The following is a 55,992-nucleotide window of genomic DNA, read 5'->3' as shown; positions in this document are numbered from 1 at the left end:
GCGTAATGCTATAATTTATTTATACTTTCACACATTGAAAATGGTCTAATGCGAGACCGAAATGTTTGTGGATACTTATTTAATAAATTATAACACGACACGAACAACCTGTCACGGCTCTGTAGTCCTGTTTTTTTTTATTATGATTTTTGAATCATTTGTGCCATTTTATTTTATGATATAAAGCTGTTGCTAAGAAAAAATCAATTACAAATGTTCTTAAAAATAGTAATTTTTGATAAAAGAACTTTTTAAAGTGAAACTTTCTGACCTTAGAATATTTTAATGATGAATACAGTGATCTGTGGCAAAATGTATGAAAAATATTACATTGTTACTTGTGAATAATTACAAAACTATCAGTAATATAATTTATGAACTGTACAATATTTAAAAGATTGGAAGAAGAAGATTGATGGTGCTATACTTGTAATGTAAAAAGTATTGTATGATTTAAAACGCGCGCATATTATGCAATATATGGTTGTAAAATTTGACAATAGGTGTTATCGTTCAAGTAATTTTATGTTAGATTAATAGTATCAAGAGGCATAGTAGTGCTTCGCATCAAGTGTACGCGCAGCGAGGCACTACCGCTACTTTTGTTACGTGAGACGGTGTTTACGAAATTCCGTTGTTATCGGATTCTTAACAATCGATTAAATCGATTGATTTCTAAAAAAGCTTAATGGATATTAGCTTGAATTCAATTTATTTATATAATAAAAGTGTTTTTATTTTTCCGCTACGTGACTTACGAACAGAGATATTACATTTTAAAGTTTTTGCTTAAGAGGATGCTGAACAGCCCGTCAAACTTGATCAAGGTCGATAATGTAAAGTTATTTATTTATCCTTGTTTATAAAAATATTTGCTTCAAAATACAAGTTATGTAGCTTATACGTACAAATGAATGGTACACTGCAATTCGGAATAGATTGAGAAATAAAACTATATATTCGTTAAATTACAATTATAAGCCGTAAAAAAAAATTATTTATAAGATCAAATTTTGTTCATTTTCAAGCGCTTTTACTACAGATTTTTCAGTAAAAGCGCTTAAATGATCAAAATCCTATAAATAACTTTTTTTTACGGTTTGTAATTGTAACTTAACGAAAATATAGTCTTATTTATAAACGATTTTTAATTTCTCTCTCCCTCCTTTTCTTACTCTCTCTCTCTATCTCTTTTTATTTCTCTCTCTTTCATGCGTGCGTGTATAATGTTAAACGTATGTATATTAATGCTATTATGATTTTGATTGTAAAAAAATTATAATTTTAAGTAATTATTATTTTAGTATTTAAATTTGATTGTAGGCAAGCGATTTTGCATTAAAGCAAATTATTTGGTTTAGTGACGCCAAGTTTTTGTAGTAAAACGTTTATTTGTATTAAAATATTTATTTGTATTATTTGTACAAATAATTATTTGTAAAAGTAGATGTTCTAGTTTGTATAAACATCCATTTTCATAGTTGGTGCATTTTCTTTATATCATTACTTTTGTAGAGTAATAATGACGACGACGACGACTACGACGTTTCTTAACCCGATTTACTTCTTGAGCGACAAACTTTAATTATCTAACTTTTGATATCTCCGTTCGTAAGTCATCACGTAGCGGAATAATAAAATCACTTTTATTATTATATAAATCGGATGCAAGCTATCCATTAAGTCTATTGAGAAATTCATTTATTTGGTTGTTATTGAGACTCCAGTAACTACGGATTCTCGCAAACAATGTCTCGCGTAATAGAGGCAGTGGTGGTACCTCGCGCTGCGCGTACACTTGGCGCTTGGCCTCTTGATAAGTACACGTCTAATTATCGCGTTGCGTATGTATACGTTATGTATACCCAGGTAGCAAGCTCACGTCATTTTGACGTCCCAAAATGGTCATTTACTGACTATTCTTGATGTCACGAAATGACGCCCTTATATGAAACGCCATGTTCTTCAGTAATACTATTTATTTTTACTGTCATAGAAGACAATCAATTACTGTATTGTATCATTAATCAAATAATATGTAAGATGTGTATTATATGAAAAACGGAAAATAAATTTATATATTGTCATACCGTTACGGCACAATAATTAAAAAGATGTAATTAATTAAATTAATGTACACCCACGGATATCGAATCATTTCATTCTAGATTTAAGCAAGCATTAAGATGAAGCAAGTCCTGTTGCGTCGATGATCACGCACGTCCAATAATATAAGAATGTTCAGGCATATTATACACGAGGCGTCGGACAATCGAACGTTCTCGCAAGAACGGACATGCATGGTGTTACGTGTGAGATGCACGTAATGTGAGAGATAGATCGCACTGGTATTTTAAAGTATTTTATTCTAACGTTTTACAGACTTTCGTCTAACTTCTAGTGGTTTAGTACAGAGACTGACTCTAATCATCGAGAGGGATCCTTATATTAAAGTCGGAATAAGTTAGCATCGTCCAATCATAGGAAGTGCTCGTAAGGCGGAAATAGCTATTGGTTGATTTCTTAAAAAGGAGAGAATTTGATAATTGATATCTATGTCATAAAGAATAGTTTAGGTGGGATGCAGGATGTTTACAGGACGAGGAAACAGACAAATATTAAGTTTAAAAAGATTGTAGATAGAAAAGGTTATCAATAAGTAAGGATTTGGTATGACACATCGGGATAGTTTTAAGACATAGTTTGTACAGGGTGATTAGATAGAAATATTTTAAAGAAGAGAATTTTTATCGTGTCTAGGCACGTAACAATGGGCAAGTCGTGCGATGCAGGCCGGTGACGCGTCGCGAGACCACCAGAATCTTCCCGAAATCCTTCTCAAGGTATATAAGAGGGGACCGTTGAGACGAGACTCACTCCTGTCGGGATACTCAAGCGGTTAACAACACAGTTTTTGTATCGTACGGCGAGCTCTACGTGCAGCCAATTAGTCGAGAACGCGCAGTGTCCGTGTATAAGTGATCCAGGAGCCGGGATTCACAGGCTCCGTCACCACACGTGGCCATAACGTACGACGCACTCGAGCCAATATTCGAACGCTATATTCGGAAAGTAAATGCGCTATCGTGTGCGAACCAGTATCTGTAAAGTGTATTACGAATTGAAATAAACTAATATTTTGTTACGCGAAATTACGGAGTAAAGATTAGTTTTTTCATCCCGACATAACAAGTCCAGAAAATGCCTATTCTGATCAATTTATATGCTAGAATGATACATGCATGTATGGTTCACACATGTTTAATTGATGTAGTATATAAGTTAGAGTAAGCATCTTCTGGACTTGCTTCACTCAATCTAGTATGGGACGCAATGCTGTCCGTGATTACAGAATTTGTTGCACAATCTATATGTATCTTTTAGCTCTAATCTTAACATAAAAATTTAAAATAAAAATATTCTGCTCTATCTTTTAATTTGTCCCTTAAAACTATGTAAAATATTACTTATTGTTAACTCTAAATTAAGAATACGTATTATACAGAAATAAAATTTGCAAGGTTGCAATATAATATTGCCACAATATTGTGCAATATCTACTAAGGAATATTACATTTGTAATATTGCAGCAATATTGTGTAACATTTGCGAGGGAATATTATATTTGTAATATTACTACAATATTCCTGCAATATTAGTTATATTATGCACTATTGCAATATTTCTGCAACTAAAAATAATTATATACAGGGTGTCCCAACGCACGTGGACCATTACTCGTAAAAAGGTAAAAGGGATCGAGATGAACATAAAAGTCCAATATTGTCTTGGGTTAGGTCTGCAAATAATCGAGATATTAACGTATGGAATTCTCAAATAATCTAATTAAATTCTATCGTAATTGTGAACAGTAAATAATAAAAGCTTATCAAACATTTATAATAGATTTTTTTCAGTGTTATGGCTCAAGCGGATCGAGCTCTTTCCTCGGCGCGCTCTCATTTGCATGATTTGAAAAATTAATACCTTGATTATTGGTGGACCTAACCCGAGACTTAACCCAAGACCTAACCCAAGACAATATTGGACTTTTATGTTCATCTCGATCCCTTTTACCTTTTTACGAGTAATGGTTCACGTGCGTTGGGACACCCTGTATATTAAAAATTATATATTAAAAATTGGAAATGCATATTATGCACATTCGAACCATATTGCATAATAGAATTTTATTTTTTCTCTATGGTTGTTTCAAACTTCGACAGCTGTCACTAAAGTGACATATGTAACGGAAACGATTGCATAGCTAAATATCAAAAACTGTGGAATGCGCATGTGCAAATAAACAATGACAGTCTGGTTACTTGAATTTCTGTCTCTTTTTAATAGTCTGATGTTTCCACTTACACGATTATCTATGGCTCCTGCGCTCTATTCTATCTTCTCTCTGGTTATTATAACATATCAAAGTTACCTATCCATTTTTGTCTGTTTATACCTGTTACCACCAGCATTAGCATTAATTATTTGGATAATTTAGTGCAATTAACGAACATTTAAATTAAAAAAGAATTTAATGTTTTAGATATATTACTATTAATTGCATTAGTTTTTTTTTAATTTAAATGTTGGTTAATTGCACTAAAAATTATAAAAAAAAATAAAACGTACACCTTGCAATAAAATTAATAAAAAAAAATTAAATTATATTAACTTAGAACATATGCACACGCCGCATAGGTAAATAAATTATTTATAGATATTTAACGCATTAAATAAATAATTTAAAAAAGGAAAAAATTAATTAGAACGTTTATTTGAAGAGATATAAGAAAATAGTTTAGCTCATTAGTTTTGTCTCGTCAAGATAGCTCAGTTAAAAAAAATCGTCTTTTTAGGATGCTTAGTTCCCGACATATTGACGATTGAAATAATTTGAACGCGTCAGATTAATTTTGTACGCAGGCACCTAGCCACGCGCTAGCAGACAACGCGCGCGCGCGCGACATCGCCGGCTGCTGTTCTCGAGTTGATGCTGCTTTTGTTAACACGTTTACAATGGTCAATTTTCATGAATGGCTTTAAACTTTTGGGAAAGATTACTTTAACTATTTAATAAAACGCTGTTCAAATTTCAACTTTTAATATTTATGACTGTAGCAACAGTGATTAAAAAACAAAATTATCTCGGCTTCTAAGCAAGCTAGGACAATGTTCTTTTTTTTAGATGTAAAGAAAAATTGCACCTTTCAAATGCATCTTACCTCATTTTGATAGCGTTAATATTTTAAAAGTTATTTAATTGTTAATTAGACTTATTTGTTACACGTTTATTTGAAGCACTTAATTGCATTGCACACAGTTCGCAATACCGATATATAATACTACAACTTTTTAAGAAAAGAAAAAATTTGGTTTGGGTTCGTGCATAATCTCAAAAATGTATAAATTAAATTTTAGTGCAGCGCGTTTTGGACAAACCCCATACAGCACAAAAGCTTGCAGCAACATTGCTGCAACGTTGCAACATTGCATATTGCGATGTAATGTTTTAGAGATATTGCAAAGACATTATTTTACAATATTACTTCAGCAATGATGCAGCAACATTTTAAAATATTATTAAAATAGTGATGAAAATAGATAAAATTAATATTCAATACAGTTTGAATAAATATATTACAGTAACTTTTCAAAAATAATGTAAAAGTGATCGTTCTATATTATTTAAAATGTTTCATTTATGGAGATACATGCATTCTGGAGTAGTTTTAATTTGTGTGTAAAACTATTATTATGTAGATTTGTGTATAACAGAGTACAAGATTATTCAAAATTATTTTAAATAACTGTATTTTTTAATTTAACAAATACAGAGTGATTATAGTGACATCAACCAAACGATTATCCGATCAATTCTAACTATATTTTGAATTTAACAACAGAGTGATTACGTCAACCAAAAGATAAATTTTGTAAGTTTTGTCTCTCTCATCTTATAATGTACTTATATAAGATAAAAGACAAAACTTGCAAAGTTTATCTTTTGGTTGAAGTTTCACTAATCACTCTGCATTTGTTAAATTCAAAATAGTTATTTAAAATTAGATGAATTATTTTGAATAATCTTTTTCTGAATAATATTGCATACATATTTTACTGCAATATTGCTAAAATATTACGTAACAATATTTCTAAAAGCGGACATTTTACCATTGCTGCAATCTTGCAGCAACCTTGCAGCAACATTTCACAACGTTTATGCAATATTGCAATCTTGCGTTGAAATGTTGCCACAATGTTGCTGCAATCTTTCTGTGCTGTATGGGATATATCGGTACACTCTCTATTTCCATTTCCGAGCCGCGTAAATGCTATCGACGTCGATCTGATTTATTATTTCTACCTGGGAAAGCTGTAGACGCCATCGACGTCTGATCAATGTCGATCCGACTTGCCATTTCCCCCTGAGTATGATACAATTCACAGAAACGCAACAAATTTGTATTTGCCTTTAGAACTACATCTGTTAGATACTAATTGCTTTATATTTGTTATCCGGTTTATGCAATTATGAGGATAATTTAATTTTAAACTGTCTATATACAGAATGATAAATATTTTCTTACATTATGCAAAGATTCTGCGCAAGAAATGAAGGAAACTTAATTACTGTTTATAAATCTGACAAAAAAAAGATATTTACAATGTTTCCGATTAGCTCTTTTGTTTAAGAAATGCAGGTATGATGATACTTTTACGGGGACTGGTAACGGTTGAAAATGTTGAAAATTAGCTTGCGTTTAATTGTTAATAACAAAGCCGCGGATAAATATAAAACCTTTTTATTTTTTACAATATTAACTACAACATTATAAAGTAAAAAAAACCATTTAGAATTATTCCAGAATGAATAATTTTGATGTTCCAATGTGAAATATAAAATTGATTCCAGTCGAATAAAAAAAGATTTGTTTTCTTTTAATTTTCGTAAAAAACGTTTCCTTTCCTTTAATTTTCTTCTAAAGGTTATACCTAAAAAATTAAATGTTAAAAGTAAAATTAACAAAATGGCGTCTAAAAAACAAAAATTTTTTATACTGCTTTTATGTTATAATTGCTGAATATTTGGCTTTTGATTATGACAAAGACGATAAAATCAAACATATATAATGCATCAAAAAATAATGACTTATTTGTGCATAATGTTTTTTAATCCAGACTTTTTCTTCTTAATTTTGACTAATATTTGTTCTTTAAAATACGTTCTTTAAAAATTTAATTTAGAAACATTATTAAAAGTTATTTAGATTTTTAAACCTTACACTCTTACTAATAACATTGATTTAAAAAACATGAAATTTTTTAAATTATTTAATTTTACTTATTTTTTAAATGTTTATCTTCAAGGTAAAAAAATGACTTTCTTTCTCTTTGAACAAACTGTCTAAAATTTAAAGAGTAATTAGTGCAATTAATTTATTAAGAACTTTATAAAGGCGGCATTCTGAAAGTTTCTATCAGTATTAAGGGAATGCTAAAGTTGTCCTGTTTCACCGATAATTTTATTTCTCACTAATCTTTTAATTGCATTTACAGAATTAAAAATACTTTTCCAGAATTAAAGTATAGATGATAACAAAGCCGGGCTAAAACGATTTTATAGGAAAAACGACAAAAAATTTTAAAATTGTCGGCTTCTGGCGACTCGTAACAAAATGTGTCTGTTGTAAAAATTTTAGACCTTGTACGCACAAATGAAGCCTGGGCCTAAGTGGAGCAAACATTTAAGAACAATACTACACTTTCAGATTGAGTGTAGGCGTTCTAATAAAAAAGTTTAATAAGTACGAAAATTTCGTGTCTATAAAGAGTAATCTGAAAAATTTTTTTAAATGCTTGTATAAAATTCAATTTATAAGCTGATATTAATACGTAAACTTTAATTTTGGAAAAGGATTTCCAAATCTATAAAAGAAATATATACAAAATTTTGTTAATGATATGTACAAATGACTACTATCGACCTCGATCAGTTTTAATTTTGAAGAAGGATTTACAATTCTATGAAATCAATTAGGAGCAAAGCATATCCAAAAATAATTAGCGTTTAATCGGTAAAACAGAAGAAGACTCCAGCATCCCCTTAAAAATAAATAGTTTATGTAACGTATTTTATAATATATCAACACTGGCAGTAAATATTAAAGTACAGCAAAAGAATAAATTTAGTCTTTGATTTCTTTCATTTTTTCTTTTTTTTCTCTCTTATGGAAATTCATCATTTGATGACGCTGATATGGAAAGAAAGTTACTTTGTAAAAATAACTAGTTACAGTTACAGTTTTTTTATTAAAAAAGTAACAGTTATTAAAACAATAACGGCCGTCGCTACTTTTGAATTACTTTTTTCTTAAATAATTGCACGTTATTTAAATACAAAAAGAAATAAGAATTTTACATTTTATGTTTTACTAATTGTTGTATATTGTGTGCTTTAACTTTTTTAGGTATACTCCCACCTTATTTTCTTCAGTGTTTTAAATATAACTAAAGTCTGTTACATCGTATGATCGTGAAATAAACTGTTCTATATTTGTTAATGTTAGAACTATACACTACTATATTAGTTGCATCAATCATGCATTTTGCAATTATTAACAAATAGACAATGACAAAAAATGCTCTTTTTTTACCATAAATTTGTTCTAAAAGCCCCTTGAATGGAAATAAACTTCCAAATCATGATTTCAAATTCTAGAGATGACGAACTAATATATGTCGTATTAAATTAAAGTTGCAGAAAATATATTGTTACTATTTTTTATTCAACAAAATATACTGCAAAAATACTACTTTTGGTATATAAAAATAATTTATTTACTTTATTTATAAGTCAATTGTGTACAATTTTGTACTTATTAGTTATTTGAATTGCTGATTATGAAAATAACCCGAAAAATGTAAAATCCAAAATAACAGCTACAAAATATTGAATAAAAGGATTTCAAGAAAATTATTCCAGGAATTTTTTTTCGAAAACTATGCATTTTAGCGAAAAATTTAAAGGGTCCTTTTTTATTACAAATTTGGTGTAGAATACGGGTATAATTTTTTAATCCCCAAATTTTGAATTTTTATGTTGACGTGCGCCATATTGGATTCATCATTTTGACTTTTTAAATTTTGACCTTAGATTCAATTTCAGGATGATCCAAAACATACAGGAACGACAAGATTTATCCGACAATTAGAAAAAATGTGCTCTTAAAAGGGTTAACAAGTTATTTTGTATATACTAAGTGAGAATTTTATAAAGATAAAAGACTAAATCATATGTTACTGTTATCAGAATTTAGTGAAATATAATGCTACATCGGCTGTCATACATTAATTTATAATATTCTCTTTGTTACAAAATTTTAATAAAAATTTTTATTAAATTTATAAAATTTGATATTTAAATACATCATTAAGATGACCTTTTTGTACGTGGTGTTATAGAGCCACCGATGCTATAAACATATATTCCATAGATGCAGAACTCGGAATGCTTGCGTTATATTTAATAAAAAGTTTTTTAATTGTAGTATAATTATTTAGCATATTAATATTGCAAATATTCGAGTTTAAGAATTGATACAATTCTTCTTGTGTAGACTTTACTTTATCCCGTTGTTGATTAAAAATTCTAACGCGTGTTACAAAAAAAAATTATTAAAGTAACTATCAAAATAGTTATTAATTACTAAAAAATGTAACTAAGTTAAGTTATGAGTTATCAAAAAAGTAACTATAACTGTAACTTTGTTACAAGTAACTCGTTACTGACCAAACCTGCTGTACTATACACACAGTATACACATATATAACATATATAAACTTGTTAGTTTAGTTAATAAATAGTCTTTTTAATAAACGTTTATTATATTTTTATGTTTTAAAAATATTTTAAACGTAAAGTTAAGATTGTCCATTTTGGTCTGCAGCAAATCTTGATGCTGAATTTTTGTATAAATTTAATATTCTTGGCTCATATAAATTAAAATGTTGCGTCTGCGTCACCCGAGGTATCTCAGAGTCGTTGATTGAGTGAGAGAGATATTGAGTGAACGCGCTGAAGAAGAAGACCGAAAAGAAAAATGTCGTGTCCTAATATGTCGTTCTAGACCTGGAGATATTAAACTAATTGTAAGAGGGCGTATTTTCAAGAATGATGGATATGAGCTGATTATATTATTGTTTCTTTTCCACATTAAAGTTGCTTTAACAGGATGTTGTAATTCGCGTTTGCCAGTGTTGCGAGTTTAGTCTTAAACATTAGAGCGCAAATTTTTTAGTACACGTGTAACAATATGTAAAAATATGTAAAGCCTATTCTATAATAGACGCAAATGTAGATCGCAGGTCGCGGATGCGGTAACCTATTAGAAGCGTCAGTGATATTAATAACACTTGTTTGATTGTCGTATCCGCGTTGTGACCTATGATATGTGATTCTGCGTTTTCTATTCTACGACAAACCTAAAACAATTATAAAAATATGAAAACGGCAAAAACAATGACATCGAATATTCTTTACTTACCATTAAATTTACATTTTGTTTTAATTGAATATTCTGCATGTCATTTTATTAATATTCATCCTTTCTTTATTTAAGAATCTTTAATGTGTCATTGTTATTAAAAATTTATATATTCTTATGGAAAATTTTTATGTATTCTTTGTGGAAAAATTCACATTTCAAAGGTAACTCATTAATACATTGTGTCTCAAATCATCTACATAATTATCAAGTTTAATTACGTGGAAAACTTGAAGGAAGCAAATGCATTTTCTCATTATTTATTATACTAGAATATAACTGGCATGCTACACGCTTTTTTATTTTAACTTTAAATGAAATACAAAAAATTTTGTGTAAATTAATAACAAAATTTTAGATACGGTGTGTGTTATAAATAACACATTTATTTAAAAATATATATACATAAAAATTTTAATAACACAAAATTGTGCAAAATTTTTCAAATCTACGGCATCACCAAACAGATTCCTGAAATCATTTAGACAAAATTAAAGACAAAAATTATAAGAATACAATATGTTAAACCTAATAATTTTTCAATAAAAAACATTAAAAATTCCAAATATTTTTACATTAGATCTGTTACAATAAAGATATCTTTAGTAGATGTTGAATTTGAATTTATCTTCTAATAAGGAGGAGGGTCTTTAAGGTCGTTTTTCGACTTCTCGCGGAATTGGCTCAAATTTTGTAGAAATGATATCCACAAAAGTTCTTATAATTTTCTTAAATTAGTTATTAAAACAGCGTTTCAATTTGGAGGCATGCAAAGTTTTAGATTTTAAGGGTGTTACGTCCAGCCTTATAGGATTTAACTCTTTGTTTGGTAGGAAGGATATTTCAGGGAAAACAGATAAGGCAGGAAAGAACGTAACAAAACGTGTAGAATTCCCGTAGGCACACAGATTAAGAGAGGGTAGGTGCCTCGGGTCGAATGCACTTTTTATGACTCAAAAATATAGGTCAACGTGCCGATAGGCCCGCTATAACCCGTTTCGAGTCGTACATCCGTCGGTCCAAGTTTCGAGTTGAATTGCTTAAACTCGGGATCGGACCAGGTACAGTCTTTGTTCGGGAGGAGCGAGGTCGTTGAAACTTAAATAAATGATGAAGTTTACGTAAAATTAACAAAAGTATTTATTTCAATAACAAATAAAAATGGAAATAAATAATACAAATAAGTGCTGAAGTCATGATTTGACAATTTTGTAATAACAATATAATTGAATTTAAAACGCATAGTAAGTGTATATAGTTGTACAAATATTATATGTGGTGGGCGGAGAAAGGGAAACAAAGAGATTTTTGTTTTTTAATTTAATAGTATTAACGGTAAACGCGGAGCAAAGAAATAGACGAAGGATTTATTAAATGGTTACATGGGGAAAACAGAGATGCTTGAAATTGTAAGAGGATAAAGAATAACGCGGGAGAGAGTGGGGGAACATCTTCGGGTTTTGGAGAACTGATCAAGGAATAAGTAAGAGAAGCAGGAGAAGCGGAAACGTTTCGAGAATCACACAGGGGTTCCTCGAGATTGTGGCATAACGTAGGGATAACTTGAGGATCGCACAAGGGTTTCTTAAGATTGTGAGATGGTGTCGGGTTATCTGAGGAACGCGTGTTCATGTTCTTCAATAATTGAAGGCGAAGGAGAGGAAGATCGAGGAACACTAAGTTCTTCGAAGGGGGTAGGAGGAGAGGAAGGTCGAGGAACACTAAGTTCTTCGATGACGGTAGTTAAGCGCAAATAAAATGACTCGAGATTCGCATATTGGTTCGTGTAAGTGTGTGGAAACTTGAGATTCGCACACGGGTGCCTCAGGTTCATGTAAATGTGTGGGAACTTAAAATTCGCACACGGGAGCCTCAAGTTCGTGTGAGTGTGAGAGAATTATTTATAAATAATAGGAGGGTGTCTTAAAGGATTAAAACGGAAGGGAGTAGATGAGTAACGTAAAAACAAAAAAAGAAATTGTGATAATGGGACTTACTCATTACTGGTTCTCGAACAAATTTGTCAGAATCGAAGGGTTTTCTTGACTGGACGGAATGGCACTAAAGTTTACTTGCGCACTGATTCTACATGATTACTAACTATAGCTCTCATTAACGCTTTAAGTGCGTTTTATGTAACACTCCCAACGCTCGCGAGTGTCATTTGTCCTTGTTTAATATTTGATGAACAATAAGAATAAAATAATTTTATGATTGGTGCAAGCATTAAATAAAACATATTCCGATACAAAGATTTTGCAAACATTGCACAATAATGGCATTAAAAATTGTGCTAAGATGATTCACCATAACGCAACAGTTTTTTCAAAATATAATTCTTAAATAATATTTGTTAAAAATTAGACAAATATTGAAACATAAATATGTTGCCATTATTTCAGCATTTAAAATTATCACATTTTAATCTTCAATATTTTCACAATATAATGCAGCAATAATAATGTGCAATATTTACAGCATTTAAGGAGATACTAAACTGCTCTGTTTTATCACTAATTTTTCGGACATCGAAATCTTCTTATTAATTGCATGGAATTGAAAATCCTTCTCCAAAATTAAAGTACAGATAGTAACGCGGTGCGCTGCAATCAACTTCATACAAAAAACGATAAAAAGTTAAAAAATAATAGTTTTGTTATCGACTTCTATAGTCAACTCGTGAAAACATTTGCTGCGTATAAAAGTTTTAGACTTTGTACATATAAAATAAGCATGAGGCGCACTTGGCATTTCAGCAAAGAACAATACTGTGCTTTCAGAATAAGCCTAGGAACCTTAGAAAAAAAGGTTTCAGTGTTTAAGGGGAGCCTATCTGTTTTATTGACAGAATTGTACAATTTGTTCCAAAATTCTGCTCCACAATTAAAGTATAGACGATAACAGTGCGCGGAATACATAAACTTTAATTCTGGAAAAGGATTTCTAAATCTATAAAAGAAATACATACAAAGTTTTGTTTATGACGTGCCTAAATGACTTCACATTATCAACCTCGATCAAGTTTGACGAGCAGTTTAGCATCCCCTTAATCTTCAATATTTAATTCAAAATTAATATCAAATGGTATTACAATGAATTTAACAAATATCGCTTATTCACTAGAGTCAATAGACATTTAATAAAGATTAAAAAAGAGGCACTATTTTGTCTGACAGATTAGTTGCATCCGTTGAAGAGATAAGTATCTCATTGATAGTAATAGCGGTCAGAAACTCTTAACTCATTCTTACATTATAATGCACAAATATTAAAACATGCAATATTACACATTCCATGTTTCAATATTTGTCATCATAATTTAGGAATAATTGGGGAATAATTTGAGTCGTTTGTGCACAATTATATTTCTAAATATTTTAAACATGGTACGACTGAAATAATTTTCCCAGTTATTGCACATTTATTTCTAAATTTAATTTTGCAAATGTACTGTTAAGATGATTCGCCATATTGCTATTGTTATGCCAATATATCATTTCAAAATTTAATTGCGTAAACATTTATTAATGTTCTATGAAAGATTAATGTTTCTACATCTATTTTCTCAATTACTCTTACAAAAAAAAAACATTCTAATTTTGAGAGTTTACACTCAAAATTGAGTGTTAATACTCGATTTTGGGAGTTTACTCCCAAATTTAGGCGTATGCGCTCAAATCTTGAGTATTTACACTAAAGATTGACTGTTTATACTCGAACATTGAGTGTGTACACCCAATGATTGAGTGTTTATACCAAAGTTTGGATTTAAATATTGAATATTTGAAAGTATACTTTCAACATTTGGATATGACACTCAATAAATGAGTGTATACTTCCAACATAAAGTGTGAACACTGAAACGTTGGGGATGTACACTCAACATCTATTGGTTGAAGATATACACTTAATATTGAGTGTGCACTCTCAAACATTTAATTAGAAAATGATAAATAAAAACAAAAGCAAGAAAAGCAAGTTTAACCGAAACATTCAACTATAGAGTGTTCAGCTGGCTTTGAGTATTAATTTGAGTATTACTTTCAACTTGGATGTTTGCCATCTAATTGGGTGTTAATTTCAGTGTTATTCTTAAATTTAGGATTAACATTGAAATTACTCAAATTTGAAACACTCAATTAGATGACGAACATTCAAGTTGAAAGTAATAACATTCTAATAAAAAGTAAATTAAAGAGCGAACTCTCAAGTTAAGTGTTTACACTGAATTGAGTGTTTACCCCTTGTCCCAAATTATATTCAACTTGAGTATTTTTTTAACTGTTATTTTTAGTGTTTTTTCCGTAAGGATATGCCCTCATAATGACGGATTATAAATCTTTTACAATTCTTTTTTCATACAATTTTATAAATCTTTTTCTATCGGAAATATCATCTGTCTGTTGAACACGCCTAGTAAAATTATTAAATATCACTGCGCATGTTTTGTCGCTTGACGCTTTTATGTGTAAAGACACCTTGGACGGAATTCATAGACCAATCTTCAAGAATCGTCTTAAGTCTAGCCACGAGCAAACTTAAGACTTACTTTACCAATAAATTAACAGTATTGACGTCCCAAGATGGATCTTGAATAAAATCGGTCTATGAATTCCGTTTCTACCCTTACGGAAAAAACACTAAAAATAACAATTTAAAAAATACTTAAGTTGAGTATAATTTGGGACAAGTAAACACTCAATTCAGTGTAAATACTCAATTTGATTGTTTGTTCTTTAATTTACTTTTAATTAGAGTGTTATTACTTTCAACTTGAATGTTTGCCATCTAATTGAGTGTTAATTTCAATGTTAATCCTAAATTTAAGAATAACACTGAAATTAACACTCAATTAGATGGCAAACATCCAAGTTGAAAGTAATACTCAAATTAATATTCAAAGCCAGCTGAACACTCTAGTTGAATGTTTATTTCAGATATTCGTTTTATGTCCATTTTTACCAATGCAGGTTAATTTTAATCTCGGTTGAACTTGCTTTTTTTGCTTTTGTTTTTATTTAATATTTTCTAATCCAATGTTTGAGAATGCACACTCAATATTAAGTGTATATCTTCAACCGATAGATGTTGAGTGTACATCCCCAACGTTTCAGTGTTCACACTTTATGTTGGAAGTATACACTCATTTATTGAGTGTTATATCCAAATGTTGAGAGTATACTTTTAAATATTCAGTATTTAAATCCAAACTTTAGTATAAACACTCAATCATTGGGTGTACACACTCAATGTCCGAGTATAAACACTCAATCTTTAGTGTAAATACTCAAGATTTGAGCGTATACACCTAAATTTGGGAGTAAACTCCCAAAATCGAGTATTAACACTTAATCTTGAGTGTAAACTCTCAAAATTAGAGTGTTTTTTCCGTAAGGGTAAAGTAACATTTTTCCGGTTTTAGAAAGTTTGCTCTTCCAAACTTTGCTCGTTGAACTACGAGTGATGGACAAAAGGACGAAAGAAAGCTAAGAATTTCATATTCCATTGTCATCTTTGCTTATACACGGAAACATTCATTTTGCCGCTCTTGCATCTCAAACTTATTATATTATCAGTATCATCCTAAAGAAAAACAAATCTAAAAATTTGACAATTTAATTTTTTGATTCATTGGATTGTTCCTGTGAATCAGTCCAGAGAACAAATAAAACAAATCAATTTAGATTTGAACTTAACTTTTTCTCAGTATTAACTCAATTCTTAAGTTATTTATGCATGTCTACACTTTGCTAAACCATTTTAATGGTCTCAGAAAGTTCTAAAAGAGGGCAAGAAAGTTTATTAAAGTGTGAACTAAATGTCTCAATTGTTGATTGTAATAAAAGTTTATTTTTAACATTTAATTCTTTATTATTTTGTGTGAGAAAACTCTCATTTTGAATTGGCGAATTTTCGTCAACTATAAGTTGACATTTATGCTGCTTACTGAAAGTGAGACTGAGGCACTCAGTAATGTGAGTATTTTATACTCAGGTAGTGACGTCATTACTCAGTGATCTAAAGAAACATGCAAGTGATCACGCTTATTTTAATGACAAAATTATTTTAATATATAACTTCACTTCTAAAGTGAATATGCGAAACTCACATCAGTAAAGCACACGGTTTTGAAATTGCTCAGATTGTAGGAAAAAACTAAGTTGAATCTCACTTGTGAAAATGCAAAAGGAACGTGCATTGGGAAGGAACGTGCTTTGGAACGTGCTTTGTGCTGTGTGAGAAGTTGCATATTTATGAAAATCTACACCTTAGGCTCCTTATATACATTACATCAACATACATTAAAATAAATATTTGATTTGACGTATATATATAGACGTATATAAATAGAAGCCTGAGAATCTGACAGCAGAGTCAGTTTCTTGCTTACGACTTAAACATTATCATGTTGATATTGTGAGTGTTAAAACTAGGTACAGTATGAAAAAAAGAAGTATAAACATATACTGAGCAACAAAATTAGCGCAATAAAAATTTATACCAAAATTTCACTCAATTTTAAATAATCGTAACTTTGCAAAAACTTATCGTATTGGAGAGTTTTTTTTTATTTTAAAGCTTGATGTCTTTTCTTTAAAGAGCATTTATTAGATTTTAATCCTTTCCTTTTCCCTGTTCGGCATGTTTTCAAAATAAAAAACGTATTTTGTGTTCAAAAATTTTTATACTTTGATTACGTTTACACGTCGGGTTTAACAACATCGGAGTCATAAAATTGGCTAACTACATCCATTCCTCGGAAGAATGGAATGGTTATGATTGGCCAGCTCTAGAAGTATCGATGTTATTAAACCCGTTTAAGAGTCTCATGTAAACGTAGTCTTTGACGCGCTCCACGAGGTGCAATAAATTTTTCTTGTAAATTTTATTGTAAGAATTATTGTAAAATATATATTTTTCCCTGCAAATTAAAAACAATTGAAATTTGTACTTTTTTTAGCGGAGTTATAACCAGAGAGAAGATAAACTAAAGCGCGGGAGCCAGCTAAAAAAGCATCAGGCAATTAGAAAGAGACAAAAATTGAAGTGATCTGGCTGTCCTTGTCTTAGCGCATGCGCAGAGAAGAGTCTATAGTTATATGAATGTGAAGTTATGTGTTAAAGAAAATGAATACAGATTTTAAAAATCTAATAAATGTTTTGTTATCAGTGAAAACATATAATATATATATATTAAAAATTATATATTAAAAATTGAAAATGCATATTATGCACATTCAAACCATATTGCATAATAAAATTTTATCTTCTCTCTGTGGCTGTTTCAAAATTTGACAGCTGTCACTGAAGTGACATATGTAACGGAAACAATTGCATAGCTAAATATCAAAAACTGCGAAATACGTATGCGTGAATAGACAATGACAGCCAAGTTACTTGAATTTCTATCTCTTTTTAATAGTCTGATGTTTCCACTTACACGATTACCAATGGCTCCCGCGCTCTATTCTATCTTCTCTCTGGTTATAACATATCAAAGTTATCTATTCCTTTTAGTCTGTTTATGCCTGTTACCATCAGCATTAGCATTAATAATTTGGATAATTTAGTGCAATATTAACGAATATTTAAATTAAAAAAGAATTTAATGTTTTAGATATATTACTATTAATTGCATTAAAGTTCTTTTTTTAATTTAAATGTTGGTTAATTGCACTAAATTATAAAAAAAAATTAAACGTACACGTTGCTTGCAATAAAATTAATAAAAAAATTAAATTATATTAACTTAGAACATATGCACACGCCGCATAGATAAATAAATTATTTATAAATATTTAACGCGTTAAATAAATAATTTGAAAAAGGAAAAAATTAATTAGAATGTTTATTTGAGGAGATATAAGAAAATAGTTTAGCTCATTAGTCTTGTCTCGTCGAAATAGCCCAATTAAAAAAAAATCGTCTTTCTAGACGCTTAGTTCCCGACATATTGATGATTGAAGTAATTTGAACGCGCCAGATCAATTTTGTACGCAGGCGCCTGGCCACGCGCTAGCAGACGACGCGCGCGCGCGCGGCATCGCCGGCTGCCGTTCTCGAGTTGATGCATTTGTTAACACGTTTACAATGGTCAATCTTCATGAATCGCTTTAAACTTTTGGAAAAGATTACTTTAACTATTTAATAAAACGCTGTCCAAATTTCAGCTTTTAATATTCATAACTGTAGCAACAGTGATTAAAAAACAAAATTATCTCGGCTTCTAAGCAAGCTAGGACAATGTTCTTTTTTTTAAATGTAAATAAAAATTGCACATTTTAAATGCATCTTAAGGGGATAATAAACTGCTCTGGTTTATCACTAATTTTTTGGACACCGAAATTTTTTTATTGATTGCATGGAATTAAAAATCCTTCTCCAAAATTAAAATACAGATAGTAACGCAGTGCGATGCGATCAATTTCATACGAAAAACGAAAGAAAGTTAGAAAATTATAGTTTTGTTATCGACTTCTGTAGTTAATTCGTGAAAACATTTGCTGCGTATAAAAGTTTTAAACTTTGTACATATAAAATAAGCATGAGGTGCACTTGGCATTTTAGCAAAGAACAATACTGTGCTTTTAGAATAAGCCTAGGAATCTTAGAAAAAAAGTTTTCCGTGTTTAAGGAGATCCTATCTGTTTTATCGACAAAATTGTACAATTTGTTCTAAAATCCTTCTCCACAATTAAAGTATAGACGATAACAGTGTGCGGAATAAACTTTAATTCTGGAAAAGGATTTCTAAATCTATAAAAGAAATGCATACAAAATTTTGTTAATGACGTGCCTAAATGACTCTACATTATCGACCTCGATCAAGTTTGACGAGCAGTTTAGCATTTTCTTAACCCCATTTTGATAGCGTTAATATTTTAAAAGTTATTTAATTGTTAATTAGATTTATTTGTTACACGTTTATTTGAGGCACTTAATTGCATTGCACACATTTCGCAATACCGATATATAATACTACAACTTTTGAAGAAAAGAAAAAATTTGGTTCGGGTTCGTGCATAATCTCAAAAATGTATAAATTAAATTTTAGTGGAGCGCGTTTTGGATAAACAATTGACATTACTCGAAAAGTTGTTAATATTTTTTAATGAAATTTGATGCACTTTTTTATCGTCATAAAAGCTATACTTTTCTACAATTTCAAATGCTTGAGTTAATTTTTAAGAAAGTTATTAATAATTTAAGAAAAGGCCATTTTTCATCGTTTTTTTCTACTTTACAACCAAACTAATCGATCAATCTTAATAAATCAAATATTGTAGCTCTACTTAATATCTACAACTTTATTTGAAACTTTTTTCAATTCCTTTTTTAGTTTACGAGGCGCAAGCAAAAAACTACTTTTTCCTTATTTCAACCCGTAATTTTTCAATAACTTCCAGCTTTTTGCAAGTGGCAAATGTATCTATCTTAATCTACGCATATTAATTGTGCTTTACGCACAGTCAAACCTGAGTTACCAATTTTTTCCCCCAAAAAGTCTAATTCTACTAGACTACATTGCATGTGTGGACGGAAGAAAAAATTGCACGGAGATAGTAAATGGAGATGGCATTACAGTGCATATAGCACGAAATTTCTCAGGATTTCTTGCGGGCAATATTTTCTCATTTTGTTCGTCCAACACACGACATACGCACACACGCACGACACACACACACACACACACACACACACACACACACACACACACACACACACACACACACACACACACACACACACACACACACACACACATACACAAGATGCGCAAAATCCGTAAGATTTTGAAGAGATTCCAAAAAGGGAAAAGGAAAAAATCAAAATCTGACTAATGCTTTTATTTTTAAAGTAGAGATTTCAAACTTTAAAATGAAAAAAATAATTTTCCAATACGACAAAGTTTTTGCAAAGTTACGATTATTTGATGTTGAGTGAAATTTTGGTAAACTTCTGTTGCGCTAATTTTATTGTTCAGTATATAATAAAAAATAAGTAAACATATATTATAATATATACGCATAACTTTTTATAGATTAAAACAATAATTAAAACCATGGATGATAAAAAAATATGTAAATCATGGGACGGTATTGACTCCGGTGAAGAGATCATAATTTCTGGCATTAGCGGCAGATTTCCAGATTCAGACAATATGAATAAGTTACGAGAAAATCTATTTAATAAAGTTGACCTTGTTAAAGCAAATCATGATCGATGGAAAGAAGGTGATAATTTTAATATTTAAAATTTTATTATAATTTTACATTATTTTTGTAGAAATTTAGTGCAACTTTTGATTGATTACTAAACAGTTATAGTGCTTTTGTTCAGTAATTAAAAATAAAATTTTTAGGATTCTAATAAAACGTAACGATCTTCTTATAATTATTGTACAGAAAAAATACATAGAAAAACTATAATATCTATACACAATTATTTAACGGTAAAAAAAAACAAAAAATAGAGAAGAAACTTATAATTTAAGTGATATATTATTTAACAATTGTTACGCATTATTTTTATATACACTTAGAGAAATCAGTAATACTAAATAATAACGGGCTGAATATTCAAACAAACTGCATTTTCTATCAAAATGTCTCGAATTAATAGAAAAATATCTTACTCCTATAATAATCATAAATAGACATTTATATACTGAAAAAGTGGACTTTAAAATAAGTTTTTAAAAAGACGATTGAAATACATAATATCTTTATTTCATAATTTATTAGATTTTGTTCCGGATGTATCAAGCCGTATGGGAACAGTTAACAATGTAAAGAAATTTGATACAAATTTCTTCGATTTATCTTTCACTCAAGCCCACACACTCTCGGCTGAATCAAGACTGTTAATGGAACATTGTTACGAAGCAATTATCGATGCAGGAATCAACCCAAAGCAATTACGGGGAAAAAATACTGCTGTAATTACAGGGACATGTTATATTGAACTACAAAAGGAATTTCCATATAAAAAAGCTCAGGTAGGAAAAGAAGTGTTGTGATTAATACAACAGTATAGTAAGAAAGAATAATTAAATTTATTATCATACGTGTAGTAATATTTTGTAACGTGTTAATATTTTGTAATTAGTTAAGCGGTCTTAATATTATTGGATGTAACTACTCTACAACAGCGAACATGATTTCATATTATTTGGATCTGAAAGGACCATCACATATGGTCGATTCAGCGTGTAGTTCTAGCCTTTATGCTATGGCACTTGGTTATAATTATATTATGTCAGGAATATGTGAAGACGCGATAATTGGGATTGCAAATCTATGTTTTAGTCCAGCTATAAGTCAACAATATCGTAATCTTGGTATTTTTTTAAATATTACTGTTATTACAATATATTACTGTTATTACAATAAATATACGTACAAACTACCTTACGTATAAGAATTAAAGAAAAATATTTATTTATTTACAAAAGAAATATAATCTGACGAATTGTATAACTTCAATATACACTCTGATTATGTAAAAATTGTAATGAGATTTTGACAAAGTTGGATAATATTTTTGATGAACAAAACAAATAGTTCCATATAATGCTTTTGACGAATAAACTTATCAAATATAAAACAAAACATGTCTTCTTTATATATTTCTCATCTTACAGGTGTTTTGTCACCTAATGGTTATTGCAGACCTTTCGATTCCGCTGCAAATGGTTTTACGCGTGCTGAAACAACGGCAGTGATATACCTACAAAAAGCAAAGAATGCAAAAAGGATTTATGCTATATGTCCATATATTAAAATAAACAGCGATGGTTACAAACAAGAAGGAATAACATATCCATCGCTTTCAATGCAGAGTACTTTACTAACGGAATTTTACAATGAGTGCGGAATATCGACATCTTGCTTGGATTACATTGAAGCACATGGTACCGGAACTAAAGTTGGCGATCCTCAGGAAATTGGTGCAATTCAGAATGTTTTGTGTAAAAATAGAGAAACTCCATTAATGATTGGCTCCGTAAAATCTAATCTTGGTCATGCCGAACCAGCAAGTGGCTTAACTCAGATTGCCAAGGTAAAATAAATAATTTTCTTATTTATATAATATATTAAAATAATATTTATTTTAGCTATTTATATATTATTTATATATTATTATTTATATATTACACATACATAGAAAGAGTTTTCTTTTAAAATTTATCCTCAAACCTGGTAATTGTGGGATGATGTGTGACTTCAAAAAATTTTATTACACTTTTTATTAAAATTTAGTATAATTTTAGTAAATTTTACTATACTTTTAATACATTTTACTAAGTATAGTAAAATTCTTCGGAGTCATATATTATCCCACAATTACCAAATTTTGAGGGTAAATTTTAAGAAAAAATTCTCTCCATGTATGTTGTACAAAATACAAAAATTATTTTACATAAAAATAGTTTAACCTGTTATTTTATTGTATCGGAACCATAGACGTAGGATATATAGACCTCGTGTTTTCTAGATTTTCTTTGTTGTGCATGGTCAAACTTTAGAAAGAGTAAGCTTCTGCTCATGGTAGTCACCTCTCTGTCTAACAACATATAGTGGGGGAATGAAGCCTTCATTGATTCGTTGCCATAGTAAATTTTTGCCCCACTCTAAGTATTGATAGACCGAGAAAGATACACCATGAAAGCATGTTGTCTTCTTTTAAAGTTTGTATAGCTTTCTAGCTAAACGCGAGGTCTATATATCCTACGTCTATGATCGGAACATAAAGATTTATTAAAACATTGGGAAAAACTTCTATGTAATTTTATTCTGGTTACAATTAATATAATATAGAACATTAATAATGTACAATTAAATAGAGAAGAGAAAGTGGTTATGGATTATTTAAACAATTCCGTGTGAGTAGTTCGCGGGCATACAGTCTTTAATCATACGTTTATTTTGGCCTATCATTTTTGAAACAACCTGTTTTTGAAAAATCAGACCCTATAGTACTCTCCGGAAAATTTGCTAAATTTTGACACCAGTGGCATTAAGATCGAACCACAAATGACGAAGCAGTCTGAGGAATTACGGACATACATACATCGCGACTTATATGTATATATTGATAGATTATGTTATAGATTGTTAAAACAATTTAGATTTGACATTACAAAATAAGAGTATAAAGTTTTTTTTCTACAAAAGTAATGCTATGAAGATAATACATCAACTATAAAAATGGATGTTCATACGAACTGGAACATCTACTTTTTTATTATTATTCTTTGATGGCATTTACAGTTTGATTTTTTATTAAACATGTATCAGACTAAAAATTGATATTGGGATTAAATTGAAATGTAACTAATCAAGAACAAAATCAATATTCTTTAACTTTGCTTTGATTGGTTATTCCAATTTAATCTCAATCTCAATCTTTAGTTTGATATGGCTTTAAGATTGTCTTAAGTTTAGATACAATTTTGTTGACTACGAAGTATTTAACGATAAACTTAAGATCTTAAATATGAGATCAAATTATAAATGCGAGCCTTTTATATTAAATTATTGGCTGTTATGCGCCTGTAAAAAATTAAACTGTAAATGTCAGCCAAAGAATAATAATAAAAAAGTAGATGTTCTAGTTCGTATATGAACATCCATTTTTATAGTTGGCGCATTATTTTCATATCATTACTTTTGTAAAAAAAAACTTTATACTTTTATTATGTAATATTAAATCTAAATTGTTTTGTACAAGAATACATTTTTAAGAGCATTTTGTTTTGTATAAAAATACATTTTTGAGGGGAAAAGTTTGCGCGCATATATTTGGCGCTTTTTTAGACCTTTTTTAAAAAGGTAATTTTTGTTATGATATTATTCATTTTGTAGTGACAGGTATCTCATTTCTTTTTATAATAAATGCAAAGATTCTTAAGATGTTTTTAAAGTCCATATCAAATAAAATATTGAGATTGAGATTCAATTAAAATTTAACAAATTAGAACAAAATATTGGTTTTGTTTTTTGTGATTACATTTTAATTCAATCTCAATTTCAATTTTTAATCTGATACGGGTTTAATGGAATGGAAGCTCGAACTATAAGTCCCAGTCAAAGTATAATGATAAATAAGTATATGATATAATTTATATACAAATTTATTTTAATTTATTGTTTCTTTATATTTTATATTATTACTACTGTTAAGGAAAAGCAAGATGTCAATTATAGAAAGAGTTAGAGCAAAAGGGGGGGGGGAGGGGAGAAAAAGAGAGAGTGAGAGAGAGAGACGAAAGGGGGGAGGGGTAAAAGAAGTGTAGTGCATTTGATACGCTTCAGTCTCATGAGACGATTTATTACACATTATATTAACCTGTAATATTTCAATCATATTCAATTATACAATTAGGTGAATATCTAATTAATAAAATAATTAAAATAAAATACTAAAAAGTAAATATTTAAAAGTATTACAAATATATAGAGAAAATTTTTATTGAAAGTTACTGTCATGTGACAGTAGTTACGGACCATCAAGGAAATATATAGTTTTTTATTGCTTATGTTACGTCCGGCAGACTCCACGATTTCCCTTCGTCAGAGGAACAAATAATTTTACAAAAGAAATTCCGTTTCAACGGTCTCCGATAATTTTTTATGTGTCTAGGGTTAGTCTGTTAGAAACGTAATAACAAACATAGATGGACAAAACGACCAAGTAGATAATTCCGACTCCTTTGAATATTGAGTCAACAAATAATAAATTCTGAAGATAGAAATTCAAAAAACAACCATGGGATCTAAGCAAAGTTTCACGTTTGCTCACAAAAAATGAGCAATAAAGTATCTAAACATAAGCAAAAAATAAATAACCGTTTCCTCCATCTGCAACCCATATCGTAGCACGTCTAGCACAATAGAAAAAATTATTTATCTCTTAAACCCAAAGGGAAGATAACCTACGCGATAGGTCGGATCCCTTCGATAAAATTGAAAGAATGTGGGAGGAAACAGAGAAACTTTCGACAGATTACTTAACGTATGATTGGGCAAAAAGGAAAAACTATTTCTCCAATAAGAAAACTTAGAATTCACCCACCACACAATCCTGAAAAAGAATCCTACCAATTAGAATATTTGAACCACCTATCTCTGGATCCTCCCCTTGTAAGACTCTATATATATATAATACCAAATCTTGAAAGCAGTCAGTTTTTATACCAGTTAGTAATAGGCAATAGTAGTCAGTAATGAAAGTACCAGTAATAAGAGTTTAGCAGTCAGTAATAGATAGTCAGTAATAGTAATGGAGAGTAAAGTTTTAGAGTTACGTTTTTAGAGTTAGTTAGTTAGTTAGTAATCATGTAGAATCAGTGCGCAAGTAGACTTTAGTGCCGTTCCATCCAGTCAAGAAATCCCTTCGATTCCAACGGATTTATTCGAGAACCAACAATGAGTAAGTCCCACAATCATAATTTCTTTGGTTTTTACGTTACTCATGGTAACATCTCCCTTCTATTTTAATTCTTTAAGACACCCTCCTATTATTTATAAATAATTCTCTCTTAGAGTTTTTCGTCCCCCTTCTTTACTCGGTTTGCGGATGCGAGCCCGGCAGCTCGAGAGTCCGACCGGTCGTTCCGGTGCGCGGATTCAGAGACGGTCACTCGAGAGTCCGACCGGCCGTTCCGGTGCGCGGATTCAGAGGCTGTTGCTCGAGAATCCGACCGGCCGTTCCGGTGCGCGGATTCAGAGGCTGTTGCTCGAGAGTCCGACCGGGCGTTCCGGTATGCGAATTCCGCCCTTAGTGTTCGAGAGTCCAAACAACAATTCACGGTTTTAATTTTCAAGAGTCTGCACTTTCCTAACCTTCTCTCTCCAAGGATTTCTTAAGATATAATGTAACTCACAAACAAAAAGCTGCCCATTAGTTTTACACTTCCAAAATTTATATTAATAACCTTTGTGTGTTTTTTTTATTTTATTAATAACCCTTTGTTAAACTTTTAAAACTTTTGTAAACTCAATCGAAAATCTATTTTTATAACCCTTTGCGTATTTTTAAACTTTGTAAACTCTTGCAAAATTTATTTAGAACCATTCTTATAATTTAATCTTTATAAATTCATAGCCAACAAATTATGTTAAATCACGACTTCAGCGCCTATTTATATTCTTATAACATTTTGGAAAATTTAGAATAAATACTTTGTTTTTTTTTCTGTTACATAAATTTTATCATTTATTTAAATCTATAACTATTTAAATCTATAACCCCTCCTCATCCCGAACAAAGACTGCACCTGGTCCGATCCCGAGTTAAAGCGATTCAATTCGTTGACTCGAAACTTGGACCGATGAACGTACGACTCGAAACGGGTTATAGCGGGCCTATCGGCACGTTGACCTATATTTTTGAGTCATAAAAAGTGCGTTCGACCCGAGGCACATACCCTCTCTTAAACTGTGTGCCTACGGGAATTCTATACGTTTTGTTACGTTCTTCCCTGCCTTACCTGTTCTCCCTGAAATATCCTTCCTACCGAATAAAGAGTAAAATCCCATAAGACTGGACGTAACACTTATGAACCATAGTTACTATAGCCACATGACAGTTTTTTTATAATACAAAAATATTTCATCACTCGATAATGAAATCCAAAGTAAGTAGTGAGTATCGTACCACGAGCACGACCTCAGCAAGCGTGTTAAGCGTATAAGCGTCTTGCTATTAAAGCCAATCCTCTCCACGTCGTGGCGCCGGTAAGCGCGAGGTCGCCTGTTGTCTCGCATATGATTAAATCCATCCTGCGTCGCGACGCAGCGTCGGCTTTCGCATGCCCTATGCTCAGGAAAAAAAAGCCTTCAAACTACTGTCTTGATTTACGTCTTAGAGATGTAATTTAGCGTACGTGCAAGCTTTACATGACAAAGTATAATTATATTTATATAAATGATTGCCGACTTTCTCTGAGAGAATATATCAAAATGAATAACGTTTATATATTCATATATAATTTTTATGTCTAATTGTAAGTTGATTGGCAACATTTTTTTTCTTCTTAAATTTTGTTGTATAGTCGAATGTCAAATATTAGAATATATTTTTAAATATTGCATAATGTAATGAGAAATTTTGAGAATATAAAACATTTTTTAAAATTAAAGGTAATATCTTTTAAAAAGAGGAAGAAATGTTTGACAATGTTATCTTCTACCGTCTCTGTTAAAAAAATATAATTTCCTAGCTGACTTTTCTAAATTATACTTATTAGTAATGAAAGCTTAAGAAAAGTCATTAAAACAAAATTTGACCTCTTGAATTTTTAAATTGTACATTTCAGTTAATTTAAGGGAAATGTTTCCAAGATTTTAAGACAATTTGTCAGATAATTTTTTAATATTAAGTCGCTATCTTTTTAAATTGAAAGAAAATACTTCTAGGGTTACTTGCAACTAAATTAAACAATACGGATGGTTTACGACTTTCATTTTTATACTTCGCAGAGATGTTTTTCAAACGATTATAAATGATCTGTAGAAACGTAAAAAGTTAATCAGTTAGATTTTGCCCAAGATTAAACACAGTCGTATTTCATAAATAATCTGTCGAGCTTGTCAGCGCGCTACTGTATATTTTTTCCGACGTTCATCAAAAGAAGATTTAAGTTGTCGCCCAGCCGCCCTGATATTTCGGTCGAGGCTCGGTTTCGCGATTTAACGAAGGAATATTTTAAAGCGCGCGTATCGCAGATAAAACGAATTCCGAGACTCCAACCAGGGAAATCGGGCAAAGGCGCTATTCCGCCACGTCGCTGTCAAAGAACCGAGCTTCATAAAAATGAAGCAAGGGATCAAGAAAATCGAGGCTGCTACTGCTTTGCGTTGCTCTCAGGTATACTTTGGCTCTTAGCCAGTAATCCACCACAAAACGCGACTTAACCTTTTCGATATCAAAACCGTACACACACACATGCTGCAAAGTCTATATAGATGTAATACAAAGATCCATTACAATCTACTGTGCCGTAAAGAGATAAGAACACAAAGAGAAAATTTGTAAAATCTGAGAGATAACTTTCGCGCGTGTTACTCACTTATATATTATAACCCTTGATAATAAATCTTTGCATTTTTGTATCATGCTTTTAAAGCACTGAATAAATTGAACAAAAATTAATGCTCCCTTCCTCTCAATTATAAAATATTTTTGAACGCGACTATGCCAAATCTTTTTCAGTTAAAAACAAGTTCGAAAAATTCGTTAAGAACGACGATGAAGATGTCGCGGGGAAAACAAATTATTGCGAATACTAACATGTTGTCAAATAGAATTTATTCTAAGCAAAGTAAGAGTCAAAAATCTTATACATTTATTACTTTTTATTTTTGTATATGACACTTTTAAGAAATATTTGTATTTTTGTGATACTGATATGCAAGATCCACCAAAAAGCGTTTACTTTTTTATTTTTTAGAAACAAAAATAATTTTAAGAACATTTATTTGTTGGTAATGTATTCTATATCTCACAACAGGTTCCATAACTCTCATCTTCTTTCCCTTTTTAGTAAATTGTTAATTATATTTGTTATGTATATCCAAAAAACTTCTACTTATAATACGATTGGCAGAAATCTATACTTAACAAAATTGTACCAACAAAAATTGTATCACATAAATGTTTATTGAGATACTTGAATAAAACAAAATGGTGGTTTGTAACCTCCTTCTCTCCTCTACTTAACTCTTATAAAGTACTATATTAAGAAATTTTAATTTACAACTATTATTAATTTTAAAGGTAATAATAGCATTCGAAAGCGGGTTTGTTCCTCCAAATACTAACTATACAACACCACGGAATGATATAGACGCCTTAATGAATGGAACTGTTTGTGTCGTCCAAGAACCGATTCCACTTAAGAACGGTTACATAGGTATCAATTCTTTTGGTTTCGGAGGAGCTAATGCTCATACATTGTTAAAGTGGAATCACAAACAGAAAATTAACAATGGTTTACCGAATGATAACTTGCCAAGACTTGTGATATTATCTGGACGTACTGAAGAATCTGTGAAGTTGTTTCTAAACGACGTTAGTAAATATTTTGGAACAATATTAAAACGTTATTTTAAATACTTAAAGTTTACTTTTTGCATTATAATTTTTATCTTAAGAAATATTCTACTTTAGGTCGTTAATCATCCAATAGATAAAGAATACGTCCGTTTATTACACGACATCCATGCAGACAATATAGAAGGTCACCCATGGAGAGGATTTATTATACTTAATAATCAGCAACAAGAATCAATAAAGGAAATTCAAAATTGTGCTTCAGAAGGCATGAAGAGACCTGTTTGGTTTATATTTTCTGCTCTAGGCACACAATGGCCAGGAATGGGTATATACTTAATACTTTATGCGTTAATCATATGTGTTTAACTAATAAAATAATACATACCATTTTTAATTAAAATTAGGAAAAAATTTATTACAATTTCAAGTTTTTGCTAATACTATAAGAAAGTGCGATATTATTTTAAAACCATATGGTATAAGTGTCACAAATATTTTGACAAGAACAGACGAAAAATTGTGCGAAAATGCTTTATATGCCTTTCTTGGTATCGTCGCCATTCAGGTATTATAAATAAATGTTAATTATATTATATTTGTATTGAAACAAAAATATGAACTTTCTGTGATGTTATATATTCTACTTGAACTACATATTATCTACCCAGATAGCACAGATGATCCTTTTAAGTTCAAAAAGAATTCACCTTTTTTAATTCTTTAAGAATTTACGTAATCTGTTCGAAATGAGTTCAAGAAGAATACGATATTTAAATTTGTTATGAATTCACGTAATTTAGTCAAAATAAGGTAAAAAAGAATTCAATATTCAAATTCCTTATAAATTCACATAATTGGTTCGAAATTAGTTCAAGAAGAATACCACATACAAATTTATTATGAATTTATATAATTTAGTCAATATTAAAATGCGAATTCTTATAGAATATAAAATGAACTTTATATACATTACAAAAGGGACTCAGAATTGATGACATACAAAAGAACTTTTTTTGAACTCTTAAGAATCCTTTTGGAGCAGAAATGGGTTAGAAAAAGCCTTCATTTCAAAATTTAGGTGTTCAAAAAGAATTCTTTTCGAATTCGTTGTGCTATCTGGGTAATTACCCGCGATATAGTGTCTGATTGTAATATAATTTGTACATATTTGTAGATTGGCTTAGTAGACCTCTTGACATCCTTAGGAATTACACCGGATTACATGATTAGTCATTCCGCTGGTGAACTCGGTTGCGCCTACGCGGATAAATGTCTCACTATTGAACAAACTATTTTGTCAGCATATTTTATAGGTTTGGCATGTGTTGAAGACAAAATAATTCGTAGCTCTATGGCACTCGTCAGTCTTAATTACACAAGTCTAAAAAATATGTGTCCAGCGGATATTAAAATAACATGTCGCAATAGCGGGAACAGCAGCGTTGTGTGTGGACCTACAGAATCCGTAAAAAAATTTATGAAAAAATTACAGGTAGGACGAAATGGCTTTTGTCTTAAACCAGTAAATGGAAAATTTAAGTTAATAATTTTAAAAATATTAATTTCTCAAACTGAAGCTACAATTTACTTTACCTCTACACGTGATAAATTCTGTATTTTTATATTATCAGCATAATAATATTCACGTGAAAGATATCTATTGCAACGTACCGTATCATAGTTCATATCTGGCATCCGTGAAAACTCAACTTCTGTTAAATTTAAACAATGTAATACCGCGGCCAAAGAAACGAAGTCCAACGTGGATTAGTTCTTCAATATCTCGAACGGAATGGTTCACTTCAGCGTCAAGTTTATCATCGGCGGACTATCATACAAATAGTATATTAAACACCGTTCTATTTGAACAAACCACACAACTAATTCCAAGTAATGCTGTGACTATCGAAGTTGCCCCAGACAGCGTTTTGCAAAACGTTTTGAAAAGATCATTAGACACAAAAATAGCATACGTTGTACTGAATAAACGCACTGAACAAAATATTGAAGTGCTTTTACAAGGAATTGGGAAGCTCTACAATTATGGTTTACAACCGCAAATCGCCAATCTGTACCCACCAGTGGAATTTCCAGTTAGCCGAGGAACTCCTATGATCTCTCCATCAATCAGGTGCATAATATATTACAGAAATGTACATTTTATAATATTTTATAATTAAAAAAAATTTTATAATATATAAACGAAGCTTTTAATTTGATTTCAGATGGAATCATTCCGAAGATTGGTTTATATCGGACTGTAAAATAGATAAGTACGTAGAAAGAGAAAGATACATCGAAATTGCTCTGAAAGATGTGGAGTACGAATATTTGGTCGGTCACGTAATAGATGGGAAAAATTTGCTGCCCGCAACAGGTTATCTTGTACTTGTTTGGCAAACTATTGGCATGATGAAAGGATTAATGTTCTCAACAGTACCGATAATATTTCGAGATGTAAAATTTATTCGTGCTACTCATTTGACAAAAAATAATTATGTAACATTAAAGATTGCGATACAAGAAGGTATTTATGAAATAAGTAATTTAAAAGCATTATCGTAAAGAATGCATGTGACGTAAAATTATTATAAATGAAAAATTATTATAAAAAAACGTAAAATTATTATAGATGGAAATTTATTATAAAAAGATGTAAAATTATTATAGATGGGAAGTTTGAAATAACCGAAAGTGATAGCGTTGTAGTAACAGGCACAGCATACGACACATCAAATCCAGAACAAGAAATGACTTCGACCGATTTTTTATTAGAGAATTATGATGAAGAAGAACAAATGACGACCCGAGATATCTACAAGGAGTTGAAACTCCGCGGTTATCAGTATAGCGGTTGGTTTCGTGGAATAAAGAGTGCATCCGTTTCAGGCAATAAAGGACATATCGTTTGGAAAAATTGGATAACGTTTATGGATACCATGCTACAAATGAGTCTGATTGGATACGATACTAGGGATTTGTATGTTCCTACGAGTATTCGAAGACTGGTGATTAATCCTGAACTTCATATTTCGATGCTACGAAATAATGCAGATTATGTGAAAGGTACGTTAGACATGCATAAGCGTAGGTGTTATTCAGTAAGTACTGTTTTGTTTTACAATAAAAATATAACTTGTAACATACAATATTCCCTGATAGGAAAAGATTTATAAAATTGTATGACAAAAGAATTGTAGAAGATTTATATATATAATTCGTCATTATGATGGCATAGTTGAAAAAATAGATTTAGAAACAGTAACCTCTTATAAAGAATTAATAAATGTTTGCGCAATTAAATTTTGAAATGATATGTTGGCATAACAATAGCGATATGGCAAATCGTCTTAACAGCACATTTGCAAAATTAAATTTAGAAATAAATTGTCCAATAATTGAAAAAAACGTTTCAATCGTAACGTGTTTAAACCATTTAGAAATATAATTATGTACAAAAAACTCAGATTATTCCCCAATTATTCCTAAATTATGATGCACAAATATTGAAAAATGGAATGTGTAATATTGCATGTTTCAATAGTTGTACATTATAATGTAGGAATGATTTAAGAGTTACTGACATGACCGCTATTACTATCAATGAGATACTTAACTCTCCAACGGACGCAACTAATCTGTCAGACAAAGTGCCTCTTTTTTAATCTTTATTAAATGTCTATCGACTCTAGTGAATAAGCGATATTTGTTAAATTTATTGTAATACCATTTGATATTAATTTTGAATTAAATATTAAAGATTAAAAGCTGTAAATATTGCACATTATTATTGCATTATTGCTGCATTATACTGTGAAAATATTGAAGATTATAATGTAATAATTTTAAATGCTGAAATAATTGCAAAATATTTATGTTTCAATATTTGTTTAATCTTTAACAAATATTATTTAAGATTTATATTCTAACAAAACTGTTGCGTTATGGCAAATTATCTTAGCACAATCTTTAATGCCATTATTTTGCAATGTTTGCAAAATTTTCCTATCGGGGATGTTGCAAAAATTCTGAGTGATATTATATAAATGTACATTTTAGATACCAGATTACCCGTACAAATATACAGAGATATAGACACCATTATAGCTGGCGGGATAGAGATACAAGGGCTTAAAGCTGCTCAGATTTCTCGTCGAAAGTTAACTCAACAGACTGTTATCGAGCAGCACATATTTATACCTCATCAAGATCGCGCTGAAATTTCTTTAAATGAAGCGATTCGGATATCAGCACAACTCGTGTTGGAAGATCATCAAATCACTAAAGTGAAAGCCATTGAGCTGGTGGAAGACGTGGACGATGTTACATTAGAATACCTTTCATCTTCATTGTTGATTGAAGCTTTCGAGGATATACCATTGATACAAACGAATGTCACTTTATTAACATCGCCGAATCGTTTCAGTTCAGAAGACTTGTTACAAAATATTTTAATCTCTGACATAAACAAACCAATTGTAAACGATAAAGTCTTAATAGTTGCCGGATTCAATCTTCTGTCTAAACATCAAGCTTCTTTAGAGCGACTTTTGCCATTTCTAAAAGAAGGTGGCTATCTGTTGACGCGTGAAATGTGTGACATATATGACTATAGCAAGTATCAGCAACAACACAAATTAAACCTTATTCTTGAAAAGCGCACCGATAAAGAAATGATTGTTCTTATGAAGAAGAAAGTTTATGTAAAAAAACAAATTGTTGTTCATATAAGTAATAATAATTTTAACTGGTTAGATGATTTAAAGCCGCTTGTAAGCGACGAAAGCAAACTCGAGGAGGATAGTAGGATCATAATTGTTGGAGAGGGAGACTCTGAGTGTGGTCTGTTGGGTTTTGTTAACTGCTTGAGAAAAGAACCAGGTGGAGAATTTGTTAGGGGTGTGCTTATTCAAGACAAGGAGGCTCCTAAATTTTCTCTTCAAGACCCCTTCTACTTACAACAATTGGAAAAAGACACGACTATTAATGTATTACGATCTGATAGAATCTGGGGATCGTACAGACATTTACGATTACCACAACAGAAAGCCGAACCTGTTTCTACCGCTCACGTTAGCCAAACGGTATGTACAAAAATATTTTCAAAGTATATCGATGATTTATTGATGTGCATAATAAAATTATGTACGTTCAGGCATTTCAATTTTTGCTATTTTTATTTACAATTTTGTTAATTAAAATTATTGTTTTATATATTATACTGTATATTGTATTATAATTGACATTTGTAGATTCGTGGTAATTTGAGTACATTTTGTTGGATGGAAAATAATCGATCTATTGAATTTCCTATGGAAGATTTGGTGTCTGTGGTTTACTCATCTCTGAATTTTAGAGATGTTATGTTTGCGACTGGTAAATTAATACTTAATATGGCTCTTTCACGGAAACGATTATTTGAATATATTCCTCTTGGAATGGAATACGTTGGATTCGACGCTACCGGGCAACGAGTAATGGGAGTAAATGATACTGAGTAAATAATGTTTTAAAAACTAGTTATACTTTTTAATATAAAAATATTAAAATCAACTTGAAATAATTTTTTTAGTTGTATAGCAAACGTTATCGTAAAGAATAAAGACTTATGTTGGAAAGTACCGGATGCGTGGACATTTGAAGAGGCTGCGACGGTTCCATGCGTTTATAGTACAGTCTACTTTGCCTTATACATTTATGGAAAAATGAGAAAAGGCGATAAAGTACTTATACACTCTGGTACTGGCGGCATTGGACAGGCAGCTATTCATCTCGCTCTCAAAGAAGGATGCGAAGTGTTTACTACTGTAGGCACAAGCGAGAAACGAAATTTTATTAAAAAAGTGTTTCCTACAATTTTGGATGAACATATTGGAAATTCTCGAGATACCAGCTTTGAACAAATGATAATGCGACAAACGAACGGTCGTGGCGTTGACATCGTGTTAAATTCATTGGCGGAGGAAAAGCTAATTGCCTCCGTTCGTTGTTTGGCTCAAAACGGTCGTTTTTTGGAGATCGGAAAGTTTGATTTTGTTTCTAACAATCCTCTTTGTATTTCTGCGTTTCAGAAGGGTATAAGCTTCTATGGAATTTTATTAGATAATATATTTATTGGTGATCACAAGTATAAATCCATATTACGCAAAATGATAACCGATAATCTTAAGAACGGAACCATCAAACCTATCCAAGTAAAAGTTTTTCCAAAAACAGATATTGAAGAAGCTTTTAGATACATGGCGAGTGGAAAACACATGGGAAAAGTATGTGATTAATAATAACATAGAAATTTATTTTTTTGTTATAGTGTGCACAGAAATATTTCATACATAATTTATATTTGTTTTCAATATATGTATATGTTTACAGATTATTATAAATATTCAGGAAAGAAATAAACCTTTAGATGAGCCCATTATCGCATATCGTCGTTATTATTGCCTCAGGAACAAAAGTTATATTATATTGGGTGGTTTGGGTGGATTTGGTTTAGAGTTAACAGATTGGCTAATATTTCGTGGTGCCAGAAACATAGTATTGGTTTCACGAACTGGAGTAAAAAACGGTTATCAACGCATGAAGATTCGACTATGGGAATCGTATGGTGTAAATGTGTTAATTATCAAGCATATCAATGTCGCTGATTCCGAAGATTGTGAATACCTCTTGCGAACTGCGGAAAACAAAGCACCAGTGGACGCGATATTCAACCTCGGTGTGGTGTTGAAGGATAACGTTTTAAAGAATCAAACCGCAGAGACATTTGCAGAGTCCTTTCAGTCGAAAGCTCGTGCAACACAAATTTTGGATAAACTTTCCAGAAAGCTTTGCTCTAAACTGAGACATTTCGTAGTGTTCTCTTCCGTTTCCTGTGGTAGAGGCAATGCTGGACAAACAAATTATGGCATGGCTAACTCTGTTATGGAAAGAGTGTGTGAAAAGAGAGCGGAGGAAGGATTACCCGGATTGGCAATTCAATGGGGCGCTGTAGGTGACGTGGGTCTCGTCGCTGATATGCAGGAGAATGAGAAGGAATTGATTATTGGTGGTACCTTACAACAAAAAATATCATGTTGCCTCAATGAACTTGATAAGTTTTTACTTCAAAGCCAGCCTATTGTTAGCAGTATGGTAGTGGCAGAAAAGAAAACAGGATCTATCGGACATGGAACTCCGACGGAAGTTATCGTCGATATTTTAGGTAAGTTCATATTTACTTTTTGCTTTTACATACTTACTATATCTTTTATTCAGTTTTATTTTACGTAATTAATTACTGGTAGTACATTACAGTTCAAGTCAAAATAACTTTTTATTTATATTACAGATATAAAAGACATGAACGTTGTAAGTCAAAATACGTCTCTGGCTGAACTTGGAATGGACTCCATGATGGCTGTTGAAATCAAACAAACTTTGGAACGAGAGTTTGACATTTTTCTTACTCCACAAGAGATATATCATCTCACATTTGCGAAACTTGATAAGATGTCCAATGCAAACATCAATAATTATGATAAGCAGCATGAGAATAATCTTAATGCAGATAAAGAGGCCTATGTGATAAAATTGCCAGTTAGTATTATAAAAGACGAAGATTTTATTTCAGAGGTCTGTTGCAATCTCTCGACTAAAAATCAGAATACTACGACTGAAGTGTTTCTTATCCCGGGAATCGACGGTTGTGGAACGGTATTTCATCATTTAGCTACAGATATTAAATTTTCCGCAACGTCTTTGCATTATAATACAAATAACATCGATGCTAAAGAAATCGTGGACATAACTGATCGTATCATCAATGTAAGCAATCGTACGAGTAATTTCATATTCTACTTCCGTAAAGTTATTATTATTGTATTTTATGGGGCATTAAGTTTAAAAAATATTTTAATATTTACTTTAATATTTGCATAGCATATCTTATCAAAACTAAAAGACGGAAAAGACTTTGTAATGGTAGGATACTCCTTTGGGTCTATTATTGCGATTGAGTTAACAAGAAGATTGGAAGAGTTAAATTTCAAAGGTCGTTTGGTTCTTATCGACGGTGCTCCTGAGCAAATGCGAATAATATACAAATATTTTCCATCAAATTTTAATGATATGGATCTTCAGTTGGTTGTTTTGACTAATATTATAGAACTTTATTCACCAGGATCTAGTAAAAAAGTATAATTGTTTTCTCAATTATATAAGTTAAAATTTATTGTACATTTATGATATATTTTTGTATTTGCTGTGGCAATTACTATCGATATTACTTGCTGTTTTAGAATTTTGTAATTTATGTGTTTTTGTTTTAATACAAATTTTTATACTTAAAAAATGTACAATTTTATAGATTATAATGGAACTGGAGAATTGTAATACCTGGGAAGAGCGATACGATATTTTCGCAAGATCGTTTTTAGTTATGAATACCTCACTATCCCCAGCAAATTTAAAGACTCTGTGTACCACAGTTTACAAACATTTATCCGCTATTCGGCACTACAATCCTTCTACGTTGCCACCCATTAATTCTCCTATAACCTTGTTAAAATCTACACAACCATTGAATATACCAATGACGGATAAAGATTATGGTTTGCATAAGGTACTTTTAAGAAGTTGCATTAATTTATATTATATTGTAGTAAGTCAATTTATCAAAAGTTTTGAGATTAATAAAAGATGTAATATTTAAGGTAACTCAAAATATAGTTCAAGTACATTACGTCAACGGTACTCATGTGACAATATTGAGAAACAAAAAGGTGTCGGCTGCAATTAACGGGGAATCACCTTTTATTATTTAAAGTAATTATTTATGACATTGAAAGATGAAGAAGTGTCTCCTGCGATTAACTGGGTTACCACTGTTTCTAATTTTATGCTATAATTTGTGAAAAATTTGATATAATTAAGATTCTGGACATTAAAAAGTATTTACATTGCATACATTATTTATATTTTTTATATATTTTTTCTTAGAAATAAATATAAAAAGCTTAGAAATGAATATAAAAAATATTTAAGAATATTAAAAAAATAAGATTATATATTATCGAGCTTCAAATTGAGTTTTAAATCATTAAAAAGATACTCGTGGTGTAGTGCAATCATCTAACACGTTTTTAAAAATACTTTTACATATTTTCAAATAGTTATTTGTTTAATTTTTAAAAAGAAATAAATATAAATATATTACATTTTTATAGTGGTTATAATTGTTTATAGTTACTATAAAATATAATGTATTTATATTTATTTCTTTTAAAAATAAACAAACAACATTTGAAGATGTGTAAAAGTATTTTTTTAAACGCGTCAGATGCACTATACTACGAATACCTTTTTAATGATTTAAAACCTATTTTGAAACTCAATAATATAATTTTACTTTTTAAATACTTTTAAATATTTATTATAATAGTTCTTTATAATTGTTTTTAAAAATTTTTAATACATGCAACGTAAATATTTTTAAGAAGTCCAAAATTTTAATTAAAACATACGCACACGCGCACAAACACACGCGCGCGCGCGCGCTTATAATTTTTCCAAAAAGACTTAAATTAAAAGAAACTCAAATTAAAAGAAGGTGTAAATGGACTTTTAAAGATTAATAAAATTATAATCATTTGTAACGTATAATAAATATTATATGTATATACTAGAATATAATGTCATTTTTCTGTATCTTTTTCTTTTCCTTAAAATTAATCAAAAAAGTAAATACGTAGTGTAGCTACCAAATGAGCACAATGGTGTTTAAAAAATATTTTTTTTTATGTTTGACAAACGTTTTTAAAAACATTTTTTAAAACATTTAAATAATGGGATAAGTCCCCTTTTTTTCATGAAAAAAATGTTTATTAAACATTAAAAAAAAACATTTTTTTATTATATTATAAACATTTATTTAACGTTTAAAATTTTTATTTAGATACATGGATATTTATGCTTTCACAAATTTTTAAAAATAATGGTTTTTAAGTACTAGAACACAATATTGCGCGCGCTTCGCGCACGCCACTTAGCATTCTTATGTTGAACATTGCACTTATCCTTTTTCTGTAATATATTACTCTCACACACTTTATCATATTTAATGCTTTTCTCTATCTCACCCTCCCTCGCTCTCCCTTTTCCCCTCTCTAAATTATTAATTATATTATTAATTATATTAATTATATTATTTTCATATTGTTCAATATTACTCTTACACACTTTACCTCCATACTTAATCCTCTTTAAATAAATTGAAAATTATAATATATTATATTTAATGTTACCTGTTAATTTTCAATCAATTTTCAAAACTTTCACTTTCTGGCTTTCTTGTTTAATCTTTCTCAATCACAATTTTCCATCAGATGGCTGTATGATCAGATGTTTAAACCTTGTACCATATATATATGGTACAAGGTTTAAACATCTGATCATACAGCCATCTGATGGCAAAAAAAGTAAAAGTACAAATCCTCACCACTTAGCCGGGCGACGACGATGACGATAATAACGACTGCGACGTGTCTTAAATCAAATTTATTTTTGGTCAAAAAATTTTTATCGCGATATCTCCGCTCGTAAGTCACGTAGCGGAAAATTAAAAAAACTTTTATTATATAAATTGGGTACGAGCTATCTATTAACCCTATTGAGAAATCCATCGGTTCAGTCATTATCAGCCCCCTGACACAAAAGTAATTCTCGTGTCTACGTAATGACGTCTGGTGCTGGCAAACACTCGCGCCGGATGATATATATATAAGTTGCGTTTCGATATTTACTGTCAGTACTGAAAATTTACAGTATATGTAATATAAATTATAGATTTTTAGTATTGGCAGTGAATATTAGAACGCAGCCATAGGCTGCGTTTATTAGTTCCGGTATACACTGCCAAATACTGAAAATCTATAGTTTACGTAATATAAATATGTAATTTTTTGTTAAAATTATATAAGATAGGATAAAATAAAATGGGATAGAACTTTATATAAATATAAAAAGAAGTACACGTGTTGTAAATAATATTCTTTTTTATTTAACTTTTAGAAAATTTTGCATTTTTTAAATTTGTAGATTAATTTTCTTTTTTTTATTGTTTATTTTATTTGCATATTGTCGCATGCGCATAGTTATGTAAAATTCAATTATTTGTGTTAGTACTTGGTACTTATATGATTTTGACACGGAAATGACAAAGCAGGTGTATAAATATCTTCAATTATTTATTCAAAAACATCAGGTTGATGGCAATGTTTTATAAATAAATTTCCTAAATATTTAATTAAATTAAACATTTTTTAATTCGGATGAATTATTTGTCCTTCAGTGCCATCGGTTTTTATGTTACTTAATATATCTATTAGAAGAAGACGATCTGTATCAGAACTTAGAAATGCGTTCTTGCATACATCACACTTTATTGATTTTAATATGTGATTGGATAAATACCCAGTTACATAGTAAATAATACAATCAATAATTTCTGGTCGACTATAATTGTTCAAAATCTTGCGAGAGTAACGAGAGTTCCGGCGACGTTGAGACTCTCGTATGTTTGTGAAAAACAATAGGCACGAATGTGTCGCTACTCGAACGCGCGGGGATCATCCGCACGACAAGCGTTCACGGCAATAAGCATCGATCAATCGCATGCCAATAGGACGTTTGTCGGTCGAGTGATCCTCCGCAGATTTGTTCAAGCCGATTCGGTCGTTTAAAACCTGAGAGGCGCGAGCGGCTCGGAGCGGAGGCAGTTGACTCACGTCCGACTCTCCGTAACGATCGTTTCCGTTACGAGTTTTTCACGCCTCGGCTTTGTGACGAACCTTGCCCCGGGCACAAGCGCGGGCAACATCCGCGATCGCGCACTCGCCGGATTATAGCCTGCGCGCAACGAGACTCTGTCTTAAACAATAATCATGATCCATAAACTGATCAAAATTCTAATCAAATTCGTTAATATTAACAGCATTATTTAATTTTTCTTTTAATTTTGCTATAGATGATGCTTTTTCACGAGAATCATAATATAAATTTTTTATCTCTGAAATTGATATTGTAGGGTCACATTTTTTATCCAAAAGCGTACAATTTCCATATTTAGGTGGCTTGATTATACTGAAAGTACTTAATATTTTATAAATTTGAAGAAAAGTGGGTGTTTCTGGATGATCATTCGATCCTGCCACATGTCTCACGGTTCCAAAGAATCTCTAATATATAGATGCAGAAGAAAATATATAAAATATCTCAGATATGCGTGTCTGGAATGGTACAAATAAAAGACTAAAAATATTATAATTATATGAAACTAACTTTTTAGTACACAGAAAATATACAAAAGATTTCATATACTACATTCAAATTTTTTCTATAATTAAACTAAAAATATAAATAATTGTATTAAAGATTCGATTCTCAATTTTTATTGTATCTTATTTCATTATATCTTAAAACTTATGCGTCTAAAAAAATTTTTAAAATACTGTTTTTTAAAATATTAAAATAAAGATTTCAAGCATTCAAAGATTTACATACAAGTTTTATTACAACTTATGCATTTGAAATATTGGGTAAAATTTCTTTGGCTTAAAAGCAATCAAATTTCAATTAGCATTCTATCAATTTTAATGAAGTTCTCGGATATTGAGATGTAAGCCTCCACCCAATGGCATCGTCAGCGCAGCTTTTGGATCAAGAACCATTGGTATTAGAGTTTTCTCACATGGTGTCACTTCGTATTTGCTCAAGATTGTAATAATTCCAAGTTTTGTTTGTAACAGTCCCATACGAGCGCCTGTGGTACATATAACAGTACATATATGTGAAACATTTCACAATATTTTTTTAATTAAAAAATATGTAAAATAAATGACATTAGTAAAATGCTATGTAATGTTATCTGTTCGTGATATTATAATTAAGATTGCAAGTTCTATAAATATAAAAGTGGATTATTGAATATATTGAGTATATGTAATTACTTGTAGATAAATATTTGTGATTTCTACATAACAAAACCAAAAAATTGAATTTGTGCTTTAGATGACTAATTTGTGATTTGATAACTGTTTGATAATTTGTTAATTTTGTTAGAATTTCCGTAATTTAAAATTGATGTCCTCACCTATACATATACGTGGACCCCCTCCAAATGGAATATAGGCACATGACGGAATATTACGTTTATTCTCTTCACTAAATCGCTCCGGATCATATTTTTCCGGATCAGAAAAGTATTCCGGATCATAGTGTATGCCAAGCATTGAAATATAAACTGGCGTACCTTTTTCGAGAACTAAATCGGAATTTGGCATCTTGTAAGTTTCCACTGTTAAGCGATCTAGAAATGGCAACGGCGGATACATTCTTAAAGTTTCGGACACTACCATGTCGAGATATTGCAGTGAACAAACCTGGTAAAATAAATATTTTAAGCTGGCTTGGTAATGACGTTAAAATTCATTTGTTTTATTTATGACATTTTTTCACAGTAAAAAAATAATGTACGGTCTTTGCATTACCATATCATATGTGATTTTGCCATCAGTTTCGTGAAGCGCATCGAGAATTTCTCTCCTGAGCCTATTTTGTATTTCGGAATGTATCGCGAGTTCATACAAAGAGAAAGCCATTACTGTTGAAGAGGTCTCATAACCAGCTGTGAAAAAAATAGCTGCTTGCGCTACTAGATCGTCCCCTTCAAATTCTAAAATTTTAATTTATATTTTTCAAAATTGTTACCATAATTTATTTCTAGCTACAAAAATCGTTACTCAAACAAATTAAATGCGTATTCTGGATTTTAGGTGTAAATTGAAAAATGTGTGCATTAAAAATATTTGAACAATCATTTGCTTACTAAATCCTCCTCCAATGTCCTGATCTTTATAAGTTTTTTTTAGTTCAATAAGTGTATCAATGAGATCATTTCTTTTTTCACCAGAATTCATGCGTTCGGAGAGAGTCTCCCAAAGAACTTTACGCAAGAACTTTGTAGCGTCCTTGCCAAATGTTTTCATACCGGTCCAACGAGCCAGAGTTGGAAAGAATAAGATCGAGAGAAATTCGAAACCGCGGAAAAAGTCAAAGTCAAAAATCATTCTACCATATTTTCGGAATTCGGCATCTGGATTATTCAATGAGTTCACATTAAGTCCGTAGGCAGTAATACCAACTATGTCAGTAGCAAATTTGGCGGTTAAATCTTTTATTTCCATGTCCATTCCTTTTCCTGCCGTCAACGTATCGATTTAATGTTGTCGTTCCAATGATTTGATATTAATAGTGACTTTTATGTCCATCGACATTTGATGTAGTTTTATAAATTCAGCCCTTACCTTCTAATTTCAGCGAGTTGAGATGCGTATCGAGATTTTTACCGCATTCTAACATCAGTTCAAACATCTTTTTAAGCTTCCCAGACGTGAAGGTTGGTGTCAACTTTGCTCTTAAGGTCTTCCAAGCTGGATTTTTAATAAAGAAGAGATTGGCATAACCTAGACGATCTTTAGTATCAGGCGAGGTGTGTCGATCAGCGAAGTAGTTGAAGTCTTTTATTAGAATGTTTTTAACGAGCTCCCGATCGCAAACCATTAAGCACGGCTTGTCTAATAAGTAAAGTCCGATGTAGGACATCCCTTTCCTTTGATCATACAAATCTTTCATAAAATACCCAGGATTTTTCTTCATAAACATGATATCCGAGAAATTGCCAAAAATTGGTGTTGGTGGCAGTTCAAAAACGCCTCGTTTCTTCCAGTAGTTGTATTTACGTGTCATGTAAAGATAGACAGTTACAACGAGAGTCGTTAGAACTATTATGCTATCCAGGCCCCAGTAAGCCGTTATAAGTGCCATTGTTCACTTTGCTTAATAAAAAAATCTCTATATTTATTTCTGAAAAATAAATAGTAATACGCGCGCGCGATTAACTCGTAACGTAGATATTATTTAGTTGTTTATTAAATTATATTAAATATCCAAAGAATCTTTGAACTCACACACACAGATTAATTATACACACGCATATATTGAGCATTACACTCAGAAAAAAACAGCTAATTTGACTCAATTTTTTAACACAATTAAATTTCTTTAATTCAAATATTTATATATTTAAAGTAATAAATACACTCTTCTAAAAAAAATTTAATCAAGTCGAAAAATTTAGTTAAATTAAATTAACTATTTTTTTTCAATGTAATGTAGATATTAATTAAAGTCACAGATTCAATTTTTAATTTTATAAATTTTATGATTTAAAAATTTATAATTTTAATTTAAAAAAATTGTAAGCGCGTATATTAATTAAAGACATCAAAACTCCTAAGTATTTAACTTAAATTTGTAAAATTTAATAAACACTCGATTATCGCAAAAAAGATATCACATCATTGATTAACCGTCAAAATTTAAAATAGTAGACAGAAAAAAAATGTAATATAGCCAATAACATATGTGATTGTGGACCGGCAACTACATAAAATACTCAATTCAATAATATTTGCTATTAATGCAAGTACAATATTGATACTGCAATAGCATATATTATTGTGTTGAGTATATCTGTAATTGGCAGCCCGCAATAACATATCTTATTGAATATGTTACATTTTTTTTTCAGGGTAGATTTAATGATAAAAATTTTTATTTAAATTCGTCTTTACATCTTTATCAGATGAAATATAAAAACTCACGTAATCAAACTCACGTAAATCAAACGTCGTCTGCCAGTTGTAAGAATTAAATGAACATTTTTCTGTCAGAATGCGCGGTATATATACTTTCCAACCTTATAATCTCCCCTATTTTTTGGCTGTTTTCGTCCAGTAAGATATGTCACACAGTGAAAATGCGACTTTCTTGAGTAATTACAGTGATAATAATGATGACGTAATTTATTGACGCTATATGTACAGTATACTTGAATGGATTCGAGTCCCTCTGTAATTTAAAATGATCATTTGATTTTACTTCTGTATCTACCAATCCGTAAATAGTAATTGAGTTCTCGTCATTAGTGCACATCTGTTAAAACGCGTGTAAAATTGCATTATCTTGTCCTTTTATTATACCTTATAGTTCGTATATAATTACATCCTTGAGGTTCATGTGTACTTGTATAATTACACCAATCATCTGACTAAAAGAACTATAGCTTTAATACTGACAATAAGTAAAAATGCCTAACTTTCGTCAACGATATCCCGGTGACTATTATTAATGGAAAATACTTTAACAAGTGCTTATTTTGTTCGTTATAATTATTTTAAGTTTTTGTAAGCGTATAGTTGATTCTATTAAGACAAATATTAGTTATAAACAAAAATGTAAAAATTGTAATTTTGGAACTTTTTGTTATTTTTTGCCATCGTTTTTTTGCTTATTTTTTTTATTTTAAAAAATTGTAAAAATTTTTTTTTAATACATATTTGATAGAAAATTTAATTTCTTACAAAAATGTTTTGTAGCAATTTTTTCGTACTTGCATTTGTTTTCGAGATATTTCGAATTAGTAAAAACCTACCTTTTTTTTCTATATCTTGAAAACACACCCCTGAATTTAATAGCATTTTGCAGTTTTTCCACTTTTTTGGTCCAATATACCATAACAATCAGTAAAATTGCTTGAAGGAATTAGTTGGTAATTAAATCCTCTGGTTGGCCTAATATTGAGATTTCAAAAGTGACCACATTACTAGCACGCTTAGATGGCTATATTAACAAAATCCTACATTATTGTTTAATTTTGTATAACTCGAGATGTACAGTCGAATAAAAAGTTGAATGACAAAAAAATACCGAAGTATAAATACATTTGGATAATAATGCGTTTACGTTTAAAAATATTAAGCAAGTCTTATGTGTAATTAAATGTTAAAATGTACCTTAAAAAATTTTCAAAATTCTTGAATATAAAAATGTCTCATAACAAATGTTGATTGTTGCTTTGTCATATTAGCGTCATTATATATTTTATATAACATCAGGCTACTAAACAAATGATATCACAAATGATTTATTAGAATTCGCCAGTTAATAGTGAAGATAATATGGGTAGCTGTATTATCCGCATATATTATATTATATTATACCATCTTCTTTTCTACTAATTTTCAAGATATCTTTCAGAAAGCTTTTAAATATAATGTTTTTGAAAACTTTTAATGATATTTTAGACATTACAAATGAAATATATTTGAAATATTTTACTGAAAAAATCGGAAATAATTTTAATAAAACGTTTCACAAATATTTCTGAATGATTACAATGTTATATTTTAACATTAATTTGCAAAATATCTTTCAGAAAGCTCTCTGAAATATGTGTACTGTGTAGGATATAATGTTCATACACTATTCCAAATATTTTAGGAGTCATTTAATGATTCTGTGAGCATTCCTCTTTTATTGTAGATATACGACAGTTTTGGGATACAAAACGGAATATCTCAGAAATATTTAAGGTTAACTGGGTCGCGTTTCCGGCCTCTAAATCTAATCTGACACAGTGAACTTATATTATCAATTTTATTTTCTGAGGAGAAACTAAACTAACGTATAAAAGTATTTGTCTACTTTACTCTTTTTAAATAAATAATGGAAAACAAGTAAATATATATTAATTTTCTAAAAATATTCAGTTTAATAATAATCTTGGTTAAAAACATGACAGTTTACACATAGAATATAATAATAGAATTTGAATAGAATTAAGTATAAAAAGATACAAAACTCAGAGTGCAGGCTTAATATTTTTGATCGGTAGTGTACAATTTACTATATGCTCACAACATTCTTAGAATCATTTCCTGTGTAGTATTTGATAAACACCAAGAATAAAATTATTTCAAAAGCGCTGCTAGCGTCAAAGTACACATTCTGTTCACACTACACGTGCTTCTCTTTACTTGCGCCTGCGCGACACCTCCGGGAAAACGGGCCTTAATCTTTGAGTATATATATAGTTTACTCGAAGGCCTTAAGGCCTAAACATAATGCTAGGCAACAGGCAATAGAAACAGGAAATAAAGAAAGAGAGAAAAAGAGAAGAAGATCCTTTCTCTCTTTCTCTCTTTCATTATTTCTGTTCTTATTGCCTGTTGCCTGGCATTGTGTTTAGGCCTTTAATGCTCATCAATTTTGACGCGACTCTAGTGTGTGTGACCTACGCAGTTCAGTTAGCAATATGGCCCACCACGTGCATATTCCATCTCGTGTGTATTAACTGAGTCGATCTTTTTACATTACAAGAATTACAACAAAGAATACTACGTATAGCTGTTATAATACACGAGCAAGATCGTGTAATAAATTTATATCAAAACTAAGGTGTATACCAATTCTTTCACTTGTACGCACGATACAAGCCAGGAAAGAAGAACACGTGCCCACTTGCACGATTGCACAAGTATCAACACATCCATTACAACATAGTTAATTGTTTATTATAGTGTACAAAATACATTTCTTACGGAAAGTACACTAGAAGCAATTTTAAATTTTTATTTTTTAGAAAAAGAAATTCTGAAGTATTAAAAAAATGGTAAGCTATATTTTGATATAATTACATATAATTTATTTTGTTATTAAATTAATATGAAAATAATAAGTGAAAGATAAACTTATAAACCAATGAATCATAATTATATAAATATTGTAATTGTTATAATTTAAAAAATATACTATAACTATATTATATAGAGGATAAAAACATTTATATATATATATTTAACAAAGAAATAAAATAAATTTTAAATCCATTATTTATTATGTATACAGGGTGTTCCAAAACATGGGTCAACGCTCGTAAAAAGGTAGAAGGAATTGAGATAAACAAAAAAGTCCAATATTGTCTTGGGTCTTGAGTTAGATCTTGAGTTAGGTCTTGGGTTAGGTCTACCAATAATCGAGGTATTAATTTTTCAAATTATGCGAATGAGAGCGCGCCGAAGAAAGAACTCTATCCGTTCTAGCTATAACACGGAAGAAAAAATCTATCGTAAAATGATAAGCTTTTATTAATTTACTGTTTACAATTACGATAAAAATTAATAATTAGATTATTTGAAGATTCCATACGTTAATATTTCGATTATTGGTGGGCTTAACCTAAGACAATATTGGACTTTTATGTTCATCTCGATTCTTTCTACCTTTTTACGAGCATTGACCCACGTGTTTCGGAACACCTTGTATATATAAACGCATGTGTCAGAATCTTTTTTGTATTTTTTATTTTTTTTAACTTATAATTAAATAATAATTTTATTATAAATATTTAATAAAGATAGAATATTTCTTGAATATTAAATAAATTTTAATGTTTTAAGATTTTTTTTAGTTTTTAGAAAATATTTTTATATATTTTATATATTTTATTGTATTTTGTACAAAAATATATTTTTTATCATTCTATTAAAGTTTTTAATTTTCTTTATTTTACCAAAATGCAAGAATTACAATTACCAGTTTTTAATTATTTTATATTTTTTTTTTAAGCATTAATTATAGTAGATTTAATTCAATTTTTTATAACTTTATATTTAAAATTAGAAGCCATTTTGGGAGTTTTTGGGGTGCACGATATAAAAGAAAAATCATCAATCAGATTACTTGGATAGGATTTGAATAAATTTATACAATCTGATTGGTAGTGTTTGTTTTACACTGTGCCCATCTAGTACTTATTCCATTTTTTTGTTACAATTCGAAAACAAACGTTTTTTATTATTTTTACAGAGTTTGGCTATCGTAAAGTTTGTTTTTACAATTGTCATTTTCGTTTATTGGACCACACTTTCAATAGCGGATGTACCATTGACCATAGAAGACTACGTGAACGAATCGCTTCAACTTCAGTGTAAAGATGAGATTTCTTTAAACTTTTCAAACGCTGTGATTTCTAAGATTAACCAAGATTTCATTAGTAGTCCAATAATCACTTGCCTTAATCTCATAGGCAATAATATTATGAATATTGGGAAAGGCGCTTTTAATAAAGTTCCCAATTTAACACATTTGTTTTTATCTAATAATAAACTTGATGAACTCTTTAATTTTGGTACACACGATAAGCTACAAGTGCTTATTATAAATGAAGCAAGAAACATAGACATAAACTTTGGCATCTCATTGTCAGATTATTGTTTATACAGGTATTCTAAAACAATTCACATTTTTGGCGAATATCCTAATTTAGAAATTTTGTCTCTTCGTTTAAATTGTATTAGCGAATTACAATTTTCTCCATTAATGGAACAAGAAACCTCACATTTTGAAAAGCATTACGATATAATTTCAAAAGTTCTATTTCCCAAGTTAAAGATACTGGATCTCTCCGAAAACACTATAAAAAGGACCAATTTTATAAATTTAATATCGAATAACTTATATTTTCTCGATCTTCATAATAATTTGATTGACTCTTTGAATTTATATGAAAAAGGGAACAATTTGTTTGCACTAAACTTAAATAATAATAATTTTAATTCTATTAGTCATCAGAACAATCCGTGTCTATCGATGGTTGGTTTAAAAAATCTGCATTATCTTTCTGTTTTCAACAACAAGGTTAAAGTCATTGATTCAAATGCTTTTCAAGACAACGGCAAATTGCTCTACTTAAACTTATCTTCAAATTACATAAATTATATATATCCGGACACATTTGCAAATTTACAATACTTAAAAACGCTTGATTTGAGTATTAACGAACTTGAGAATGTTCCACAAATATCAAAGGAAATAGAACTCAACAGTTTGTATATTAATTACAATAACATAACAAAACTATTTTCACATTCCTTCGTGCAAATGCCAAAATTGACGACATTGTTATTAGGACAGAATAACATTGATGAGATTGATGTTAATGCATTTGCTGATCTTTCTAACCTAGAAGAATTAGATCTCTCAAAAAATATGTTGCGTTTTCTGCCTCAAAACTGGGCAGATTCTCTTGTGTCAATAAAATATTTGGATTTAAGTTCTAATTACTTTATTTCACTGGAGCATTTATCGTTGTCAAATGCATCACCATTGACAGAAGTATATTTAACGATGAATCCATTAGAATATTTAAATGTTGCATATTTTAAGAATTTACCGCAAAATCTTACTATTAACTTAATAGATAAGTCAAAGTTTGCAAAATATTATAAATACAAATTCCAAAAAATATAATTATTAAAAACAAATTTTTTAATTAAAATTTTATTATTGTAATAAACATAAAAAATGTTTTCTTTGATTATTAAAAATAATAAAATTTTACAAAACAAAATTTTCTATGTATATAAGTATTGAAAATTGAATTTACAATATTAAGCAATGTATAATTACATATAATTATAATGCTATACACACACATATATATTATTATACTGTATAAAATTTTTATTTCTTAATTTTTTAAATAATCCTCAGGTTTCACACCTTATTTTTGTCTCTATAATCTATATACATACTTTTAGATAGCGATATAAAAGTATATCAATTTAAATCTTTTTCTTTTTTAATTAAAAAATATTCCAGTCATTAAAAAAATATATCCTAAGGAGAGCGACATATGTATGTATATGTATATGTATGTATATATCTACTTCAGATCAAAATATATTTTTTAAAAAGTAAAGACATCTTAAATTACATTACATAGTGTGAGGCCTAAAGGTTTTTACTGGATATAATTGTTCTTGTTCATATAATGAGATGTTTGCAGATTATATAAACACAACAAATATATAAATTAAGTCTTATATGTATAAAATAAATGGAAATGATTTTAAATGATATTTTTTATTTATTAAAAACCTCTTTAAACTTTAACACCTTTCCTAACAATTTAAAGTATAATGTAAGAAATTCTTATTAAATAAACTATATTTTACTATTATAAATTGTCGTGGTAATAAAATGTACACATATCTAATATATTTGTATATTTTACAAAAATTACAATTTTTAAAAATTTATTAAAAATTTTATTTATGCTAATAACAGACAAAATTTATAATTATATATATTAAAAATTTAATTTACTTTTTGCCCATTCCTGTAAAAAAAAATTTTATATGAATTTAATATAGATTAATATAAATTATATTAAAATTAAATAAAATACTAATAAGATTTTAATAAGAACTCAGTTTTTAATTAAAACTTTATAAACATTTAATTTTGATTATGTACAGATCTATATTAGGTATTATATAGTCTTATTAAATGTCTTTATAAGGATTGGACGAAATAAATACTTATATTAAAGCGAGCTTCTGTCTCCTTAGAAGAGAAACATGTGCTCAAATAGTAAAGTAATACATAGATGAAGTAATACATTACTTTGAGCAAAACAATAACGTTGTTTGAATAATATAATAAAATTGTTTAAGATAAAGATATAACAACATAAGGTAAAGATCAAACAATTGCATTTTTTGCTTAAAAATTGATTTGTTTGGACAATTTCACGCGCTACAATTGATTACAATGATGCAATGTGCAACGTATGGCGTATCAAAAGACATGGTAATGCCTCGTGCTAAGTATACACGCAGTGAGACACCACCCCGCTGCCTTTTTTACACGAGACGCCGTTTGCATTATCGGATCTCAATAACAGCTGAATCGATTAATTTCTAAATAGATTTAGTGAATAGCTTGAATCCAATTTGTATAATAAAAGTGTTTTTATTTTTCCGCGATTACGAGCCAAGATATCGCAATTTGAAGTTTCGCATCAAGAGTAAAATATTTTAAGAAACGTCGGTCGTCGTTATTGTTATTGTCGTTATCGTCGTCGTCGCTCGGAACAGATGGTGGGGATTTGTACTATTACTTTCCGCGCGATAGATAGCGTACAAGTTAACAAAATGTTAAAGTTGTCCTGTTTTACCGATAATTTTCCTACTCACTAAACTTTTAATTGCATTTACAGAATTAAAAATCCTTCTCTACAATTATTATTATACGTCGCTGAAAAGACGTGCTTTAAAATATACTGATTATTGTGAAGAATAATATTATATACCTCAATGGTCAAATTGGCTAGGACGCGCGCACAGAATAACGAGAAATCCGGGTTCGAACCCCGGTTGAGGTATTATTTTTCGCAAATTAAATTAATTTACAGTTTTTTGGGAAATATGGGAAAGAGGGGATTTTAAGATGCTCTCAAGCATCGAAATTTAGTTTATTAACTGTGTCTTAAGCCTGATAAATTCTGTTGGCGCGCAATTTAAAATAAAGCTGAAAAAAATAAATTTAATAGAGAAAGAATCATATCCATCACTAAGATCCGATGTTTGACCGTTATAGATGATTTACAACTCATTGATATCTTTCTGCTTTTTTTCTCTGCCCACCACACACTTGTATATCTGTAAAATTAATTACATATTTACTAAATTGTCTTAAATCCGATTATTTTACTGTTATTACAACTTTTCAAATCACGACTTCAGCATCTAAATTGTATTTTCATTAGAAAAATGTTATTAAAATAAATATTTTGTTAATTTTAAATAAAACCTTTATTATTTATTTAAATTTTTAAACGACTTACCTTTTCTCCCTCTGACCAGCAATGCCAGGCGGGCTTCCTTTTTTCGCATATACGTGATAAACGCAGCTTTAATGACGTATCTTTCATAGGCAAAAAGGTGTGTTACTGGTCGCCCGTAAAAAATTTCTTAAAAGATTATTAATTTGTTTAAAAAATGTAATGATTTACTTTTTAAATACGTTTGACCCTCTGTAAATCTCTAATTAAATCAGATTTACAATTAATTGCTGTATTGCAAGCCATGCAAAGTACTTTATTTCTTGAAGGATAACAAGTCAACCATTCTTTAAAAGACTTTCATCTAGCTATAAAGTTTTGAAAATTCTAATTCTACGTTTAATAGTTTTTTACTCCTAAAATTTAATATGCATAAATATAAATAAGCCAACAAATTTGACACACTACTGATATAAGTGATACATTGTTGATAACACTAGTTAATGCCGCGCGAGAAAAAGCAGCCCGTTTGACGTCGCTGCCTCTGGCCAAAGATTGCACCTGGTCCCGAGTTAAAGTGATTTAATTCGCTTTGAAATTTGGATCTACGAGCGCACGACTCGGAAAACAGAGTTATAACAGTCTGTCGCTACGCTGATTCACATTTCTCAGTTCGCAAAAAATGCATTCGACCTAAGGCACCTACCCTCTCTTAATTTGCGTGCCTACGGGAATTCTACGTTGCGTTATGTCCTTCCCTGCCTTATCTCCATTCCTTTGAAATATCTTCCTAACCATTTAAATAGAAATTTTAATCCCTTAAGACTGGACGTAACACTATTCTAGGTTTAATGAAAGTTTGACAATGCGATTATTAAAAGTTGAAATCTTTATATTATCTTCTAGCTATATTCTTATAAGCAAGTTTTTAGCTTCTCTTTCAGCATAAAATAATTTTCCTAAATTAATATAATATAACATTTTCAAAATTTGAAAATAAACACTAATAAAGAAGTTGTAATTAAAGCATTATGTAGAAGAATTACAAAATATATTTCAAAATACGATAACAATTGCATTATATATAAAGATTCTTTCGATGATTCAACTAAGGACGTGAAATTTGTATGTAAGTGACAATAGAATGTTTTGAGCATTGAATTATTAAGAGATTTGATAGTCCTTTTTTTACGAATCACGAATAATTATATTTTTAATTCAATCTCAGCGTAAAAGACTGAAACGTGGAGATCCTTCGATAATATCTATATCCTTCGAAAGGTCGGTGCTTTTGTTCACGTTGGTCTTCGAGCTGTCGATCACCGTTGTGTTATCGTAATTCGTGCAATCTGCCTCCGTAGTTACAATCATTTCTTGCGCGTTAATTCCATACTTCTCCGTGCTGGTATAATCCTCGTCGACACCTAATCTGTGATTGGCAGACACGACAGTATCTCCTACGGTATCATCGCTGTTAACTAAATCCGAATAGGTTTCTGGGTCTAATGCAAACTCCTCCTCGTTCTTATCGTCCAGACTCATCTCGTGGTACCGCGATAACGGAAGACTAGTCGTTCCTGAGTTTTGATTATCCATAAACTTCGACTCCTCGATTGCGGAATGATCAGTCAAATGTTTGGTGATCGATTCCAAGGGGGACATGATCTTCTTCGCAAATTCCTGCCTCTCCTCGGGCTCCATCGATTCCGATCTGTGTATGATATCGTTCCTAGAAATCACATAAATTAAAAATTATATAATGCAAAATTGAATTAAATTCTTGATAACGCATAGATATACCGAAGATATACCTGTTAAGCTTATTTTTCTTTCGAGGGTACAAGTTTAGATGCAGTACCATTTGCTGCCTCTCCTCCTCTTCCGATATGGGCATAGCACTAGGTACAGCCATGAGGGGTATAGGTTGCGGAGATGACGGATAAAATTTTTGTCCGCGAAATTGGACAGGCCTCCTGAGATCGTAATCGTCCGTGGGTGCTTGCGGTCTGGTCCACATCGTTTTCTTATTCTGCTCCATAAGGTCGGTAATGGGATAAATGTCGAGCATTACGCTGAACGGTTTCGGTTTTCGATTCTTCGATAAGGCATTCGTCGAGTAGGAGCCAACGGTTTCGTATTGCGGCTCCGTTGCGATCGGTTTGTTGTAGCCGATTAACGGTCGGGAATATATGGGATCGTAGTAAGGGCTGTACCGATGCACTCCGCTCGGAGAGAATCTAAAAATAATACAATTTGAGTACGTCAAATGAATTATTAATTATTGAAAGTTATTTAACTAATCACCCGATAATACAGTAATTTATTTATGAGATAAAAATCTACATGTTTTATTACAAAGTAAAAGGTAACTCTGTAAATTTCCACAAAAGTGTATAAATTTTTATTTCTTTTGTAACTTGTTTTGTTAACATCTAATAGCTTTAATGTCTTGGGTGACTTGTAAGAAAAAAAAGTTGTTGATTTGACTAAATTTTTGCAACTCAATTCAATTTTTTCAATTCAACTATTTGTGTATTTCAATTAACCAATTAAATATATAAATATTTAAGTTGTAGTTCAAGTGTTTTATGTATTTAAGTTAATTGCACAAATACTTGAACTGAAGAAATTTAATCTAGTTGAAAAATTTAGTCAAGTTAACAACACTTTTTTCTCAGCGTATAGATTCACGCATTTACAGCAACTTCTTTGGTTACAAACCTTACGTTAGACGTGGCTAAGAGATTAACGTCCGCCGGGTGTTTCGGTTTGTACTGGTAAAAGGGATCGCCACTGAACATTCCCGCTTTAATCGGGGGTGGGGGAGACGCCTCGTTCTCATCCGCTTTGCTACTGGACATCATCTCTCCCATATCG

At 30.3% G+C, this 55,992-nt stretch overlaps 4 protein-coding genes across 9 annotated transcripts; 2 read left to right on the top strand and 2 right to left on the bottom strand.

Annotated features, from left to right (window-relative positions):
* The first annotated feature begins 16,904 nt into the window (after nucleotides 1-16,904).
* Nucleotides 16,905-38,579, top strand: LOC105834141 (fatty acid synthase-like). 4 transcript variants are annotated; one of them, XM_036294406.1, is made up of 20 exons: nucleotides 16,906-16,981; nucleotides 20,590-20,782; nucleotides 21,293-21,546; nucleotides 21,657-21,888; nucleotides 22,192-22,610; nucleotides 29,331-29,624; nucleotides 29,724-29,934; nucleotides 30,014-30,174; nucleotides 30,784-31,101; nucleotides 31,241-31,740; nucleotides 31,835-32,136; nucleotides 32,280-32,675; nucleotides 33,669-34,693; nucleotides 34,862-35,106; nucleotides 35,182-35,875; nucleotides 35,982-36,813; nucleotides 36,940-37,415; nucleotides 37,530-37,784; nucleotides 37,957-38,211; nucleotides 38,303-38,577. In XM_036294406.1, the coding sequence occupies exons 2-20, from the start codon at nucleotides 20,611-20,613 to the stop codon at nucleotides 38,411-38,413; spliced, it is 7,152 nt and encodes a 2,383-aa protein (XP_036150299.1). In that variant the 5' UTR covers nucleotides 16,906-16,981; nucleotides 20,590-20,610; the 3' UTR covers nucleotides 38,414-38,577. The 4 variants fall into 4 exon arrangements, with proteins under 4 accessions (XP_036150302.1, XP_036150301.1, XP_036150299.1 ...); XM_036294407.1 differs by having other exon boundaries at nucleotides 16,916-16,964; XM_036294409.1 differs by lacking the exon at nucleotides 37,530-37,784 and having other exon boundaries at nucleotides 16,905-16,981; nucleotides 36,940-37,187; nucleotides 38,303-38,579.
* Nucleotides 38,580-42,033: 3,454 nt separating this feature from the next.
* LOC105832405 (cytochrome P450 6k1-like) lies at nucleotides 42,034-45,380 on the bottom strand. Of its 3 annotated transcripts, XM_036294410.1 has the most exons (6): nucleotides 45,325-45,380; nucleotides 43,952-44,510; nucleotides 43,474-43,845; nucleotides 43,136-43,320; nucleotides 42,739-43,027; nucleotides 42,034-42,408 (listed from the first exon to the last, which is right to left on the bottom strand). In XM_036294410.1, the coding sequence occupies exons 2-6, from the start codon at nucleotides 44,469-44,471 to the stop codon at nucleotides 42,239-42,241; spliced, it is 1,536 nt and encodes a 511-aa protein (XP_036150303.1). In that variant the 5' UTR covers nucleotides 44,472-44,510; nucleotides 45,325-45,380; the 3' UTR covers nucleotides 42,034-42,238. The 3 variants fall into 3 exon arrangements, with proteins under 3 accessions (XP_036150303.1, XP_036150305.1, XP_036150304.1); XM_036294412.1 differs by lacking the exon at nucleotides 43,474-43,845; XM_036294411.1 differs by lacking the exon at nucleotides 45,325-45,380 and having other exon boundaries at nucleotides 43,952-44,767.
* Nucleotides 45,381-47,500: 2,120 nt separating this feature from the next.
* LOC118648134 (leucine-rich repeat-containing G-protein coupled receptor 5-like) lies at nucleotides 47,501-50,813 on the top strand. The gene is made up of 3 exons (XM_036294413.1): nucleotides 47,501-47,569; nucleotides 47,772-48,159; nucleotides 49,356-50,813. The coding sequence occupies exons 2-3, from the start codon at nucleotides 48,157-48,159 to the stop codon at nucleotides 50,796-50,798; spliced, it is 1,446 nt and encodes a 481-aa protein (XP_036150306.1). The 5' UTR covers nucleotides 47,501-47,569; nucleotides 47,772-48,156; the 3' UTR covers nucleotides 50,799-50,813.
* A 1,215-nt stretch (nucleotides 50,814-52,028) lies between these two features.
* Nucleotides 52,029-55,988, bottom strand: LOC118644203. Its single transcript, XM_036294414.1, has 3 exons — nucleotides 55,837-55,988; nucleotides 54,927-55,352; nucleotides 52,029-54,844 (listed from the first exon to the last, which is right to left on the bottom strand). Exons 1-3 carry the CDS (start codon nucleotides 55,986-55,988, stop codon nucleotides 54,340-54,342), a joined length of 1,083 nt encoding a protein of 360 aa, XP_036150307.1. The 3' UTR covers nucleotides 52,029-54,339.
* Between the last annotated feature and the right edge of the window lie 4 nt (nucleotides 55,989-55,992).

This window comes from Monomorium pharaonis, unplaced genomic scaffold (genome assembly GCF_013373865.1).
Source record: "Monomorium pharaonis isolate MP-MQ-018 unplaced genomic scaffold, ASM1337386v2 scaffold_212, whole genome shotgun sequence".
Classification (NCBI taxonomy): Eukaryota; Metazoa; Arthropoda; class Insecta; order Hymenoptera; family Formicidae; genus Monomorium; species Monomorium pharaonis.
The sequence above is the reverse complement of the archived record's forward strand: the minus strand, read 5'-3'. Positions and strand labels throughout refer to the sequence as shown.

Bases quoted from the DNA above. Each gene is read 5' to 3' on its own strand.
- LOC105834141 (XM_036294406.1), top strand. From the start codon at position 20,611: ATGGATGATAAAAAAATATGTAAATCATGGGACGGTATTGACTCCGGT. The intron at 31,741-31,834 runs GTGCATAATATA...ATTTGATTTCAG, and splicing joins ATGATCTCTCCATCAATCAG to ATGGAATCATTCCGAAGATT. The intron at 37,785-37,956 runs GTATAATTGTTT...ACAATTTTATAG, and splicing joins CACCAGGATCTAGTAAAAAA to ATTATAATGGAACTGGAGAA.
- LOC105832405 (XM_036294410.1), bottom strand. From the start codon at position 44,471: ATGGCACTTATAACGGCTTACTGGGGCCTGGATAGCATAATAGTTCTA. The intron at 43,846-43,951 runs GTAAGGGCTGAA...CGTTGACGGCAG, and splicing joins CAACTCGCTGAAATTAGAAG to GAAAAGGAATGGACATGGAA. The intron at 43,028-43,135 runs GTAATGCAAAGA...TTATTTTACCAG, and splicing joins GCAAAATCACATATGATATG to GTTTGTTCACTGCAATATCT.
- LOC118644203 (XM_036294414.1), bottom strand. From the start codon at position 55,988: ATGGGAGAGATGATGTCCAGTAGCAAAGCGGATGAGAACGAGGCGTCT. The intron at 55,353-55,836 runs GTTTGTAACCAA...TATTATTTTTAG, and splicing joins TTAGCCACGTCTAACGTAAG to ATTCTCTCCGAGCGGAGTGC. The intron at 54,845-54,926 runs GTATATCTTCGG...TGTGATTTCTAG, and splicing joins AAGAAAAATAAGCTTAACAG to GAACGATATCATACACAGAT.